Genomic DNA, 72,089 nt, shown 5'->3' with positions numbered 1-72,089 from the left:
GGACTCGCCGAGTCGATGAGCCGACTCGATGATTCGGTGAGAGTTTGTCCCAATAAGCTTGATCATGCGATAATTCGACGAGTTGGGGGTCAACTCAATGAGCTGAGTTAGACCTTCACGAGACTTCTGATGAAAACAAGTGGACTCAACGAGTCACATGGGTGCACTCGGCGAGTCGGGCCAAACATGGGTTGTTGACTCGAGTTTGACTTTTGTTGACTTTAAGGTTGGGTCAGACATGAGTAATGGAAATCATGGAGGGGTAAAATGGTATTTTATCCACTTCAAGAGTTAGAGAGGGAAAGAATAGCCTTCGGGTATTAGAGTTGTGAAAAGAGTATTAATTAGAGATATTCATCCTTTGTGTTAGGTGGAGGTTAGTTCTACATTCGAGTACGAGGTTATTTGCTTGCTTGCTTGCGAGCCGAGTCTTCTCACTATACTTACCATGAGTGGTATCTTTGTGTAACTGAGATGTATTATGTGTTTATATTGAGTATTGAGATACCCTGCATTATGTCTATGTGATTTATGCTATGTATTATTCTGTGCTTACTGAGTTAGGACCGGAGGGTCCACCCGAGTTATGGGACCGGAGGGTCCCACTGAGACACATTGACCAGAGGGTCTTACTATGTTATAGTCTCAAGTGGCTAATGAGCTGTGTGTGGTATTTTGGGGAACTCACTAAGCTTCGTTCTTATCATGTTATGTGTTATGTGTTTCAAGTTTTTCTTAGGATCGCGGGAAGGCACCGACTTGATTGTACACACCAGTAAAAGAGTTATGTTTTGAGAATCCTGTATTTTAATCAAACAATTATGGAGTTATGAGTTGTAAATTTAATAAATGAGATTTTTGGTGAAATGCGTTACGAGAATTATGTGATTTTAAATGAAAATTTTGTTTGAAAATTTTCGGTGTTACAAGTTGGTATCAAAGCCTTGGTTTGAGGGATTCGGGTACACCTTCAAGTATGTTTGGACTCAAAATGAGGATTTGAGAAAAAATTTCAAAAGAAATGATTTTTCTAAAACGAACAAGAGTTTCTAAGAGAAAACGAGAAGGAACAGTGTGTACAATCAGCCAGAGCCCGAACGGTGATTTCCCAAAATACCCTTACTTATTTGTGTTATGAGTTATTATTGAGACTTTTACTTTAGTTAAATTTAAACCATATTATTATGGATTTATTAGTTTTCTCTTTTAATTAAACGCTTAATTAATTTAATAAAATCTATAAGGGGTAAATTAAACTATTCAAAATAGCAAGGTTCTAAATTTAAGATTTCAAGATTAAAACTATTTAATCAAATTTTAAAGTATAAAACCACGAGGTGCACTATTGAAACTTTTCAAAATACTTGAGTTTAACTATTTAAATTTCCAAAACTAAAACTTTTAATTTCAAATTTAAACTATAAAACCAAAAGGGTGTAATTTAAAACTTTTTCAAAATTACTAGGTCAAATATTTGAATCAAAATAATCTTATATTATCCATATTTAACCAAAACTTCAAATTTTGATAAGGATATCTCATACCAATAAAAAAATTGAATTTAGGTATTAAAAACGAGTTATGGTAATCATCCAAATCAAAATCCGATCAAAAATCGAAAAATCTGGGATCTGACAGGCCTACTCGTCAAGTTTTTGGTACTGCACTCGTCGAGTAGGGCCAACTCGTTGATAGGGATGTAATCGGGGCAAACGGGACAGGGAGTGCATCCCCCACCCCGCTCCCAAAAATTCCATGTTCCCCCGTCCCCGCCCCCACCCCCGAAATGCTTAGCCTTCCAACCCCCGCCCCTGTCCCCGAATCCCCTTTATTACCCCCGCCCCCGATTGATTTTGGGCTGACTTTTTTTGGGCTAAAAGAAGATATTTTTTAGGTAACAAATAATTATTTATAGCAGAATTTTACATGTTAAAAATAAAAAAGTTATGAAATCTTAAAAACATTATACTAAAACTTAAAAACATCTTTTTTGATGAGTTTTGGAAGCTCAAAATAATGTTATTTTTTTATTATATTTATATAATTAATATATGTAAATATATGTTTAATTTATTAACGGGGTCCCCATGGGGGTTTCGGGATGAGATTGCCCACCCCTGCCCCTGCCCCCGAAATTAAAATGTGGGTTAACCTCGCCTCCGACCCCGATTTTTTAAAAAAAATTCCCCCAAACGCGGCGGGGGCCCCACGGGAACGGGGTCCCACGGGACTTTTTGACATCCCTACTCGTTGAGTTCTAGAACTGAACTCGTCGAGTCCGTAAGTCAGAAAGCAAAAAACATTTTTTTTCAGCTTTGAACAATTCACTCTTGCATCAATTCAATTGAAAAAACATCATAGGCTCTAATACCACTGATGAGTTTTGAGCACTACAACATTCCTATGGTGTACATGCAACCCTAATTGTTTTTTATCTAAGTTTTTCTCTATTGAACGTGCAAATTGAATACCAAAGCAATGAACCCTAAAACTAGCATACACAATTCGAAAATCATATGAACATTAGGGTTTGATGATTACCTCACTTGTTATGTAGCAATAACAAGCACACCTTGAAGATCCTTGACCTTTGAAAGCTTTAGTTCCCCAAGTGTTGCACCTCTAATGGAGTCACAAACACTCAATGCAAAGGATGAGAGGATAAATGCTAGAAATCGACCACCTTAGGGTTTCTTAAAGCTTAAGACTGATTTCATCATGTATGAGGGTCTTTATATAGCTGTGGCTGCTAAGGTTTTCAGGTGGAAACCCTAATACATTACTTAGGCACCAAGTAGCCCATGGACTCCCTCCTTAAAGCCCTTGGATGAAATCTATAGTGCTTCCCTCTTAGGATTTTGTCCACTCCACTCTATGGAGTCCATCAACCCAATTCTGCAACATTAATGATTTGCAGAACAGTCCCTCGATTATTAATTAGTTCCTTTAATCCCAAAATTAATACTAGATTAATTTCTGATTAATTACTAATTAACAATATGATTTCCAAATAATATATTAATAAAATCATTTTGAGTACTAATTTTTTATTCATATAATAAATCTTACTCTCTCTCCACTTGTCATCCTGTCAAGCTGCATGAGTGGCAACCCAAAAGGACTATGCTCATAATCAAATCAAGTACATACCAAATATAGTTATGGGCTTAGACACCTAATCCAACAAGGATGTGCGTAGAGATTCATGCCTATCATATGATGCTTTTGGTGATATGCTTATGGTGATATGTGTGATGCTTTTGGTGAGTACTAATTTTTTATTCATATAATAAATCTTACTCTCTCTCCACTTGTCATCCTGTCAAGCTGCATGAATGGCAACCCAAAAGGACTATGCTCATAATCAAATCAAGTACATACCAAATATAGTTATGGGCTTAGACACCTAATCCAACAAGGATGTGCGTAGAGATTCATGCCTATCATATGATGCTTTTGGTGATATTCTTTTGGTGATATGCTTTTGGTGATATGTGATGCTTTTGGTGATATATTTTGTTTTTGGTGATATGTTATGCTTTTGGTGGTACGTGATGAATTTGTTGTTATATGTATTGTATATGTGAGTAAGGAATATTTGTTGCTCAACGTTGCTATGTCATAAACTAAATTGTTGACCCGTCTAGGAATTGTACGTTTTCCATACGACTATATGCAACTTATATTAACTCACTCAGCAGGGGTTGACACTTGTTTCTTGTAGCTTGTGCCTTTGGCTCGGTACATGTAACTTAGGAGCATGGATTGAGTAGGTTGGGAGCGTTTATCTTTAGGGTAGTTTAATATTACTTAAACGATACCACTTGGACATGTTTTGGTTGTTACTTTTTGTTCAATAATGGTTTTCATAAACTTAAACGGTTTTAACTGGGTTGTTTCTGAAAGATGGTAACGCGTGGTTTATTTAAAGTGAATTTTATAAAAGATTTTCGTTGCATTTTCTGTTAAAAATGTTAAATAAAAAGAAAAATTTTGGAGTAAAAATCACGACGTTACACACCACAACCAAGGGTGTCCTAAAATTCGTCATCGACGCCAAACTCATACGGACCCTTGGTCAATCCATTCTGAAAAACGTCTAGCCTTTCTTCGCTCCATGTTGACGTCCCCATAACATACATATGGTATTATCAAGCCCAAGAGTTTGATTAAAAGAAAACAACTCCCTTATGGTGTTGATACACCGAGTTTCAAAGAATTGATATCAAATCGAATAAGTATCGAAGAGATTTGATAATTTATTGGGTCAGGTTATTTGACGTTTCTTGAAATTGATAGTTAAATTTATTGAAACCGATATCAAATTGAATTGGTGTTGGAAATTTATTAGGTCAGATGATTCTGATACACTGAGTTATGAGATTTTTGTTATGCTTGATTTTCGAAGGGATTGTGAGCTTGTGAGTGATTTGCACTACGATTAAGGGCGGGGCTTTGTTGAGGCGTCGGTCAAGAAGACAATGAGAAGGGGACCATTTGTAAAAATACCACTTTTTGATACCAAAACCATAACAACCATTTATGAAATTTTGTTTGATGGTAACTATTTAATTTAAAAGAAAAATGTAATATTTTGGATTGATCTAGAGAGAGCATCTCTCGATCTTTCAAAAGTAACCCTATTGTTATTGTGTAATTTTGCCTTAGAAAAGTAATCCACAAACACTCCTCTAGTTTCGCCCGCCACCAAGACTTGCGCCACAACCCATAACACTAACGCCTCCCCTACCTTTTGCTGTTTGGAACAACGGTGAACCAATGTCTCCTTAGGTTAAAATCAATCAACGCAATCGATTTCACCCCCTTTTCCTTCCGATACTGAAGACACCCAGATCCCTTTATCCCTTTCTCAATAATGACCCTCCCTCCCTCCCTCTGTCTATTTCAATGGCAACACAGTTTCGTCTTTGAGTTGAGATTGTCTTACTTCTTTTGCAGCGTAGGTAGATGAATTAAAGGTCTGTTTATTTTTCGTATCTGATAGACTTACTATTGATTCAAATATCATGTTTGCTCTTTCCCCCTTTTTCTTTTAGGATGTCATTGTCATATGTTAATTAAAGTTTACCTCCATTCCTAGAACGATAGAAATGTTTATAACTGACATGCATGTTTCGGTTTTCTAGCTTGAGAATGCACTGTTTATCCTTTAACGGAAATCCTATTTTATAATATGCAACAAAAACAAATCTATCGAAGATTTGAAGCTAACAAACGAGCCCATTGGACATTCATGGTCTTCTCTGAGGAGTTGGAGATTAACTAAAGACCCATAAGCATAAGATATGGTATCGGGTTGAATGTTAGGTTTATCCGTTTATGCATCTGTTAAACTCAGTGTCACATTTTCGTTTTGTTTAGATGTGCTTCAGTTACTATCCCAGTTGTAATGTGATTGTGAATTGAGTTATGGAAGGCTGTGGTTTTGGTATAAATATATGTGAATTTTGGAATACATATAGTTTTATATATGAACAGCTTGGTGTTCTAGACACTTATAATATGAAACTTTATGTGGTACTTTTGGAATTGATATCTTACTTCTGTTTTGTTTCTTTGGTGCCCCTTTTTTAGGAAGTGAGATCCGAGTTAATAAGAATATCGTGGAACCCATTGCCATTATTGTAATCTACACAAAACGTGAGAGGCTCTAATGAATTCAATACTAAAGTACAAGAATAAAAGATGGGACCTCATGGTTCAACCATACAAGTATTTGACAGGTTCAAATTATTGTGAGAAAACCTGTTATCGATCTTTAACCCGACAAACTCTTGTAACAAATCAGTTTTCTGGGAATAGTATTATCAGAAGATATCTTTCAAACCCTTCAAAGTTTTCCAGCTCTTCTTCTCCAAGATTACTTGCAGGCTCATACACAAATTCTAGTGGTTCTTTTCGATTTTATAGCTCAGAGGGTGATGGAAGAAACTCAAGTGAAGATAAACACGTGCCCTTGAAAGACACAGTGAAGTCTGATAAGGGTAGTATCGGAAAAGAAAATATCAAGGAGGATGTGAATCACCATGATGCACATGCTCGTTTAGGTGAACAAGATCAAAAGGAATGGCTTATTAACGAGAAATTGGCTATTGAAAGTAAAAGAAAAGAATCACCCTTTTTAACTAAAAGACAAAGATTCAAGAACGAGTTCTTACGAAGGATTATTCCATGGGAGAAACAAACTGTCTCATGGGATTCATTTCCTTACTATATACAGTAAGCTTCAAGATATTGTATTATTACATTGTTCTTTTACTTTCAAAGTTCTTACTTTTTTCATCTTATCACAGTGAACATTCCAAGAATCTTTTAGTTGAATGTGCTGCTTCTCATTTGAAAAACAAGAAATTTACCACAACATATGGTTCACGTCTAGATTCTTCAAGTGGGAGAATACTGCTCCAGAGTGTACCAGGTATGAATGAATTGAAAAAGGGCAAATTTGGGTTAAATTTAAAAAAAAACTTTAGTTACTGAGTGTAAGAATGATTAACGATTGTGATGATGCAATGCAGGCACTGAGCTTTATAGAGAAAGATTCATCAGAGCACTTGCACGCGACTTACAAGTTCCATTATTGATTCTTGACAGCAGTGTTTTAGCTCCTTATGTAAGTTTAGATGTGCAATTGTTTTCTACCTTTTGGATTCTTGAAATGATTGTGGTTGTGGTGGTTAAATGTTAATTGTTGCAGGATTTTGGTGAAGATAACTCTGAAAACGAGTCAGATGATGAACATGGTGAATCAGGTGAAGAGATGACATCAGAATCAGAAGTTGATGATGAAGCAAGCAATGAAGAAGAGTGGACTAGCAGTGGTGAGCCAGGGTCAGATGATGAAGATGTTGAAGCTCGTGCAGCTGAAGCCTTGAAGAAACTTGTTCCTGGGAACCTTGAAGATTTTACAAAAGTAAGACCTTACATAACAAGGGTACATTTGTAATTAGTTAATGACCTTTTTCAAAAACTTCATTTCACACTTCTATCTATATTCTATAACAGAACATTGCTGTTGTTGGGGAGATTCCTCCTGAATCATCAAAACAGGACACCGAGTGTTCTGAGGACACAAAGGAGCCATTAAAGAAAGGTAGATTTTCATTTTCCTTTTCATTTTCTATTAAGTAATTAATTATAAATTCATTTTTTGTTTGGTAACACCTAATTTATTTTTCATATGGTTCAACCAGGGGATCGTGTGAAGTATGTTGGGCCTTCTGTCCATGTGGAAGAAGATAACAGGTTATTGTCTTCTTCTTCTTCTTTTTCAGTTATCTCTCTCCCAATTAGTTGCTGCAAATGCAATTACTTTATTTGCTATTGCTTGCTGTGTTAAGTTTCTTGAATACATTAAAATCAACTCAAGTATTGAAATTTGAAACCCTAGTTGCTGTAATTACTTTATGTTCAATTAGTAGTTGAATGCATCACAGGATAAAATTGGGGTCGATAGCAACGTCTGATGGTCCCACAAATGCATATACCGTTATTTCACGCAGGTGGGTTGGTAAGTTGTATGAAATAATAATAAAAATTAAAAGAAAAACAACTATTGATAAATGTACGTATATCAATTTTCCAATAGTTTCATGTACTTAAATCTTTCGTTCTTTCTTGATTTGCTTTTGGTTTTGCTTGTTTATGATTGTGAACGTAGTTATAAAACTTAAATTTTTTACAAATAGAGTTATTGGTGTTAATTTTACATCTGGTGATTTTTATTTTCTTTTTCAGACCTTTAGGCACTGGTCAACGTGGGGAGATTTATGAGATTAGTGGGGAAAGAGTTGCAGTTATCCTTGATAGCACAGAAGACAATGATCAATCTGCAAAACCATCAATATATTGGCTTCTTGGTAATTTTCTTTTTGTATATCTAACAACATTATTGAATGCTGTAATGAAGATGAAGATGAAAATGAAAATGTAAATGTTGTTTATATGCAGTTAAGCATGTTGAGCGTGATTTTGATACTGAAGCTGAAGACTGTTATATTGCAATGCAGGCATTATCTGAGGTTGCATACATGCTTCTTTCTATAGTTCAGACTATGTTCATTATAACATAAAAAATGACAAGTAAAACAAGTATTTTGTTTGTTTGTTTGTTAATTATCTTATTATGATTGGCTGCAGGTGTTGAAGTCTGTGCAACCTCTTATTGTGTATTTCCCAGACTCATCTTTATGGTTGTCACGAGCTGTTTCTAAGTCAAACCGAAAAGAATTTGTGAATAGGCTTCAGGAAATGTTTGACCAGATATCGGGCCCCGTTGTTTTGATATGTGGGCAAAATAAAGTTGCTACTGGATCAAAAGAGAAAGAGAAATTTGTAAGTTTTGTTTTCTCTTGTCATGTTTCTTGCCTTTCTTATATCTTTCATACTAAAAAGATTTGGTAATGCTTTTGTTTTGTTAGCAGACTATGATCCTTCCAAATTTAGGTCGCCTTGCAAAACTGGTATATTTTCTCAGAATACTCTGTGTTATCACTTATTTTAGTCAAAACAGATTATATATTCTATGCAATGACATTTCATTTTTGGGACCAAAAGATGCAACATTTTATGAGTTGACATTCATTAACTGCAATTGGAACTTGTATTCTTATTCAGCCTCTCTCTTTAAAGCGACTTACTGAGGGACTAAAGCCAACGAGAAGGCCAGAGGACAATGATATATACAAGATATTCACTAATATCATGTCTTTGCATCCTCCAAAGGTAATTAACAAACTGGAAGCTTAGTACAATTCCATTTAACAGATTTACAGTTACAGACTCGTTTATTATTCTTGGTCTTTTTCATTCCAGGAGGAAGATCCACTTAGAGTGTTTAATAAACAAATTGATGAAGACAGACGGATTGTGATATCAAGGAGCAATATAAATGAATTGCATAAGGTATATACATCTTTTCTCTCTTTTTTAATGTGATAATTTCATGCATGCGTTACTTGTTTTTTTTTATTAGTGTTTTCTGTTTATGGGTATTTAAACTACAAATCTGTTTCAGGTTCTCGAGGAAAATGAACTCTCTTGTGTGGACCTCTTGCATGTAAATACTGATGGAGTGATACTGACAACAAAGAGTAAGACCTGTTTCTTTTTCTTTTCTTTTTTTCTTCCAGTAAGTGATGTAGGGAAAAAGTTGGGGCTAAATGGAGAAAGCCTCATTTCCTTGACTCTCTTTATTAAGTTGTTCTCTCTGCAATAAGTCAAAAAGAAACACTTATATTGAAATTCTGTTGTGTTTTTTTTTTTTGTAGAAGCTGAGAATGTTGTTGGTTGGGCTAAAAATCATTATCTGTCCACTTGTGATCTTCCGTCTGTCAAGTCTGATAGATTAAATTTGCCCCGTGAAAGGTATTGTAGGTGCTTTTGATTAGTTTCATTTCTGACTTACATTTTGTGGGCATTGACTAATGATGTGGGACTGGGGACCACAAAGTAAAGTTGAAAACTGAAACAGTATTTGGCTAAATTAATCAGCTCACTTTATTTAACTGACTTATCTTTTGAAACATGAAGCCTTGAAATTGCAATTATGAGACTAACGGAGCAGGAATTGATCTCCAAGAAGCCTGCACAAAACCTAAAGGTTTGTTCTTTGCTTTATTTCATCTTGATTAAATGTATAAATGCTTTTAGAAGGCCTTTTTATATGCTTTTCATGACAATAGAATAGTTATAAGCATGGTGTGTGTTTTTAAAGGATAAGATCATAACATAACAATGTACTTTTTATCTGTTGCTTGCTGTGTGATCTTATCCCATATTCAAGTATTATAAAATTATTTCAATAACCATCAGATAAATGGCATCATCATGTGGTCATTATTTCAATTAAGAATGCTGTTTGCCAGTTATAAATAAAGTAAGCAGCTTATATACAGATACAGATGAGATCTATCTGATTTTTGATCACTACACAAAATCTTTCTTGTATCATTCATACACAATATAAATATAATTTTGAACATATATGTTATATAAGAAACACGAATGAATGTATGAATGCCACAGAACCTTGCAAAGGATGAGTATGAGAGCAACTTCATTTCAGCAGTGGTGCCTCCGGGTGAAATCGGTATAAAGTTTGATGACATTGGTGCCCTTGAGGATGTGAAAACTGCATTGCATGAACTTGCCATTCTTCCAATGAAAAGACCCGAGCTTTTCTCTCGTGGAAATCTACTCAGGGTCTGTATTTTTTTATTTTATTTTATCTTTTGAATGGCTGTTGACTTTGTGTAGGCAGCTAACAAAAAAAGCATTCCTTTATTTTTTTATGATTTTTTGTTGTTGTCGTCAACCTTACCAGCCTTGCAAAGGAATATTGCTTTTCGGGCCTCCTGGAACTGGGAAAACACTTCTTGCAAAAGCACTTGCAACTGAAGCAGGAGCTAACTTTATCAGCATAACTGGTTCCACACTTACATCCAAGGTACTCTACTCTACTTGCATTTCCACCCAATCCATAAATAAATACCAAATTACCAAGTCATATTTTTCCTTCTCTGGTGGGAATGATTGATTGGCTCCTGTTTTTCTGATATTTATTGTTGTATGTATGTATGCGCAGTGGTTTGGTGATGCGGAAAAGCTTACAAAGGCCCTCTTCTCCTTTGCCAGCAAGTTGGCCCCTGTTATTGTTTTTGTTGATGAGGTCATGTTTATTTTTCAAATCAATAACATGATCCTTATGTTTCAGTTTAGTTTTTTTCTTTTTTAACATTATTTGGTGGGTGTGGATGTTGAACAACAAACAAACAGGTAGACAGTCTGCTTGGAGCGCGTGGAGGGGGGTTTGAGCATGAGGCAACTCGAAGAATGAGGAACGAGTTCATGGCAGCATGGGATGGACTGAGATCAAAAGACAGTCAGAGGATTCTCATTCTTGGGGCCACAAATCGACCCTTTGATCTTGATGATGCTGTCATCCGTAGATTACCAAGAAGGTAACATTTAACATACCATATTTTTACAATTTAATGTAATGTTTGCTTATATTGATTGGGTTTTGTTTTTAGGATATATGTGGACCTGCCAGATGCGGATAATAGACTGAAGATACTGAAAATATTTCTTGCCCAAGAGAATGTAGCACCTGGTTTTGATATCAGAGCTCTTGCAAATGCAACTGAAGGATACTCCGGGAGTGATTTGAAGGTAATCAATCATCTAAATCTCATCTGTATTATAATATGATATGATATGATGCTTAAAAAATACTTGAGAAAATAAACAATGGGAATGGGGGGCGCATCTGATAATTTGACTTTGTTATGCTTTTTTTTTTTTGTTTGATTATATTTTTTTGTTTTGTGCAGAATCTGTGTATTGCTGCGGCATATAGACCCGTTCAAGAACTTTTAGATGAAGAAAAGAAAGTAAGCTTTTTTCTTTCAGCTTTATAACTAACTCATTGTAGTCCTGTATATGTTTTTGTTTATTTTTTATTTATACATCAATCCCATTCCCATTTCACAGGGAAAGAAACACGACACAACTCCAGCAGCAGCATTAAGAGCGCTTAATTTGGATGATTTTATTCAATCCAAAGCCAAGGTACACTTTCCAACAACTCAAAAAACACTTCACTTCCATTGTCTTTTCGGTTGCTTACAAACTTAAAATTGTTGGATGATATATATATATATATATATATATATATATATATATATATATATATATATATATATATATATATATATATATATATATATATATATATATATATATTTATATTTATATTTATAGGTGGGCCCATCTGTTGCTTATGATGCAACAAGCATGAATGAACTCAGAAAATGGAACGAGCAATATGGAGAAGGCGGAAGCAGGAGGAAATCACCATTCGGGTTTTGATGGATGACATGACATGACAGATTTTCATTTTAGGGCATTGCCATTTGCCATTTGCCAAAGATGGAAGATGGAAGATAATGTAGGTAGGTCCCGCAGACACACACACACAATGTTTGTTTGTACTTGTGGTGAAGATAAGGAGAGCCTTGCTTGCATAAGGAAATATGATATGATTTTATGTATTCTATCTTGTCAATACTACACTCTCTGTTAAAGATGATAGATAGATAGATAGCACCCGATGAAGAGAAGACTAATAATTCCTTATAAATTTTTCCATTTATTTCATAAGTAGCCTAAATCTTCCCATTCAAAATCCCATGATAATGCGATTCTTTCTCAGAGTGAATGTGAATCTAGAGAATAATAAATACACAAACAAATAAATGCAAGTCTTATTTTATTTAAGAAGGAAGACAATTAAGACAAACCTCGGCCTTGACCATTCATTCATTGTTGGGCGATTCAGACTCTATCACATGAGTCCCAATTTGACAACAATACTTGGCAAGAAGTTTGGTTGTAGCAGGCCATTGGCTTTCATCCCCAATACTCGACCCAACCTTCTCATGTCATTGACATTCTCTTGAGTCTTATCCCATTGTAGAAGAAGCTTCAACACTTCTTCACTGTCTTTCTCCGAACTTCTCTCTCTCTTTTTTTTTTTTGTTCAAATAAATGGGAAAATGACATTGGAGAACATTAATTAATTAATTTCGTCTTGAGTAGGTCCTTAATGTATTTCGTTTTTGCACAATAGGTCATTTATGTATGAACTCACGTGTCAATTGAACCATTTTGAGAAATGTGAAGCAATCATCCAATTTTGTTGAGTTGATGATACTAAATATATATTTTTAATGACATGTAAGTAATTCGACATCGTTTAAATGAGGTATCGATATAAAGGTGGTATAGTTTCTTCCATCGGTTTGTTCCATAAACAAAAAAGTAGAACAAACAAAAAAAAACTAGGGGTTTTTTAAGTGTAAAAGCATCTAAGCAGTGAACGTGGCAAATCCACATCCTGATGGAGTTTATGCAAAGGTGGAGCTTAATTATGATGGGCTTTTGTTTGTGATCTCCTTTTATGCTAATGGTTTCACCTTTACCATTGACAATCATGATTTTGCTGGTATGACATACTTTGAGTGTGTGATCTGGCTTGAACGTTTCATGCAAGAATAGTGCAATAAACTTTACTATTGTGTGCCAGATGAAACATTGTTGGATGAGATTCTTCCTATTGCAAATGATATAGACTATGCATCTTTCAATTTTTATGCTTATGAAACAAATGGTAAAATTTCTCTCTATGTGGACCATATCGATGTTAGAATAGAGGAACTGTTTGCTAATGAAGTCAATGAATAAAATGAATGTGATCCATGAATCATGGGTGGGGAAATGAGGAAGAAGTAGCTAATATGGGTGAACTTTATGTTGATTATACTGAGGAAACATTACTTATGAACATAACATCAAATGGAGAATTTCTGAGTAAATTGCTCAAGAGGGAGAGGACTTCAACATTAACAATGATGAAGTTGATGAGGGTAAGTGAGACTAGGTATATGCCATTTTTAATGAATCTTTATATTGGAAAAAGAAAAAGCATGTACTTGGTATGGGGTTTAAGGACTCAAGGCAAGTGAAACCATGTTGTGAAATTATGTTTTGGCCATTGAGTACCAACTTCGTTTAAAAGAATGATAGGAAAAGACAATTAGTTTTATGTTATAAGGGTTCTTGCACATTCAGGTTATGTGCATCCTGAATGAGTGATGAAGAGACTTTACAGATAAAATCTTTGAAGAGTGAGCATAATTTTGCAAGAAACTTTAACTTATGGTCACTTGTTACATACACATGAATAGGGAGTCACTATAGTAACTAAATTTTACATATGTAGAAGATTAGTGTAAGGAAACTTAGATTGAAAGTAATAAAGAAGTTTGGTATTCAAGTCTTGGACAATGTAGAAGAGCTAAAAAGTATGCAGTGCAACTTATTGAAGAATATATTGTGGAACACTATGCAACATTATGGTCATACGATAAAGAAATAAGGAGATCAAATCCAGGGTCTTTTGTGAAGCTTGATGTCAATTGCATGCCGGGTAGGAAAAACTATTTTAGTAAATTATAAGTGTGCTTTTAGGGAGTAAACAAGGGATAGATAGAGAGTTGTACAAAAATAATAGGTCTTGATGGGTGTTTTTTAAAGGGAATTTACAGAGGAGAATTGATTAGTGTTATTGGCGGGGATGCAAAGAACCAAATTTACCATATGACATGAACAATTGTCTGTGTAGAGAACAAGGACAATTGGAAGTGGTTTTTGGATAATCTCGTTGACCTACAACTGAATTTAGGAAATGGCTATACTTTGATGTCGTATCCACACAAGGTAATTGTTAATTTTTACATTTTTATTTTTTATTTAAACATGAGTTGTCATAACTTATTTGTTTTCTTAATAGGGTCTGATAGAGGCAGCGAAAGAAATGTTACCCTCTGCAGAGTACAAACACTATGTAGACATATTTGTGAGAAATTGAAGAAAATATATAATGGTGCCCACTATAAACTTTATTTTAGAGAGCATCCAAAGCTTCAACCGAACCAACATTCAAAGCTACCATGAAGGAAATTAATGCATTGAATCTAAGGTAGTGTTTGTTTTTTGTCCGCAGATCTGCGTGACCTCTTCTGTCTGCACCGCGCAAACCACGTGCAGGCATTAGCCTTCGCAGACTGTTTGTTTTCTTGAAGACTGCAAACCTAAAAATGTCTGCGTGCCCTCTTCTTGGCGCAGACGTGGACCAGAGTCTTCTAACATCTTCAGACATCTTCTAGCCTAAAAAAACATATATATCTTTATCTTTTTCAAGTTTTTTTTTTGAATTTATATATTTTCCAACTTTATTATCGATGAACAATTTGAAAAAAAAAATTACAAAACTTAAAAAAACGTTCGACGATACAAACATTATATTTTTGACAAATTTACAAATAAAAATTTATTATAATAATAGTCGTTGAAGTTGTTTATATAAATATGACAAAAAAATCATAATATATTCTTATATTTTTTTGCCAAATTTTGTTAAACATTATTTAATACAATATCGTCAATTTCTCGAGAAAATATTTATGGTACTATTTTAATGGATTTAATTGAAAAAAATCAAAGTTTATTTGCATCCATTTATGTATCAAATTTTTTGATCACTAATTATAATGTTTACTTATAACTTTGCAACCAAAGTTGTTGGTTTTTATCAAATATATACATTAATTTATATCATTTTTATTTTTATTTTTTACACAATAATACATAAAAGTTGATCTAGATTCGTTGATTATTTATAACAAAGTCATAAAAATATTAAAAAATCACTTTGAAGTTTAAAAAAATCAGTTTATTTAGATTTCAGTTTATTTTAATAGCCCGCAGATGTTAAAAAAACAAACAATCTTCTTTTTTCAAACTGCAGACGTTTGGTCCACCTCTTCTACTGAAGAGGTCTACAGATGTGGTCCGCAGACTGCATACATTTTGCCTCAGAAAAACAAACATCACCTAAGTGTTCATAATTACTTGATGGATAAAGACCCAAAGACTCAGTCAAGAGCATTTTACCAAACTGGTATATGTTGTGATTATATGAAAAGTGGAATATCTGATAACTTTAATGCTCTAATAGTTGATGCTAGGAAAACGCCAATAATCACAATTTTTAAGGAATTAAGAGTGTATGTGATGGAGAGGTTGTACAATCTGAAGCTAAAGGGGCAGACATGGGAAAATCAGGTATGTCCAACCATTATGGAGATATTTAATGAACATAACATTCACCATGGGAATTTTTAGGTGCTACCTAGTGACTTAAATCAATTTGAAGTTAGGGGACATGTGATGCATTAAAGTTGATCTTGAAAGATGTAACATCCCAAAAATCCAACCTTAAATATTTTGAAAATCAGAGTATATCTTTTTACCAAAAGGTTTTATTGATAATCATTAGTAAAATAATAAGTTGTCATTTTACGTTATATTAATACAATCATAATAAAATTGCGTAAGCTATATTGTGTTTTGAAAACCATAATGTAATAAAAAACATGTAGCTAGATGCAATTCCCTTCCGAGAATATCCATATATCCCAATCATGTCAGCTCTCTGTCCTTTGAACATGAAGGACTTGCAACTAAAAATATAAAGTAGCAACTGTAAGTCTAAGGCTTAGTGAGTCATCACAACACGCACTCATTATATAGATCATATGCAATACACATAACACATATAAACATCAAGTAATAAATCACATAATACGTACATTCTATCATATAAATGCTAGCATACATACTCCAGATGGTACCACTAGATTCTCATCCTATCACATAAATGTTAACATGCATGCGCTAGATGGTACCACTAGATTCCAATCATGTCACATAAATGCTAGCATACATACTCCAGATAGTACCATTTGATTCCCATCTTGACCACCTACCCACACTGGGACCTTCAATGGTCGACCACCTACCCATACTGGGACCTTCCATGGTCTGAATATTACACCATCTACCCACATCGGGACCTTTAATGGTGTAACATACACATATAATATCGCATAGTCCATATAATAAATAAGTTCATGAGAACTCACCTGAAGCAGCAAAAACACAAGATAAAACAACTAAAGTGGGTAAAATGAATTGTCCAGCTCCTTGATCGTCTACATCCCAACAATAGTCTCTACTACGCTCAAAATTCAAGTATTATATTATAATATTTATTAAATACTTAATTTTGGTTATCTTTAAAATAACACATTAATTATAATGACCATTTTACCCCTCCTATTAATTATAAACATGTCTCCGAATATCTTCTAGAATTTATTTCCAACTATGTTACATTATCATTTCATAAATCCAATATATTATTCAAAACGTTATATATTTATTTATTTTAAAATATAAATTACCCTACTTTTGGTTTAAACCGATCCATATATCTATATAACATACTTAACCATTTAATTGATATAATCTCCAATTAGACATGATTATCTCTTATTTTTAAGAGAAAATGACAAAAATAGTCATTTACACTAATTGCATTACAAAAATAGCCAAAAAAATAGAAATTACAAAAATGGCCACCCATTTCGCAGATGAGAAGGTCCCATCTGCGAAATGGGCTTCTCATCTGCGAAAGTACAAGTACCTAAAGCCCAATTGTGCTTTAGGTACTTGTACTTTCGCAGATGAGAATTTTTTTTTTAATATTTTTTCTGTATAAATAGGGTTAATTTCGCAGATGGAATAGGTCCATTTGCGAAATCCTCTCAGTCTATCTACGAAATGGTGTATTTTTTTGTATTTTTTTTTTATTTTTTTATTTTAAGTTTGACTATGAAATGAATTGGTTTGACTACGAAATCACGTTGCTATATAAAAACTTTTGTATAAAAAATATCATTTTGGTTGTCAAACCAATTCATTTCATAGTCAAACTTAAAAAAAAAAAAATACAAAAAAATACACCATTTCGCAGATAGACTGAGAGGATTTCGCAGATGGACCTATTCCATCTGCGAAATTAACCCTATTTATACAGAAAAAATATTAAAAAAAAAAATTCTCATCTGCGAAAGTACAAGTACCTAAAGCACAACTGTGTTTTAGGTACTTGTACTTTCGCAGATGAGAAGCCCATTTCGCAGATGGGACCTTCTCATCTGCGAAATGGGTGGCCATTTTTGTAATTTCGATTTTTTTTTGCTATTTTTGTAATACAATTAGTGTAAATGACTATTTTTGTCATTTTCTCTATTTTTAACTCAATAATCAAATCCTTAAATATTGTTTTCCTAAATGGTTTTGAGTTTAATTGAAAGTTGAAAATAGTGTAGCCCATATGAATCAACCCAAAAATGTCTAAGTCCATAAAATTGATCCAAGATACAATCTAACCTAAAGTTGGTCCAAGATACTAACGCCTTCAACTTCAATTAATCCAAATGAAAGTCAAATATGGTCAAAGAGGCTATCTAGTTCGCTTCCGCGCACAAACCCTCACTTGTGGCCGGAAACTCGTTCTTCTCTGGCTAATCTCTCCTACGTCGATGATTCCGACCCCGGCGGCGAGGAGTCAACTCATGCATAGCCCGGTGTCATCCCAAGAGCATACCCCGAAGGCCACGAACACCACATACCATCGACCCAGCTTCATCGAAGAATCCCTCTTGCGTTCGGACTTTTAACCCGATCTTCTCCGCCGACTACTCTCGATCTGACCTTGCTTGGTGAAACTCATTGATATCAAACATGGGGAAACAAAGGCAGGTCGTAGCAGGTCGGACCAACGATGAAGAATTGAAACAGAACAAACAAACAATGGATGATTGATAAAGAAAACCGGAATTGATAGTGAAGATTGAATGAAACAAAATAGAGAATACAATCTCGTGATAGGATGATTACCCAGGGATGAATCCCTCTCTCAAAGCATAGCCAATGAGTCAATCTCCCTCTAGAGACTCTAGAGACTAATAAGAATCTAAGATATTTCTGCTTGAGTAACAATAGCAAACCTCTAACACACTCTATTTAGAAATTACCCATTTATTAGCAATCTCACCTCTACACCTAGGGGTGCAAACGAGACGAGCCGAGTCCGGTCAGGCTCGGCTCGGGCTCGTTTAAGTTATACGAGGCTCGAGCTCGGCTCGATTCAATTCGAGTCTTCTTTTACCGAGCTCGGCTTGAGCTCGTAAAGAATTATACAAGCTTGGCTCGGACTCGGGCTCGGGCTCGGGCTCGACTCGTTTTTCGTTTGATATGCCTCAATAAGCTTAAGCTCAACTCAAGTTCGTTAAGAAACTCGTTTACTAATACCCGAAATCTATAATTTCTCAAATATGTTTTTATTTTAATAAATGAAAATAATAATAAATTATATTATATAAAGGCTCGTTTAGGCCCGCGAGCCTAATCGAGCTTAGTGACATAGGCTCGAGCTTGAGCTCGTTTAATAAACGAGCTTAATATTAAGCTCGAGCTCGGCTCAGGCTTGTTAAAACCGGTTTCGAGTCGAGCTTTTAACGAGCCGATCCTAAGTAGCTTGGCTCGTTTGCACCCCTATCCACACCCATCGAACTTTTCCTCTCTCTATTTAGAGAAAACTGGCTGCTTTGAACCTCTAGTTTTGGTGTATTGACAGAAAGCACCCTACTCTTGATTCTCTTAACATATATAGTTTCAGAAACAGACCGGGGACTTATAATTCCTAATTTATTTAAGTAAATTGATTTATTATTATTATTATTATTATTATTATTATTATTATTATTATTATTATTAAACCTTATTTACTTATATAATTATTACAGAATGTAGCAAAATTCCTATAAATACATTTTCAAATTAATTAGAATGCTAATGAATCCTCGTTCTTTGCAATTAATTATTCTAAAATTTATATTCCTCTAAGAACATTTTAAACCAAAATAGAGTATTACAAAAGAAGAACATGCTCATGTAGATTGTGGCAACTTAATGGTTATGGTTGTGTCCATTCCATAGCATGTGTTTGCTACCTAAATAGGGATGTGGAATCCTATATGGATAATATGGTCACTACCATTACCTACAAGAAAGCATACAACTATATAGTTACAAGGCTGAATGGGAGTTCAATATGACCATAAACATCATACATACCACCTCTACATTGGCTAAAAGAATTCTTGGAAGACATACCACTAAAAGAAAAAAGGATTTTATTAAAAATGAAAGTAGACACAAAATTTCTAAAGCTGGAGAGATGTCATAATAAATCTAATTGTAGGGTTGAAAGGCCACCAAAAGTAAATGTGAGAAACAAAAAGAGACAAAGAGTTGTGCATGTTTGTATACCTTTATTTTGAAATTGGGTTGTGTGTATAAATAGTTAAATACTAAATTTTGATTTATTGCTCGTAGAGAACTACACTTGTTGATGAAGAGCATGGGTTGTTGGTCAAGAGCATAAGGTTGTTGGTTAACATCATGGGAGTGTAGGTCAAGAGCAGGTGGATCTAAAACCTTTTGAAGAGGTTCTTATTACAGTTGAAGAAGTACAACATGAGGATGTGAATGTACCAGTGAAAGAGGATGAGCAACTCACACTAATTCAAGAAATTAAAAAAAAACAAAAGGAAGAAGTTGGAAAGGATTCTAAAGTTGCAATTGGGAAAAAGAATGTGTGGGTCAGATGCACCTGGAAATTCCATGGAAAAGGCAGTTAATCTATATTAATGTTCCTAGTGTGGTCATATTGGGTTAACTAGAACAATGTTGCCATGTTCTGTTCTAGATGCTAGGAAATTTTGTTGTTATTTTAGGTTAAGCAAGACAATCGTGTAGACAGTTAATTTGTGATATCCCAAAAATACGCTTATAATTTTTTTTGAAAATCAGCTGTAACAACCCGAAGTTGTTCATCGCCGAAAACCCATTCTACCCGTATAACTTGCCGTATGTCGAAACGTTCCGATTTCATTTTTGGGTTTAGTTAATTAAATTTATAGGTTTATTTTAATCCAATGAGTGTCCAAACCATTTAGGAACTCATGAATCTAGCCCAAAAATATTTATTTCATAATTTTTAGAAATGTCCCCGCCGGGTGACGGAAGCTTAATCGGGTGCGACCTAAAGCCTCGTTTAAGGCTGGTATCGGGTAGAATTCCACCGTGTCCAAGTTTTGGGAACTATATAAACGTGTTTAAACATTCATTTGAAGCTTTTTCTTCCTCTCTCTACTCTCTCTCTAACCTCTCTCCTAAATCCAAAGTCTAAGGGTCCAAAACTCAATTTTAAGGCCTCAAATCCCTAAGGTACCTTCCTAACCTTAATCTATAGCATATTTGGCTTCCAAATTCGAGATTTAAACATGAAATTGGACACAATATATGAGTTTACGGCCCAGGAAGCTACCTAGGCTGTAAACACTAAGTTTGAAGGGTTTTGAGCCCTTAAACCCCTTCCTAGACAATTTTGGACTTTAGATATGGCTTAATGGCTTCATGAATTGAACTTATAACATTTAAAACATGGATTTTGATGGATTTGAAGGAGTTTACAGCCAAGGCACAAGCTTGGGCCGTAAACTCATATTTATGGGGTTTTCTTGACCTTAAACCCTTCCAAATCACTAATATGGCTTAGATATGAATTATAGAATATTGGTTTTAGCATTTTGACACTTGAAACATAATTTTTGAGGCATTATTGTGAGTTTACGGCCAAGGCAAGTGCTTGGGCCGTAAACTCCTTAAAACATGGTATAAATTCAATTTCAAGGTGTTAGAAAGCCATCTAACACCACCAAAAGCCTTGGAATAAATCATAGGACCAACCAAAAATAGTTTAAGGACCTTAAACACATTATTTGAGGGATTTATATGAGTTTACGGCCAAGGCTTGTGCTTGGGCCGTAAACTCCTTGATTCATGGTGTTAGAATGCCAACTAAACACCCCTAAAGCCTTTAGATGAATTTTAGAAGCCCTTACATGCAAGTTTTTAGCCTTAAAACATCTTGAATCATCCTATAGAAGAGTTTACGGCCATGAGGGGGGTCTCATAGGCCGTAAACTCCAAAAACCCCTCAAAAGTCCCATAAAAACTCATGTTAGGCCTTGGAATAATTTTAGCTATCACATGTGATTTGTTTGGAAACCAAAAACACAATTTTTCTTGGGTATTTAGGAGTTTACGGCCAGGAGCCTATGCTAGGCCGTAAACTCCCTTAAATGTGTCATTTTGGTGTTTAAAAATAATTCCAAGCTCTTAAAACAATGTCTAACATTTATCCCTAAGTGTTTCAAGCCAAATTGAGCCATAACTCACCCCACCATGAGTTTACGGCCGTAAACTCATGGGGAGAGGGTCATTGTGGCCGTAAACTCCCTAAGGAGTGTTCCTTTGAAGTCCCAATTCATTATCCTAACTATATGTGTCCCTAAATGTCACCCGGGTCCCTCCAAACACTTGTATCGGGGTGTTTTCGCGACTAGAAGCAATTGTCCCTATCAAATAATCAATCTAAATCCTAATTAGATACAAATGTGTATCTTTACATTATACTTAGGGACCTCGTGCATTTACAAGCCCCGAATCAACGCTTAGCATCTAAATCGTCACATTCCTCGTCCGGTGAGTTCATACCCCTACGCCTTTTCCGTGTTTTTCAATGTTTTCAGGGGAGGAATACAAGCAAAACTATAACTGTTTTTAAATTATAACATTGATGTGTTTCAAATAATATCTGGCAAACTTATAAACACCTTTACTCCTTATGTATTATGTTGAGCATAAGGAATGATTTATCAATTACAACTAAATGGATTTTAGTTAAGAAAACAACCAAACTAATCAAATTATTATGGGAATAATTTGGGATTCTTTAACGTTTGTTTTATATCTATATAAAGTTATTAGATAAAATATGTCTGATTCAGTTTATCTCTGTATTATTTGTATGTATTGCCAGATAATCTCATTGTATGTATCTATTTTCACTGTATCATGTTTCATAATCTTTGTATGTTTAGTATCGTATGAGAACCCTGTGAATAATTTAGTACTAGTTTGTGAGATAGTCACTACCCTTTATGGATGATCAGTAAATCCTCCCCGGAAGTGTAACCAGAGTCTCCTGGAGGGAGAACGAGGAGTTTGTGAATAGATCTATTCGGGACTGACAATCCCACACCTTAACTGCTAGCTACAGTTAGGCGGGCACGCCTGGGGTGACAAATTTTGTATATCGTCCGACGTCTGACTAACGTCAAGGAGGTCTTGTTGTCGTATCAGCATGGTTACCCGACTCACAATATGTATTAATATAAACTTATTCACAGCTGAGATTTTGTTTAGAATCTATATCTTGTTCGGGATGATAATCCCATGGTCTTGTATCTATATCTCGTTCGGGATGGTAATCTCATGGTTTTGTATCTATATCTTGTACGGGATGGTAATCCCATGACTTTATCCAACTAACGTATATCAAATTCGGGATAGTGATCCCATGGTTTTATCAAACAATCCTATATCAGATTCGGGATAGTAGTCCCATGGTTTTCAATCTATATTTCCTAGTATATCAAACTATCTTGTAACTAGTTTGGGATGTTAGTCCCAAGGTTTTCAAACGATTTTCTATCTACAGTTCGTGTATATTATGGTATTCTTAACTAATTCGGGATAGTAATCCTATGATTTTCAATATATAGTTTGTGTATTAAACTATACTCTGTGTTATTCAATCAATCTTGCATTTAGGAAAATATGGGATTTTCCTGGGGATAACTTATAACACGTAACTGAACTGTAATGAAAGATAACTAAACTGCTCAATATATAAGAAAATATGGGATTTTCTTGGATAACAAACTTTTTCGGAAAATTAAAGGAAACCGATACATTTTCATAAAACAAAACCGCTTATGAACTCACCAGCTTTATGCTGATTTTCAAACTGCTTGTATTCTCAGGTCCAAGTTAGACAGGTACCCGGCGATATCTTTTGGTGAAGACGGAGTGCTCAGAAGACTCGTCACGTTTTGTTCATATGATATATGTATAACTTTTGTACAATTTAGTTTTGAACCAAATGTAAACTTTCATATATATATGTAATGTAATGGTTGTTTACTGTGATTACTATGTACATTGGATTTGATACACAACTTGGAGTCAACCCCGAAAATGTTTCCGCCTTTGATTTTCGGGGTGTGATATCACCCATGTCATAACCAAAATAAGGGTTCAAACCATAACAATCATAAAACCAATGTATCACAAACATCATCAAAATGCGGAAGCTGGGTTTTAGTTTTGAAATTTATAACACAAAAGATACATAAATGAATGACATGCCCCTCAGAATGTCCAGAACTCCCTATCAAACTAGCTCCATGCCCTTCAAACCCGAAGGACCTACAACTAAAGACATAAAGTAGCAATTGTAATCCTAAGGCTTAGTGAGTAATAACAACACTCACCCATTATACAGATCATATGCAATACACATAATAACACATGAACTTCAAGTAATAAATCACATACCACTTACATTTTATCATATATATATATATATATATATATATATATATATATATATATATATATATATATATATATATATATAAACACATAATGTATGCTAGCATTATGTTCACTGGTCACAACTAGATTCCCTCACTTAATAGACTTTTCTCTAGCTGCATGCCCTACATAGACCATCTTCTCAAAGCGGTTTCGCGTGCTCGACCATCCATGTATGGCCATCCAGACTAAACAACTAGATTCCCTTTCTGCGAGGCTTTTCTCAAGTTGTCCAATCCATAACCACTTCCCTCAATTAAGATGTTTTTCATAGTTTCACAGAACATAATCACATAGTCCATATAATAAGTAAGTTCTTGAGAACTCAAGAAAGACATAATCTACACGCTCAAGCTGGATGTATCAAGTCTTCCCCAAAACTACACAATAAGTAACCTTATTTTAATAATTATGGTAAAAACATATATTTTATATTTCTTTATTGAGTCTAGGTCTATTTAAAGGCTATTCCAAGAGCAAAAGACCATTTTGCCCATCACTAAGACCCAAATCCAACCAACTAGTATACATGAAGAGTGGGTTATCTTTTTAACACTAAGAGTGTAATACTTAGCCAAAATCTGGTTTCATGGGACAAAACATTCCCAAAATGAAGTTCTTCAGTTTATGAGATCCGGGACAAAAAAAACTCAAGTAAGAAGGAGTCATTTCTTGGTTCAAGGCACTCATATGAAACCAAGTGAGCTATGGAAGTCAAGTACGAGTCCTAGTGACCTTGAGCAAGGTCTGAAACAAATCCAAGAACTCGAAAACTAACAAGATCCGATTTAGACCTAAAAACTCGATAAACATGCAAAATGTAACTCCAAGAGCATTACGAGATGACAAATCTTTTTTCCAGTAGTACGAACTTGTTGCTTAGTGTTAAAGGAACCCAAAAATGACATAAACTAGGGCTAGGACTTGATGAAATTGACAACAACATTTTTTGAACAAACTTTTGTTAGTTCTCCCGTTGCTGCATCGAATGCCATCGATGCAAGGGAGAAGAAGACACAAGTTGTGATTTGTGGCAACTATGGTCCTCGATCTATACCATAATTACGTATTACACCCTGAACTTGAATTCTTTTACAAACCAAGTTTCTAAAATTGACAAAAAGGACCCTACATCTAAATATTCTACATATTTTCATATACTTTAATTTACTTAATCAATTTGTTTACTTTTACTATTATTAATTTTATTTATTTATTTATTTATTTATGCATTTACTATTATCTTTATTTAGTTATTTATATACTTATTTATTTATTTAAATTAAAAAAATACCAGTTGACGAGAAACGGGTGTTACATACATCTCTTTTGTTTGGTTATGCATTCCATAGAATATGTAGCCAACATGCATCTTTTGCTACATGTTGCATAGAAATAATGACTCATAAGGTACCTTACTTATATTTGTTGATGAGTTTTATGGTCCACATAAAATACATTGAAGACAATGTGTATATGTATCTATACATTGTAAAGGACTACAGTAAACTACAAAATATTACAAATGTCTCACTTTTGTTATGAATATGACAAACAAAGAGGGACTAACTTATTTGTTTATTAAGATTTATTTTATGGTCCATAAAGTGATAGAGTGCATACTACCTTAAATAATTGTTTACTACAGTATCCTTGATATAAATTCCATTGTAAAGGTTGTCTTTACTTTACAAAAATCCCAATGAAAGCCAAGGGACTTGGTAGTACTAAATTGTATATACACACAAAAGGATGTTGGGAGACATCATCCAACCTTACAAACAACCTACACAACTGTTTATAACTACCTTACAACAAACTACGGCTTATCACCACCTACCAATTGTTAGGGTTTACAAGGGTTATGGTGGAGAACAATTCTAATAGATCGAGTATTTTCGCTTTCCGAAGAATTCGGATTTTACATTATGATACTAATTCAAATTTCCGAAGACCTTTTGAGGCCACCGCCAGCGTTCTGCTCCTTGTACCCCACTAGGGGTGCTATTTCTAGGACCCTGCAAGGGGGCACGACCCCTTTAACCCCCGTCATTTTATCATACCGACTTATCATTCGATCTTATATATGTGTGCACTTTACACTCACCAAACACATAATATATAGTACAAATAATAAGCCCTTAGCTCATATATAGTTTCAATTACACAAAATGTCTGGTGACTCTAAAATCACCAATACCAATGTTGCCAAAAAGTTGGTTAGATTTATAATTCATCAATCGATTACAAAAACCTATAAAAAAATCCTTAGTTTGTACTATCAAACCCATATCTTAATGTAACAACCCATCAAAGCGACAATCAAGCTTAGTCTGCCATTTCGTTTGAAATCAATACCTACATCTCCAACATTTTCTTTCTGCACATCACCACTTCCTTATTATAATCCTTCTTGATAAGTTGTTATTTCATGACATGGAGAAGTCGCTTGTAGTATCTTTCCCCTGGCTCATCATCTTTCCACTCAAAGTAATCACAACTCTTGTACAGTGGCGAAGCCAGGGTCAACGTATAGGGGTATCCCGAACCAATGGGTTCGGTTTCTCAGTTTTTCAGTTTTCGAAACTCCGTTTCGGGTTTAAACCCAAACCCATTCAAAGGTTTAACTTGTTGAGAATTGAGAATCTTGTGTTGCTTATATAGCAGATGTATAGGGGCTATGTTTCATTTTATAACCGATGTGGGACAAATTTAGAATTATAAGAAATAAGAAAGAAGTTGAAGGGATATAGGATAGAAACTGATAAAAAAAATTAACATATATCAAGCCCAAGATTCAAACTTCCAACCTCCGGAAAAACATCATGTCGTCATAACCAACTGAACCAACTAGAGCTTTTGTTATTTTTTTTGCAAAACACATTTATATTAAGGAACGCAAAATAAACAAATTTTTTCGGAAAAATTTATACTACTAAAATTTTTTTGAGGGGCATCCCGGGATACCCCGGGATCCAATGTAGATCCGCCTGTGCTCTTGTACCTTGTTTGACAACGAATGAGACATAGACGAATATTAGGGTTTACAAAAAATAAATAAGGGTTTGTCCAAATGAAAAATTAGGGTTTTTGCAAATAAATTTCACAATTTTTTGCATAAAATTTGCAAAAAAAAATAGAGAACCAAAATCGGAACCACCCCAGTGAGTTTCAACACTTCCATAAGTGACGTGCATGGTTATCCCAACTCCAACATTCCTTGGCAAGAAAATCACATAATTATTTCTTATTGTCTCTATTCCTTAATGTCTCTGGTAGTGGTTACAACTTATAGTCGTTGATGAGAGGAAGACAAAGACATTGAGCTAAGTATTTAGGGGTTTCAATTGCTCAAAAAGGGGGAATAATGAATGGGAAGGAGTACCGAATAAGTGTATAAGGTTGTATCGTGGAAACACGTCCATGAAGAGGTGGCAATGATGTGTCTAACACATGGTTTGTCCATTTCCATGTAAGCCATCCAACTAACCTTAGGTAACTTGTAAACCGATAAAATTAGGACTTAGTCCCCTATATATTTAATAGATAAAAAAAACAAGTTAAGTGAAAAAGTCCCAGCAACTTTCTCTGTTTGGTTCAAAGAAATAAAATAGTGACTCTGCATCAGATAAAACTTAATCTGAAACCAACGGTGAAAAAAAACCATTTTTAATATAAATTTTAACAAAACATAATATGTATCCAACATGATGTGTTTTATGGTTTTGAAATCTACGTTTATTTAGACAAGATTTTTCTCATGTGATTCATTAGGTTGTAGATGAGATTTTTCTCAATGGAAATTGGACTTCATCAAATATTGGTTTTTAGTCATTACATCTTCTCTTTGGCTATAGACGAAATTTTCTGCATGAGATCCGGGAAGTTATACCATGGTGAATGTTTTGTTATGGACAACATTGTTTTGGTTTTATAGACTAAGATTAAGCATAATGCAGGGTTGGATATCTAGAAGGTATCTTTGGAAGATAAGGGGCTACGGGTCATCATGGTTAAAATGGAATATGTATGTTGCAATTTCAGTGGAAAGCGGAATAGTGAAGGAGTAAAAGTATGTATTTGAGCAAGTTCTACAACCTATTGAGAGTTTCAAGTACATATGCTCTATAATTCATAAGAGGATGACATCACATGCCGTGGGATGATTAAAGTGGAGAGCAACAAGAGTTTTGTATGACAAGACGGTCGTGCTGAAACTAAAGGAAAAAGATGTAACACCATAAATTGAGGTTTTTATTATTATTATTATTAACTCATTAACATTTGTTAAGGGTGTGTTGTGTATCATTAAGGATGTTAGAAATGCAGATGTAGGATATGTACATAAGGTAATATGAAAACATTGAAAGTGTGTTGCTATTAACATATTGTCCTTAATTTTTGAAGAATTGTTGAAGTGGGTTGTGATTAGGCTATTGATTCAAGGCATGGAACCTAGTATAATTAGTTAGAAGTCAAATAAATCTTCCCTGATTTTGGAGTAAGAAATGAATAAATGAATGAAGATATAAAAAAATTTACAAACCACAGTTGGAAAAAGTTAGCCTATCTAGGGGTTCACGAATTGTATAACCTCTGTGGTTGACAGTTTTAAATATCAAAATTTTCATGGAATGAGCTTCTGGTTCATGGCGTCTTCAGTATTAAGTGTTGATGCTTCGGGAGGATTTGATTGTTCAGATTGAGAAAAAACAATGAGGATTTGCATGCAGATCATAACAAACAACAAGAGTATTGCACAAAATGTTATCGCTTCCCAAGAGAATGAACACCATTCGAAGAATTTAAATACTCCAAATAATAAAAGACATGACCAAATAATAACAACCTGTCGATATAAAAACAAAACCAAGAGGGTAAGGTAAGCAACAAAAAATAATAAATAAATAAATAATTAGTTATAAAGTCGTCTTACATATAATGATTTCTTTGGTCTACCAATGCCATGACATTCCATGTCACCAAATGTGTTTTCAGACTGATGTAGCTCCAATGAAGCATCCTGAAAATCCAAAACATTCACATGATTATTCATAATCATCATGGGATTAATCTTTGGTGAAATGTTGATAATACCTTTTCAAGAAATATGTCTCTACACCATTGTCTAATGTCGACATCAGTATGTGGCAACTCACGAATCAAGTGTCTTTTGACATGCACATGTACCTACAACAAATAATGACACTGGAATATGTGATAACAAGTGGGAAGACTCCCAAATGGTCTTCTAATAATCTCAACTAATTTTCAAAACTTGTGAAAATGATTTAACCTAAAAAAACTAATTTAACTATACAAGGGAAAGTAAAGATGTCAATGTGATCAAAAAAAAAAAAGACAAGTATATATGGGTTTACTGTGGAAGATCTTCCTCTGAACATTCTCAAGATTGTTGGCAATGGCTCATTTTTAGGAATTGCCACTGTACAATTGTAAATTGCTGGAACAAATGAGCGCAAGTGATTGACTGCAGCAACAAAACCCTGAAAGATACAAAAATACTTACATTTTTAGTTTAGATGATAGATACACCATAAGTATTAGTTTTTGAGAAGCAAACAACAGATATCATATATATATATTCAGAGTTTGGAGAGAAAAAGAAAATAGATTTTAATTAAACCTTTGTTCGAGGGATCAAAACATTCCTAGGAACAGGTGACTTTGTTGCAATAGCATATTCCTGAGCAGCAAGAAGCTTTGCATGTGTAAACCGTGTCCCTTCTACAAAAACAGCTAACCAGAAAGGCATTGGGAAATCTCTTAGGTTTTCAAAGCCTTCCTGCAGTTCATCCCTCCCCCCAAACAAAAACAAAAAAATAAATATCATCAACATTCGTTATTCATTCCCAATTTAAATTATGAAAGATTCTTGAAATGATGAAATCTCACCATCAGTATATTCTCATCTTTAGACCAGTTTCTTTCCAGAAAGATATATTCAGTAAACCACATTGACCACCCAATAACCTGCATTAAAAAAAAAAAAAAAAAAAAAAAAAAAAAAAAAAACACTCTTTTTCTTATTTTGATGATATATACGATGAGTTTCTGAGACCTAATTTAAAATGTATTTAAACATACCGGAAGAAATTTTAATGATTTTTTAACCAAAGCAAGAGTGCTACCAAGACAACCTGAACGCTGCCAATAACAAAAACAAAATTAATGAATAATATATTAATATCAAAGAGACAAAGTCAAAGTATTTTTTCAAACAATTACCTGAGCCAAGACCCATCCAATGAGCCAATCAATGTCACTTTTATGGTTGCAAATAAGGAGTACATGCTCCTTACCTGAAGATATATATAATCAAAATAAGCTGATGTGTAAAATCTGTTCAATGGCTGCATACAAATGTGATAAGGTAACTAACTATATGAACTATTGAAATAATACCACAAGCGGCTAAGGAGAGCTCTCACCCATTAATTCAAGTGTTTCAGAATCTATAAATAGATCAACCTGCAAAAGATGATCATAAAATTTTAGAAAATACTATATCCTATCTGGAAGTAGAGTTTGCACCATGAGAGTAAGAAACAATGAATGAATAATAAGCATCAAACTTCCAATACCTTAATGTGTGCCCACCAGTCGAAAAGCCATATGAGCTCCAACCACAGGAGTTGTGCAAGACAAGCATTGATCTTCCTGTACATATTTTTTGAACATGGACGAACAAGGACAAAGAAGAATGCCTGAAAAGTACAATCATAAACTAGTTAACCAAATTATTAGCATTAAACAAATAAACATGATCTGAATAAAGGTTCAAATCTTCAGACTTAGCTACTACTCCCTTCTTCCCAAGATAAATGCAATGTTTGTCTGAACACATAGTTTAGTGAGATTGTTTGACTACCAATGAGATATTTGAAATGCCCTCCATAGTTTAGTATTTTCTTTATAAGTATGATGTGGAATGAATTGAATTGGAATTGGATCTCAAGATTTTTACATAAACTCATCAATTTGGAAGTTGAAACCAGTTGGTTTGAGATTAAAGCTGAGTTGTTTCTGATTCAAGGCAACAATATTCTTAATTTTATCCTCAATATAAAGCATTAAATGGCTCCCATCCCTTTAGGGAGAAGGGCTATACATACTAACGTGTCCCTAGAGACACCATGTTATGTAGTAACCGTTAGACTTACATGTCACTGGAGAAAATAAATGAAGCATACCCTCCTAATTCCTACAAACTAAAGCAAATTAACACTAGAAGTGAGCATTGCCTTTATGATTTACAGAATTTGAAACGCAACACGAAAAAAAAAAGTATAGAAACATAATTTGAATTCCGAAAATTCGACGCTGGATAACAAATTTCCTCCGTTGCTACCAAATACCGATAATTCTTCGATCTCCACCCCAACAACAAATCTTTCTGATTGTGTATCTAATCATTTATAAGCAATAGGAAAAGAAAAACACAAGTAGAAGCGAAATTCGTATAGATTGGATGAATGAATTGAAATAATACCTGGAGAAAATTGATGATAAGTCCAGATAGAAGAAATAGTAAGCCGATAGGCAAAACCACCACCGCTGCGATGGCCATTGGTGTGGATTTGGACGGGAGAATGAGAGAAGACGTAAGGAGGACGAGAACGGAAAAAGGTTTGAATTGGAGAGAGATTGGGGAATGACGAATGGATGATCGCCCGACATTCTCGGCACCTGCTCGTTAACCGAGACTCGCATGCTAATTTAGCACATTTAATTTTGTTTTAAATTTTTTTTTTTTTTTTTTCATAACTACTAGATCTAAAACCGCAAATCAAATGCCAGGTTTTCTGTGAAACGCGCCAAATTTGAGATGTTTGATTTTGGAAGCTATTCAAAACTTGGTTGCCATCACTATGAGAGACTTCAAAGTGCATTGCTATTATTGCTATTATTGGTTTGGAGTGGGCTGAAGGCTCTTGGGCACTGGTGAGTGGTGCCTTCACCTTGTGTTATATTTTGGGGGAATTCATTTTCTTTGTTTAGTCTACGCTTCTCAAAATATAAAATGTATGATTTATAAAAGACGACTTTACTAAAAAGTCAAACAAACAATTTTTGTCCTAGTAGCAAACAGATGAAGAATCTACAAATGTATGTATATTGGCATTGAGCCACAAGACATCAACAGAGATTAAGAGCATCAACCTCAAGATGCTCAAAAACATTCTTTCACTCTATTATATTAACAAAAATATTCAAGTTTTTTACCAACTTAATGTTCCTGATAATAATAATAAGAAGAAGAAAGAAATACTAAATGGAAAAAGTGCAACCAAAACAAAATTATTATCAAAATATAATCCATAAAAGAAACAAATAAAATATCCAAATGATTCAAGTACAGACAACATCAAGGCAAATAGCCTTACCCTTAATCAGAAACATTTGTGGAGAAAATTTCAACCATAAAAAATAAATAAGAATGTATTAAAAATCTGTGGTGTGTTGAATAATTTAAAGATATAAATTAAACTCATAATCACTTATAGCCTTCCGTATCACATCACATATATTTGGTCAACCAAGGTAGTTCATTGCTGTCCTTGAGTGCAAAACTCACATCATCACTGCCATTCATTCCACCATAAAAAAAAATCAGAACGTTTATAAAAAGTTAATTGATATAAAATCTTTTTAATCCTAAAGGTAATTACAATAACCAACCTAGGAAAGTTAAGCTGCAACTTCTGCAACCTGTGACTCGCCCCTGATTCACAAAGAACAATTCTTGATTCACCAAGCTTACACCTGCCAATAAAAGAAACAATCTTGAAATTATGTAAAAACAAATTTTTATTTCAAATAAACATTTGAATATAAAAATCTGGCTTACCCAATTCTCAGTAGTGTGTCCCATCCAGGAAATGTGATTCCATTGCTTGTACACAGACATGAAACCGTTTGCGCCAGCTGTACCCACAAAACAAACATCAGAAAAATAAAAGAGAGAAAATAGAAAGAAAAATATGCAGACTATGATTTATGAATCATCAAAAGAAAAGAAAAAAAAAAAACTGACCTTTTCAAAGGTGGTTTCACTCATTCCTGTCTTATAAAGCTCATGCACCATTGCAGCTAAGAAAACCTTACTCAGTTTAGAACAATTTCTCATTACCTGAAAAAGGGCATAATTGGAATTTTAACTATATGACATGGTAGGATTCATAATGGTTTTATTGGAGAGACATAAGCTTACAAATTTGACCAAAAATTCATCATTACTGACCTGAATATGAGGTGCCTGGAACATCTCCTGTATGGCTGCTTCCACATCAGCCATACCTACAAGGGCTTTTCCTGCAAACATGCACCCACCATAGATTAATGAAAGAAATCATGCTTCATAAAGGTACATTACATGAAGAAATCACATTTTCACATATTTTGTTTTATATAGTGTTTGTGGTATATAATGATATAGGTTGATAGATAAGGGGCTGTTTATTTTTGACATAATGGACTTAATGTGTTAAGAACTTAGGCCTTGTTTCTTTTTTTGCATATTAAGTCTTGAATTGATGAATTAATAAAGCGTACCGAATGAATAATGATATATGTGTGGATAAAGTGTTTCTGTAAATATTGTTTCTTTTTTGAAATGAACGCAATGTCGGAATCTGAATAAATGACTATTTTACCCTTCTATTTAAAATTGTCAAATAACAAATGACCATTTATTTGATAACCATTGTAAATGATCTCATTAAAAAATTAAAAATCTAAATTGTTCGAATCACCATTTTATTGCATACCTGAAGTATAAACATATTGAGGATCAAACAGATAAAAAAAACAATCAAATGTGTATCATGTTAAATCAAACAAACATAAACCAATGTCTGTCGATTAGTAACATCTAATTTCAAAGACTTTTTATCAAGCTCACAAACGTACTCATTAATCAAACAATTTGTCGAACATCAAAATTATACCAACCTTAGCATAGTATAAACTCAAATTTAGAACTAAAATTCCCTTCATTTTTTTCAATGTTCCTTTATAGCATTTGGTAATCATTAATCTTTACTATATTGGATCATTATAATAATATGAAAAAAAAAATGAATCCTTCATAAGAAAAAAAACAATGTTGCTGGTGTATATAATCTGATAAAAGATAGCAGCAGATGAGGTAGAAGGTATGGAGAGAGAATAAAAAGGAGGGTATAAGTGGAAAATGTAACATCTGAAAATCTAAAGTGACCTTCCCACTTTACCCACTCAGACACATGTTACACTTCTAACTTCTAAGTAGGCCTGGGTTTAGTCTTGATAGTTTGTCTTCAGTTAGTTACTAAGGGCAATATGGTCATTAATCATTATCTCGTTAGATAGATTAGGTCAGTACGTAGTACAAATAGGTGGTTAGGGATATCTTGGATTTATTTCTGTTAGAGTGAAAGCTCAGGGAGAGAACTAGCCTCTTGAATTCTAATGAAATTGTTGTAATTCTTAACATTTACTAGTAAAGTAGTAATCATTCAGTTCTTATTTCAATCAGTCAGTTCTAAATACCTAGAGTTCATGAACGTGTTCAATATATTAAGTTAAAAAGAAACACTTATATATATGTCTGATTAGCTTAAGTTTTTTACAAATCAAGTCCATTAAGTCAAAAAGAAACACCACCCTAATCTGGATAACTATATATAGTTGTTTCTTTTTTACTTGATCTATAAATAACGACTTAATGGATTAAGTCAAAAGAAACCAGACATAATGTATTCAAACACTAACCATTTACCTATTTGCACTTCTTTTTCTCTCAGCTCCTCTCACAATTAAATTGATGAATATTGTGATAATTGCTAGTTTAGCATATAAGAAAAGAGACTTATGTATACAGCTCTGTATCCAGACAGACATCATTACCACATATAAGACTTGATAGGAAAAAGAATAACATCCCTATAGTTGTTTTTGTAAGATTATTAAGGATTTATCTTGGAGTATTATAATTGGGTGTGTTTGACATATTAGGCTTTTGGGTATTAAGCTTAAAATGGTAATTTAGGCTCGATTAGTAGCTTATTATGTATGTGACTATGTTTTAGTAGAATATAAGAAATTAAGAATACTCGTGATATGTCAACAATTCTTACCCGCTTTGGGAATCGAAATTGAATTCTTAACCCGATAGTCTGCAAGCTCTGCTGCACGTCGACATATCTCAAGGGCACGACGTGCATCTCCTGAAACTGCTGCAACCTACATAAGAACAATACACTGTATGTGTAAGTCGATTTTCTTTTTTAAGTCAATTGCTAAATCCATTTGATGGCAATTAGTGTAAATATGGACCTTTCTTGAAGCAAACTCAATAGCTTGTTTCTCAAATGCATCAATTCCTTTAAGACGACACCCAATGATTTCTTGAAGCTGCATGTAGTTGTATGGAGCAAAACAAAGCCTTTGTATACCCATTCGGCTTGAAATTCTTGGAAGCAGCTTTTCTGGAAGGTCCATGGTGTTCGCTATTCCAATTATAATAAGTTTGGAATTTGGCTTTGTAGGCCAATCAAGAATGTTGTACAACACCTATGAAAAACAAGTATCAGAATCAATCCAGGGAAGATTTTGGATCTATGGTTATGAGTCGTTGTTTATACCGATTGGTTTCTTGTTACTAGAAGATCAAGTTCATCAATGAGAAGAATACAAGGGCGATCATCATCTTTGCTGCTTTTGACCCCATTTGTAAACCTGTCATTCAGTAAGTTTAGAGCTTTTTTCCAGCTGACCCTATGTCCAGTCAAAGCTTCATAAATAACCTGAAAACAGCCATGAATTTGGTTTTAGCCTTTTAGGAAATGGATATATAATGTAGAACAGTTAAAATTCAAAAACATCTAAAGTTACTACAAGTCAGTACTCTGTATATATTCTCTGGTGTAGCCAATTTCAAGCCATTTATCTCCACAAAGGAGTAAGGTTTAGTAATTCCTGCATCAACTTCAGACCGAAGACCCCGCATCACAGAAAGCACACTCATTGTCTGTAAATAAGGGCATATTAGTATTTGGGATGCATTAAACTCAACAATGTAGTCAAACATCATACTTATGCAGCAAAGAAATTTTACCTTTCCAGTTCCAGGAACACCATGGATGTAAAGGCAACGACCTAGACATTGATCATCACATATAGCACCTTTGATAAATGTGGATATTTCTTCCATCTCTCTACAATATAAGAGAATGTAAGTCATTAAATTTAGGTGGTGATAATGAGACTAAATCAAATCAAATCAAATCAAATCACCTAAAATATCACTTACTTGTTCCTACAAGGCAAAGATTTAGGTAAAGTTGCTAGCAGAAGTGTTGCTTTTGCCTTTTCAAGTTCAGTCTGCTTGTGAGATCTCACATGCTCTGGGATTCTTTTTGTCCCAATTTTCTGAAGTCCAAAGGTGCAGCCCTTTCGTGAGTTCTGCATAATAGAAAGTAATTTATCTTAAAAATTTAATCAAGAACATGATTAAAAAGAGGGATGATAAAAGAAGTATCCTTACTGCAGCAGCCATTTTGTGAGTTGGTGTTGATTTATATGTATCTTCCTTTTCATATTCCATGTCATCATCAGTCTCAGAATCTGAATCTTCATCACAACTCCAATCTTCATCATGTTCAGCTTCTTCATCATCCTAAAAAATCAGAAGTGGTCAAGTCTTCTGATATCTTCAAATTTCTTAATTCTTTAAATTACTTACCTCTTCATTGTTTGCTATTTCAGCAATTCGCTTGAAGCTATGCCACTTCACATCGTATTCGTATTCACATAAGAACACATCATCACCTTCATTTCCAGCCTTGGCATATTCATTTGGAGACATGACATAACAATGGCGAAGGATAGTTTCCATCTAGACGACACTCAAAAGAACAATGTAAGCAATAATGAAGATACACAAAGTTATCAACCTACAACAGTACAACTGAGAAGACGCATTACCTCATTATCAGCAAAGTCATTGGTTCTATATAGCTCCCGTTTCAGATTATGTGGCTGTCTGCCTGCAGATGTTTCCTCGGGAATCATATACCATTGACCCCGAAACCAGTAGCTACCATCGACATCTTTCCATAAACTGATAAACTCCATGAATTAGAACACCAGATGTCTGGTTGAAAATGACAAAAGGGTAAAACGAGTTGTTCTAGTTCAGAAATGAGTAATTGTACCTTTCAATACGGACTGCCCACAAATCGCTTGAAAGAAGCTTTTCTTTTGCAGTTCTACGTCTTCTCTTCCCTTTCAGCGCCGCTGGTAATTCTACTTTCTTCCCCAATTTCTTCGCCTCACAATACGCACAAATCCAATCCCCTTCAGGAACTGTTTTCAATGGCGGTTTTAAGCATTTCAAATGAAAACCGCCCAAACAATCATCACACTCGATCATTAAAAGTCGGCCAGCCTTGAAACACACCCTGCACTCCTCAATTTCAGGGTCGTCATCGTCTGAGCTCGCATCCTCTCTCCTCTTCACATACACATCGTCTCCAACTGAAAACAATCCCCCGTCATAAGACACCTTCTTATAATATACTCTCCGTTTGGGTTTTGTGGAATCTTTCTTCTTCCCCTTCTGTTTATCATTTCTCGAAACCTTAGCTTTTATTTCGACAGCTACATTCTCAAATCTACTTTTCCTCTTCTTCGTCTCGGTCCTATCAGGAGACACAGGTGAAAACTCATCATCGTCCTTGATCGAATCGTCTGAGTCTAGCTTCTTCTTCAACACATTGGTTTTTCGATTAACTGAACTTTTGGGAGTGTTCGCAGGTGATGTGGTTTGACCTGGCTGAAGTGGTGAAGAAATGAAGCGGGAGCAGCGCCGAGGTGATGCTAGGGTTTGTGGTGTTTGAGGAATGGGAGTTTTTGGAGACGAGTTGAGTGCTCTTTGTGTGGTTTGCCTAAGCTTCTTCGGTGTTTCCGCCATGGAGATATTGCAGCGTTAGGTAACGACGTCAAGAGAGAGAGAGAGAGAGAGAGAGAGAGAGAGAGAGAAGTTGTAGAGAAAAAGAGAGAGCTTGTAGAGAGAAAAATGGCGGGAACTTGAGGCTCCAATTTCCGCCATTCTTTCAATTACAGGCAACACAAAGAAGATGCCAAGAGGGGGGAGATCCGCCGATACGCTGCCCCAAAGCCCAAACGGCTGTCAACTGGACTGTAAATTAATAGGCCCTCTACCTCTATAAACTTATATACTAGCCCATTTACAAAGCTACTTGAGCCTAGAGGCTTTATACTTTTTTTTTTTTGTTTCATACACGACTTCAAAAAATTATATAAGCATTATTATTTTGTCTTTACTGCATACTCCTAGCTTATTTGTGTTTTGTTTATAAAAAATAATCAAATATATCAAAAGGCAATTGGTTTGAAGCACATATGTAATTGTAAATTGTTACATAAAAAAGTTTGGAATATTAATTTTGTATTCTTAATAACAGATAAAAGGAATAGAAATGATAATCTAAGTTAGTTACATAATTTAATATTTTGATTTGTTGATGGAAATGAATTTTTTTCATTCCAATTCCTTTGATTCCTTTGGGAACCATGAATCAACCATAAGATTTTTGTTTGGTTTTTGATCATTGTAACGAAAAAGTTAATTGTTTTGTGGATTATTTCTTTAAATTAGAATTAAAACTAGATATTTTAGTCGGATTTAATTACGTTGACCATTGACTCAGGCCAACCATATATAACTATATAAATGCCCTCAATGAGCAAATTTTTTGGATCCGTTATATATATATATATATATATATATATATATATATATATATATATATATATATATATATATATATATATATATATATATATATATATATATATATATATATATATATATAGGGGAGAGTTCAATTGAGAAAAAAAAAAGTTGAGAATAGGGGAATCATTCTCAGCCACTCATTTATTTTTGCCGTAAAAGTCTCTGTCGTACCAGCGGAAATGGGAAAAGAATAGACATGTTTTTTCCAACAAAACATATTTCCTTAAACTATGCTAATAATTACCTTAATATATATACAAAAACATAGTCTTTTTCGTTTTTTTAATTTTTAAAAGCTATTTTTATCGAAAAATTATTTTAAATATACCAAAATTCATGATTTTTTATTCTCTACAAATAGATATCCATATTGATATAGTTTTAAAATAAAATAATTTATATATATATATATATATATATATATATATATATATTTTCAGCTATCGTTATTCATAAGTGAATAAAAATGAATCAAGTTTTTTCTACAGTACATTCGTTATTCATTTATGAATAAAAACTATGATTAATTTTTTTTTTACATTTTAAGTATCATTCATATATGAATATAACATATACTAAACATAGTATATTCATATTTAAATATTAGACGATTCATTCACTTGTGAATATTACATAGTATATTCACTTGTGAATATTAGATGATATATTCACTTATGAATATTAAATAATATTTTCATATCTGAATATTACATAATATTACATGGTATATCACATGTGAATAATACATAGTATATTCACTTGTGAATATTAGATGATATATTCACCTATGAATATTACACAGTATATTCACATATGAATATTACAATATGTTTTCACAAATATATATAATTTTTAAATGTTATTCACATATGAATAACATACATACTTGCATATTCGTTTTTTTATTTTAATAATCATATACTGATTCAAGTGAGAAAACATATTCATATATGAATATAACGTGGTAATTTAGTTTATGCATTTCATCAAACAGTTGGAGTGCATACAAGTTAACTATTTTAAAAATGTTAAAAACATCAAGTTATCAATTCCAAATCATCATATACTTCCGATTTCGACTTCAGATGCGACACCTATGTCTGGTCGATTTCTCATTTTGATTTTGATTTCCGAAAATCCGATTGGGAACATGTGAGTACCGATTCTGAGTCCTTCAATGTCGACCGTGACTGCGAGTTAAGAACTCCGATTCCAATTTCATGAACAACGAAGAAATTCTGATTCCAACTGATTTCGTTTGCGAATCTGGGAAATTCCAGTTCCAAATTTAACAAATCGATAAAATTGGTGAATTTGGGTTGCGAATTTGTCTTGAACGACGAACCTCCCATCTACGAATATTGATGATTGATTAACATTGGATGACATTGATGATGATTTAGTTGAAGAAATTTGGATGATTATTGAAGGTTGGAGGAGAAATTTTGAGGATTAACGAACTGTTATCGAATTCTCTATAGTTACGTATTTGACATTGAAGGTTATTAACATATTTACAAGTTTGCCACCGTGTCTTTTTATGCTTAGATAAATGAGTAGCTGAGAATGATTCCCCCATTCTCAACCTTTTTTATTTTCTCAATTGAACTCACCTCTCTCTCTCTCTCTCTCTCTATATATATATATATATATATATATATATATATATATATATATATATATATATATAGGGCAAGGTTATTTTGTTTTTCACATTTATTGTGTGCTACAATACACCAATAGAAATTTAGTAAATTAAATAATTATTTAATTAAATAATTATAGATATTAAATTATTTCCATTATTATATGTATATTAAATGATATCCATAATTATAATTCTCTTTTTATGGAAACTAATTAAATTCGTCGTTAATGTCAGCAATAACATTCTTTCGGAATGAATTTGCATTGAGGTTTTTATATATATGAGTTCGTACTTTGTTTCAATACTCAATCACTTAAAATACAATAAAGTTGTATGAAATATGAAGAACGAGAGTGTATTCTACTAGAATACGCTCTCATTCTGCTGCAATACACTCTCATTCTTCTAGATATGAATTTATTCTGAAAGAATGTTATTGTTAACATTAATGACGAATTTAATTAGTTTCCATAAAAATGAGTTATAAGTATGGATAGCATTTAATATATATATAACTAATACTAAATTCCTATTGGTGCATTCTAGCACACAATAGATGTGAAAAATATTTGAACCTCTCTCTCTCTCTCTCTCTCTCTCTCTCTCTCTCTCTATATATATATATATATATATATATATATATATATATATATATATATATATATATTCTTCAAGCATGATGACAGATTTTTCAATAATATAATATAACAAGTTTTGTATACTATTCAGATTATTGTATATTTTTTATTTTATGTTATAAAAATGGTTGTTGTATGTTATAAAAATGTTATATATATATATATATATATATATATATATATATATATATATATATATATATATATGTATATGGGCTAGGTTAATGTGTTTCTTGTATTTATTGTGTGTTACAATGCACTAATAGAAATTCAGTAAAATTAAATAATTATTTAATTAAATAAAGATATAAATTAAATGATTTCTATAATTGTATGTATAGTAAATGATATCCATAATTATAATTATCTTTCTATGAAAACTAATTAAATCCGTTATTGATATCAACAATAACATTCTTTCAGAATGAATTCGCATTTAGGTTTTTATGTATGGGTTCGTTTTTTGTTCTAGGACTCACTCGGTTAAAATACAATAAAGTTGCATTGAATATGAACAACGAAAGTGAATTCTGCTATAATACACTCCCATTCTGCTAGAATGCACTCTCATTCTTGTAGATACAAATTAATTCTGAAAGAATATTATTGTTCATTAATGAAAAGTTTAATTAGTTTCCATAAAAAGAATTATAAGTATGAATATTATTTAATATACATATAATTTTTATTAAATTCTTATGGGAAATCTTCAGAAAAGTCCCAATATTTACAGAAAAGTTACACTTTAGTCCCAATATTTTTTTTTTGAACGAAAAAGTCCTGAAAACCGGCAAAAATTTGCAGTTTGACCCTTTTTGATCGGTTGAAACCGGTACCAAATTAATTTGGGACTATTTCATAAACTAATCCAAAATATTGGGATTTTTCTGTAAACGAAAAATATTAGGACTTTTCTGTAAACAAAAATATTAGGACTTTTCTACAAATAGAACCTTTATTATTATTATTATTATTATTATTATTATTATATAAATAAGAATACTATTTTTTGAACTTGTTATTATTAATATTGTTACTAATACATATAAATGCATTAAATGAAAAACTAATATTAATGACATTGTTTAAGGGTTGAGGTGAAGGAGATGGTGATGCTTTTAGCATTGAAATCGTGAATGTCTGCTTGTATATTTTTACTTTGTATATGGTCATTTCATATTTGTTATTATTGTTTTCAATTTAGAATATTAATACTTAACAATTTGAAAGAAGTTGCATATTAATAGTTTAATCTCACTTTGTATATAAAATTGTTTAAGGTAGAAGAATTACTTTCCAAATCCAACAAATCCACTACAAACATCTGCATAGGTTACCCATATCAAAATTCAAAAGTATTAATTACAATATTTTGTTTAATAAAAAGTAATAGGAATAATTCAAAAGTGTTAATCAAAATTTAAAAGTATTAATCCAAAAAACATGTCCTATTACTTTTTATTAAACAAGATATTGTAATTAATATTTTTGAATTTTGATATGGGCTACCTATGTAGATGTTTGTAGTGGATCTGTTGAATTTGAAAAATAATCCTTCCACCTTAAACATTTTTATATACAAAGTGAGAAATCCTTCTAGCTTAAATTATTTATAAATAATTTTACAAATATGTAACTTCTTTTAAATTGTTACGTATTATTATTCTGAATTGAAAACAATAACAACAAATGTGAAATGACCATAACAAAGTAAAAATATACAAGCAAACATTTATGATTTCAATGCTAAAAGCATCAACATCTCCTCCACATTCACCCTTAAACAATGTCATTAATATTATTTTTTTTTCACTTAAATTCATTTATATGTATTAGTAATAATATTAATACTAACAAGTTCAAAAAATAGTATTCTTATTTATATTTCTTTAATAATAATAATAATAATAATAATAATAATAATAATAATAATGGTTCTGTTTGTAGAAAAGTCCTAATATTTTTGTTTACAGAAAAGTCCTAATATTTTTTGTTTACAGAAAAGTCCCAATATTTTGGATTAGTTTACGAAATAGTCCCAAATTAATTTGGTACCGGTTTCAACCGGTCAAAAAGGGTCAAACTGTAAATTTTTGCCGGTTTTCGGGACTTTTTCGTTCAAAAAAAAAATCTTAGGACTAAAGTGTAACTTTTCCGTAAATATTGGGACTTTTATGAAGATTTCCCAATTCTTATTGGTGCATTTTAGCACACAATAGATCTGAGAAAATTTCAACCTATATATATATATATATATATATATATATATATATATATATATATATATATATATATATATATATATATATATATATATATATATATATATATATATATATATTGGAGTAGGATCAAATCAGAACGCCTAAAAGGTTGAGAACGCAATAACACTTATCAGGCAATCATTTTATTAGGGTATTTAAGTAAATTTGTATTTAATCTATTTTTTAATTAATATAATACAATTAATAATCAATATATTATCCATTAATATTTTCCTATAATTAAGGGATATTCCATAGTTATCGTTCAAGGAGATATTGAATTGAAGATACGATTTCCAGGGACGATTTCGAGTATAGCAATCGGGATTTCAGTCGAATTTTGTATATTGTTAATCATTTACGTTTGAAGATAACAACACAGTATACCATTCGTGATTCAAATCAATATCGATGTCGGACTGTTTTGATTACAGTAGCGATGATACATAAGATGATGATCAATATGGCGAAGAAGAAATCAACTGTAATGAATATGATGACGACGATTTCTATAATTCTGATGATCAATAAAACGGAAGAAATCAATTATCTGATTATGCGAGTGAAGGTAAATAATGAAAACAATGTCAATATTTTGTAAATACAGATCGTGTTTTTCAATAGTTATTGAATTTTTGTATATGTTGAATAAGACCGGAGTACATATTTGTATATGATTAGTCATATACGTTGCATGTATTAATTACGTAATGCTGGTTTATATCACATATCGTTGTACAGGAGTCCCTCGTTGGTGATTTTTTCTTAAGTTTAATACAATGTTGATTAAGTTTGATAATCATTGGTGATTATGCGTTAATACGACTCAAATAAGTAAACAATTCAACTCTGGTTATTGTTTCACAGACGTTTATTATGATTATAAAGTTCTGTAGTTTATGTATACGTAATTCATAGAAATTTATATCATGTCTTGCATGTCGCATTATTGTTTTTTGTTGTCTTAAAAACAGGTACAAATCGAACTGATTCTGAAGAGGAATCATTCAATAGTAATGTTGTTGACTCGCCTGGTGGGAAAACCAAGTTGTGGAAACCTATTGTTCCTAAAGATTTTATGCCAGATGTAGATGCTATATATCAATCATTAGAGGAGGCGGTTGAAATGTATAAATTATATGCAGATAAAGCAGGTTTTGGTGTCAGGTTAAATACAGTAACGAGGTTTGGTTACAAAACCATTAAAAAAAGGTATGTAGTGTGCAACAAAATGGGTAAAATACCTAACAGATCAACTGACACTTTGGATCCTGAGGGGAGTGGAAGGAATAAATGAAACTCAAACTTCAAAATTACGGACTGCAAGGCATTGATAAAGTTTGAAAGGTTACATATGCAAACTAATGCTTGTAAAATATATGAGTTTGAAGAGAATCACAACCACCCCCTAGAGACTAAAGAAGAAAGACGGTATTCCAAACGTGCATGACGACTTAGTTATAAAGACAAGGAGTTTATAGTGCGTTCTTCAACATCTAACATTGGTGCAACAAAGGCACACAAGTTACAAGCTAGTTTGCAAGGAGGTTATGAAAACATTGGCCCTGAAGCAATTGATTATATAAATTTCAGAAGGAAGGTGGGAAACATTATAGGTGACAAGGATGCACAGCTGGTTGTTGACAAAATGAACATGAGGAAAGATTAGTTACATAATTACACATTTGAGTATAAATGTGTTGATAGTGTGTTAAACACAATGTTTTGGGTGGATGAAACCGATAAGTTATATTACAAGGAGTTTGGAGATGTGATATCATTTGATGCTACATTCCAAACAAATAAGTATGCTCTTATACTCATTACACATTTTTTTTTATTTAAGTATGAATATTGATGTTTTTTTGACTTTGTAATCAATATTGAATCTGTTTTTAATTACCTTTTTGATACAAGTATGGAATGATTTTTGTGCCGTTTACAGCCATTGATAACCACAAACGTTCAATAAACATTGGGGTAGGTTTGTTAAGCAACGAGTCAATAGAATCTTATCGTTGGTTGCTCGAAGCTTTTTTGAAAGCACATGTAAAACACCCTCAATTAGTGTTAACAGACCAAGATCCAGCAATTCTACAGGCCGTTGAAGCAATATTTCCTACTTCTAATCATCGTTTATGTATGTGGCACATTATGAAAAAACTACAAGCCAAGGTGTGTATATTTTGGTCTAAGTTAACACGCAACATGTTTTATTCATCAATGATTTACACAGTTTTACATATTTTTAATAACGATTAGCATACATATTGTTTATTCATAGTTAATCTAATAAATTTCTATTTTTTTTTAGGTTTCAGCCGATTTTTTGAAAAACACTAATTTTCGTAAGCATTTTACAAAGCTTGTTTGGAATGTCTATATCGAGCCTGAAGTGTTTGAATCAAGGTGGAAACTGCTTATGAGAAAATTCAAACTATAGGACAAAAGATGGTTCAAAGACATGTAGAGGAATCGAAAACTTTGGATTCCAGCCTATTTTAAAGACATGCCACTACACGGTCTGATGAAAACTACTTCAAGGTCTGAAAGCGTGAACTCATTTTTTAATAAATACTCTAACTCTGGTAATTTGATTATCTATTTCATGACGAACTACGACACCGCAATTGGAAAGCAACGAAATGCTCAACAGAAACTAGAACATGATACAAAAAATGCAAAGCATGAAATGACGCTTCCAAGCGGCTTACTAGAACATGCAGCTGCGGTTTACACTAAAAAAAATTTCTATGAGGTCAAAAAGGAAATATTTAAAGCATCCTGGTACTGTTCTATCGACAGTGTTGAAAAGATTAATGGGTCGCAAGTTGTTATGATTACACAAACGGATAAGAGCAAACAGTTGAAGATAAAATGCAAGGTTATATTCATCGTTTAAACGCTTTTCATTAGTCATCATACACGTATATTATATCATTATTTTTAAATTACATATATTTTTTTCAATATTATGCAATAACCACCAACTAATATGTTACTTCAATCAGTTACTAACATACATTATTTTTATTATACAATGTAGGTTGAACTAAAGTTGCTTGAAAAAAAAGTTAAATGTTCATGCAATCACTTCATACGTACTGGCATTTTGTGTCGTCATATTTTTGCTGTATTGAAAAACAACCATATTGAAGAGATTCCAGAGCAGTATATTCTAAGAAGATGGAGAAGGGATGCAATTTCCAGCTATTTGCTTGCCATGAAACATGTTGCCATGGAAATAGAAGATGACACCTTTAAAATTCTAACAAAGGTATACAACAATATTGAATACTGCTTGGATCATTTCAAAAGAAGCAAAGAGAAATTGTTGGAATTTGTTGAAAAAACACGTACGTTGAAGCAGGCAGCAATGGAGTTTGGCAGTTCCAACCAAACATCATCTGATAACGATGAAGAAGAAATTATTCGGATGCTTGGAATACGCAACATTCCTGATGAAATAAATATCCATCCACCTGCATCTATACATACCAAAGGTAGTGGAACTAAGAAAAGAATGGTTAGTGCTATTGAGAAAGCCGTTGCAGCTGCAAAGAAAAAAACCAGAATGTGCACAAGTTGCAATCAATATGTTAACCATAATTGGAGGACTTGCAAAGTAAGACTTGCACGAGAGTCAAAAGCAGCTTAAAATTGCCCAGTCGTTTTCCCAATAGATTTTACTTTTCTATTACATTTATGAATAAGAATATGTTTCTATGATTTATTAGGTTATGTTATCTTAAACCACTTTCATTATTTTTAACGTTTTTGTTTTATTCATAGATGAATAATAGCAATGCCAAATTTGGTAATGTTAACAGATTAATGATATTATCTGGCATTTAAACCTCTTTTATTAGATTAAAACAGTTCGCACTTACAATAGATATACTTTTCCTTTCTTGAAATTATAAAACCATCAATCATTATATACTATAGTCATATACAATCCAAGCAATATTCATAGTTTATTGTATGCTGTTAGTAGTATATCTTAATAACAAATGTTTGTACGATTAACTTTTAAAACAGCTATACATCATATATTGATTTACGTTTGCGTTTGGGTAAATTTTAGTCATAAGTTTAACCATGGTCGACTTTAAACCCTTAAGTATAGTCAATAATGAATAACATCATAAATACATTAATTATTTTCAACATATTGATGATATGAAAATTGTTAAATACTCTTCTGTTTAAGATAAAACAATTTGCATTTAAAGTATAATATGTTAGGAATAATTCAAGTGAGTGTTTATGCTATTATTCAATATTTAAATAACAACATACTTTAAGATATAAACCCACCAACAATCATTATATAATATAGATATGTTCACTTTAATTATTAAAAATTCTGATTGTATGTTGATAGTAAAATAGCATATTAACAGATGTTTGTTAGTTAGAACCATTACTAAATATACACTAAAACTATACCATCAATGTTAATCATCATTTTTTAACATAACTTAATTTTTCAAATGTTAATGTAAAATTATAACTACTAAAATATCACTAGTCCATTACTAAAATTAGCAAACCAAAAGTAAGTATTGTACGTTCAGCAACCCAAGTTAACATCCTTAGCATACAAAAGCATTGTTTTTAAACTATCCAAAAGAAACCATTGAAGTCATAACTAAAATAACTTTTTTAACATAATTAACTTAAATCATCCAATCTCCTGTGAATTTCTTCCTTTGCAATGGCCAACATTTGAGAACGTTGTTTTGAAGGAATCTTGTGGAATTCATCAACCTTTTGCAGCACATAATCCTTTTGCACGTTATATTCATGAGTGAGGATTTTGTATAAATACTTTGTCCTCAGTTTAACAAGTTGATCATCTTGTGCAGAAGACTCGTTCTTGAACCTAGCTTTAAACTCATTCATACTTCCACCCATATATGTTTCCATGTGACGCATCGTAAACACACCACAATCAATGCTGTTGTTTATTGTTCTCCAAGGCATTTCCAGTCTATGTGGCATCACATGTGAAAACATCTCAGCTTTTGGACGATTCTGAGATTTTAAGTAATCAACTATGTACTCTTTCTGAAAATGTAAAAAAAACATTGTCAACACATATGAAATTTTATTAAGTATGTAAAGTAATTTTTATTAATCACTTACAATGATTTGGGGCAACTGACCATATCTCTCACCATCAGGATCATCAACTTTGCTGTTGTCAACGATTACAAACTCTGGTTGTTGTAGATTGATCACAAAAAGGAAAATGTGGAAGGAACGGATGATTGGTAGGAAAAGCTGCAACGTTTATTAATTACAATTGTATTCACTTTATTTAATATTCATATTTGATCAATGATAAATACACACGTAAGTAAACTGTGGAGATATATCTCTTACCAATCCAACAAAACGTAGGCTTGCGTCCATATCTTCAATAGAAAGCACCAAATTCTCAATGAATTTATCTTTACGTTGACTTTCTGTTAAATCACTTTCGAGATACGAATTTTGTGATCGATTTTTAAAAACTCATTAACTTTTTTATATGTTGTATTTAAAAAATAGTATAATCAACATTGAACAATATTAAATTATACCGTCACATCTGTCTTGCAATAAACTCTCAGAGGCGATTCAGGTGCACACTTACTTTCATCAAGATTCAACACTTGACTCCAACAATCAATGACATGGCCAAATAGTTCACATGTTGGAAAAAAAACTTTCCATGTGAAACCTCTGAGCAGAAAAACCATCCAAAGTGTGGAAAACTATATCACTGCAAAAGACGTGAACAATTAATACTATTTTTAATAAGCAAACAATAAAATTAAGTATTTTTAAAAATATTTTAAATGCAACTTACTTTGGCTCTCCCTGGAGAGAGAATATCCATTCTGCTACACGTTTTTTCTGCTGTGGAACTCCTTTCATGATATCAACAGCCCGTATAACGTAAGGAGATTTTAGATATTCGAATTTCATGCGAGGCCTGTACCCTCTTCTACTAACCCAATGTTCATCATTGTTGAATGGTACTACAGACAAAGGAATTGGCATTTCCATTTTAGATGGTGGTGTATTCTTAAAAGATTTTGTTCCAGATCTATTCGCAAAGTCTGCATATTCCTGTGACATTTGAATACTACATTTTGCTATCGGGGAGTTGTCAAATTGTTTGTTAGTTGTAGCTAGAATCAACGTACGTTCAATTTCAACCTCGTTATCATACCACCATTGAGATTGTTCTGGTTCCTCTGATGCAGAAACTTCAGTAAACAAATCATTTACTTTGTTTTTCCATTCTTTGACCAACTGATTATCAGGATATTTCTTGACAGCATCATTTATTTTGTCTTCCAACACTTTCTTTTGCTGCAATATCATGTCGTACATCTCCTTTATTGTTGAAATAGTTGTCTAATTAGGTCACCACAATAGAATTATGTTACAAACCAAATAAAAACATTAATATGTTAGTTAGTATTAATTAATACTTTAGAAACTCATTATTCAAATGTGAATAGGTAATTAACTACCTCAACACTTTCCCCACTTCCACTAAAAATATCATCTCCTTGATTTCCCTACGAAAAGCAACACAATATTAGTTGTTGTACTAATAACTTATTATTTAGTAATGATTATATTATATTACTACCTTACACCTTACATCTCCTGCATCATTTCCCTGTCAATAATGTATGAATGTAATTAATTTATACTATACCAAATAAACAAATAATAAATTTCATATGCATTGTTCAATACAATAAAATATTACCTGAACTTTTTCTTGCCCTACATTACCAGTTCCCGATGCTTCATTGATGACTTGAAATGGATCTTGCAATTCACCCATACCCAGACCAATTGTCCTACACTCTACTCTTTCTCGCTCACGTAGTTTATCAACATTCCAACAACATATTGCTGGTCTGCATCGTACAATCTTCACTGAATCGCATCGAACACTTTCTACATATAGCAACTACAACAAAGACAAATAAAAAATGTATTACTTAAATACACTTTAATGAATCTGCACACATAAGGCTACAAATATTGAATGACAGTTTAATTTAAAACAAATCTTACCAGCAGTAATATAATTGGCCCAACATAGAATCCTTTTTTGCTGTTTGGATTCCATGCACTTTTTGTCTCCTTAAGGCAATCAAAAACATATCCACACCAATCAATGTCACTTAGATCCAGGTCTTTCGTCACTTTTGATAACATCGACAGGTTACATGTGCCCATGCTCATCGACTGACCTAGTGTATTACACAACAGGACAAAGATGTTTACTTTAAACATTAAATTTGCACGTGTTGATTGCATAATAACTTGTTGAACTGCCATTGGTCTAATATTATCTTCATCTTCGAATTGTTTTCTCCAAACAGTTATCGTGTCATCTGTGACTTCTCTATAAGACATGGACTTTATTGTAACATGTCCCAGAGGCAGACCCAACATTTCGTGAATAACTTGCCGATTGATTGGTATCTCTCCATGATGAAGTTTGAGTACCATCCTATCTGCGTTAAAATTCCTGACAATATAATGCCCCATAATTGATGCACACCCATCCACTTTCATATTCAACAAATGCCCCAGACCAATAGAAGAAATATAAGCTTCCTGTTCCTTGCTAAGGTTATGCATACAACTGTACAAAACATTTGGAGATGTCCGTACTTGTATTCACCTAGCTTCTTCTGCACCACTTGCTACAACTTTAGGCAGTTTTCTTGGCTTCAATACATTTCCTTCTTTATTCCTTCGTCTTTTAAATTTCTTCACATTTTCTTTGTCATCATCTTTGAATGAAGTATGATGCCTTCTCTTTTTCCTTGTTACCACAGTTTTGTCAGCTTCAAAATCAGAGTCTTCATCTTCGTCAAGGTTCTTGACAGTAACATTATCTTTTCCTGTTAAGACATATTTAACACAATAAATGATTATAAATAAGTTACCAAACCAATGCTATACTAAATTTATTAAAAAAAATAACACTACCTGAAAATGAGTTTATAACAACTTCATCACCTTTTATTTTACATCTATCAAAACTTCTTTTTGTTCTCAAATCATTTTCCCTATTTAGTCCACTGTCTTCTGTCAAGTCATAACATTCAATCAAACCTGCCAATAATTAGACAACATAATCATCACTGAAGATACTTTAATATACAAGTTACATTACATGAAATCATCATTCATACCTTTTTTTCTGTATATTTTTTTTAGCTTTTGAAAACGTTGAATTTCCTCCATCAAACTTTTTCACATTGACTTTGGGTTTCCTGTTCTTTTCTATTAATAAATACAAAACAAACAAGTTATTAAAACTAACTACAACATCAAACTCTAAATAAATTTATTTCTAAACAAGTACATTACTTGAATCTGAGCTCAAAACTACAACTTTAAGATCCCTTCGCATTGAATGAGCTGGTGTGCGATTAACACGTTCCCCCATACCTGTCCAAAAAATAAGACACATAATCACTATAGATTCAAATTGATATTTAACATTTTAAATTTCATATAATCACCATCACCACCAATTTGTTTTTTAGTTTTCTTCTTAGGTGTTGAACACTTCTTCTGTCCTTCTCTTCTAATCTGAGGTTGTACTAGTTCGTTTCCTTCATTGTCTTCATCTTCAATATCAATAAGCAATAGATTGGATTCTTCATTAGTGAATTTGTTGAATGCCGTCTTTAGTAATATCCTCTCGCTTTTCTTTCTACCTAATAATAGAATTAAAATACCTTAATCATTTATAACTCATAATTGAATCATTAACAACTCAAATAATCATCCATTATACATACTAAACACAAACACAATTAAACACATACCCAAAAAACAGAGGAATGTTTACAATAATCATCAGTAAACAAACAGTGTACTTAACTTACTCACATAAAACAGTTGGGACTCCTACACCATTATTATTTACATACAAAACATACTCAATAAAGTACCTATTCACAAATGAATATGTCTTTAACAATATACAAAACATACAACCAACAACAAGGAATAATACTAGAAAAAGTACTTATGTCTAAAAAACAATCGGATTTTACAAGTAATCATTAGTAATAAATGACATTTATACCCTTCGTTATTATTTTTCTACTAAACACCATTCACAATCGAATACTAACATCAATTACTCCTCTTGTCCCCAAAATCAGAGGAATGTTTACAATAATCATCAACAAACAAACAGTGCAATTAACTTACTCACATAAAACAGTTGGCACTCCTACATCATTATTCTTTACATACAAAATCATGTACAAGATCAAAACCACATACATACTCAATAAAGTACCCATTCACAACTGAATATCACTTTAACAATATACAAAACATACAACCAACAACAAGGATTAATACTAGAAAAGTACTTCTTGTTGGATCAGTGTCTAAGTCCATAACTATTTTGGTATGTACTTGACCCGATGGTGCATGGTCCTTTTGGATTGCCTTCACCAAAGCAACTTGATTGGAGAAATAAATAAAGAGAGAGGTTATTATAATTTATTAATATGTTATAAGAATAATATATTAAAGGAGAAATCATATTTGTTTAATTAATATTGGTCAATAATTAATTAAGAATTAATTTTGTGATCAAATGTAATTAATTAAACTAGAGGGGCTGAATTGTAATTATGTGATAGTTACAAAATAAGGTAAGGATTATCTTATTAATAGGTTGGACGAATTTAAGGTGATAAGGCCTTAGAATTCGACTAGGATAAGGGTTTTCAAGGCTTATCTTATGGTTACTTGGTAGGCAAGCAACTAGATAAGGATAAGGACTAAAACCCTAATCTCTACACCTATATAAAGACCCCTAAGGCTTATGAATTCGTCCATGCCTTCCCAAGAGGTCCTAGAGATGAATTCTAATACCTCTCGTCTCTCCTTATACCTTCTCCATTTGCTCTTGGTGTTTGTAAGCCATTAGAGGAGTGACACTTGTGACTCTAAGCCTTCCAAAGTCAATTCATGTAGGAATTGGGATTGTTATTGCTACATAACAATCAAGGTAATATCATAAACCTAATTATATGTTAATATCGATTTCCATATGCTAGAATTAGGGTTTATAGTCTTGGATTCAAAGCATGTACAATAGAGAAACCTAGATCCAAGCATTAGGGTTTGTATGAGCACATAGGATGTCTTATGACCAAAACCCATCACTTCTGTTGCACAAACAATCGGATTTTACAAGTAATCATTAGTAATGAATGACATTTATACCCTTCGTTATTATTTTTCAACTAAAAAACATTCACAATCGAATACTAACATCAATTACTCTTCTTGTGCTACTTATAATGTAAAAAAAAATCCCTAATTTTTGGGTTTACGTAACCTTATTTCAGTTCAAAGTAGTCGACTACGATTACACATGTATATGCATCTTAGAACTATCAAACACAATCATAAACTATTGATTTTTAAGCACATTCAATATCACAATACCGTAAATTCGGAACTCATCTATAATTACCATTTTCATTTAAACAATCAAATACACCAACGTGTTATTTGTAAAACACAACATTTAAATCAACATTCATCAAAGATGAAGAATCACTACAGTTCATAATCGACGATATAAAGAAAAAACAAAAGACCCAACTTCTAGGGTTTTAAGAATCGTTAAATGTACACATTAACAAAAACTAAACACACTAATACACCCGTTTTCCAGTCAATCGACATTCAATAAAGATTAGAAACCTTACTTCTTCCACTTCGATTGATCAACGACGACATTCCTCCACCTTCGACGCTTCACAAAGTTCTGAATGCAAAATACCTCTTCACGGATGAACAGTATTAATCGCATGTGGTATAATCGTTTATCTGTGACGCTATTTTTCATTCAAGATATGATCGAATCATCCAAAAGATTAGAAGTTAACTGCGATTACTAAAACATAGGAACGGTTTCTTTTAATTTTCAAACTTACCCGATATATTCAAATTGGATGACATCATAAAATTACTTGAATACCCTTTTATATTTTTTTAATTAAAAAAACAATTAAATTCATTTATTATTTTCTTTAAATTAATGATCAATGAGATCCTTAGATTATAAATATTTAATGTACCCGATTTGTTCTCGCGTTCTCAACCTTTAAGGCGTTCTCATTTGATCCTTTCCCTATATATATATATATATATATATATATATATATGTGTGTGTGTGTGTGTATATAAACACACACTAGATGTGTGCCCGCGCAAAGCAGCATCGATAAATAGTCTTTTGGACGAATAGTTTTCTTACGGGAAAATAATTTTTAGATTTTGTTATTAGTTATTATGTAATAAGAAAAATTACAACTTTTAATTAAAATGTTTATGTTTAGAACATATATTTTTATTGCATGTTATTTTGCAATTATTTTTTTTAATAAATTAACTTATATTGATGAATTAAATATTTTAAAATTGTTATTTTGCTCCAAATTAATTTTTTAATAACATTCCTTAATTGTAGTCTTCAAAATTTTTGCATGTATTAATGGTTTTGTTATGCATAATTGATTTGTATAAAATGTTTTGTATCTTGTACCTCTTAAAATTCAAGATATGACTAATATGTTATATATATATATATATATATATATATATATATATATATATATATATATATATATATATATATATACACACACACACACACCATTTTTAAAGAATCAATTGTATGCTTGTCACATGACTCTATTTTTACTTCTTTACGTTTTAACCTAAACACACAATAGATAATACCACCAATAAACGGTCATGGATGACAAAGACATAACCATCTGATGTCTAGTTTAGCAACTCGCTTCTAGATGGATGAGAAAACCAACATCTTTACCCATTTGAATCTTACAACCAAAAACTCATTACTAAGACCAAACTAAAACATTTAACATAGTTGCTTTTTTGTTTTAACCCAAATCAAAGAAAACAAACAACAAAAAACTTGAAACTCAAACCATTCCAAGTTCTGCTATGATACTAATAAAAGTACTAAGTGAAACTAATTTAATTTAACTGCATGAAGTTAATTATAGAGTTCAAAGAAAAATAACTAGCATAATGATACCATAAAAATGACAAAAACATATGTTAATGCATCTTACAAGAACACATACATAGCGTTTTCACAAACAGTTGAGGGGCGAGAGTTTTTATACCATAAACCTACAAAAATAAACAAAAGGTGTTTATAGGATTTGAAAAAAGGAAAAAACGAGGATCACCAACAATCAACTAAGTCTGAATAATCTTGAAATGTGCTTCAGAAGTTCATAATTTATGCACAAAAACTCAAGATCTAACACCACGAACCAAATTACAATTCTCTATATCAGTTAAAAAAAGCAGGGAGGAGCGAGTGATAACTAAGGTGTTGTTTCAATGAACTACAACATCAAGAGGAGAAGGGATGATTGTCGATAAGATGGAAAGGGTGACAGAGGGTGGTGGGGACATCGTTCCAACACAAGGCTTAGTGATACAAATAGGTACCAAAGAAAGTCAAACAATTGAATATGAAATTAAGAAATTGAGAAGTTAAACCTCGATGGAAGCTTGAGCTAGGTGATGTGTCGAGAAATTGTTGATGCTGCGATCTAGGGTTCACATACTCTATAGAAATTAGCAACTTAATAGTCGATTAGATTACATCACTGCTACCGAGAATTCCAATGAAACTGGGCATAACTATTTAGATAAAAAGTTCATATAAGTGGGATATGTTGATCATCTTTGGTTGTTATATTCATTTGTTAAGTCGCAATTAGCATTTGGAGTTTTGGCAATTCATTTGGATGTGGAACTGAACGTAGCAGTTGTTCAGCATCTGATGAACCAAAATTATGATGCATAAACTTGATTTTGCATAGCTAAAACAGTTATTTGTGGTAGAGTGTCCTAAAATCCAATGGAATGAACCAAATTCAGAATTTTCAAGGGTGAAATCATAGATTAAAGGTCGAACCATCTTTAGTTTAGAGTGCCCTAAATTGCAGAAAGAAAGAAAGAAAACCATAGATAGAGAGACGTTGTACCTATCTTCGTTGGTTGTATGCATCAACAATGAAAGAGGTGATTGATGGTTGAAAGGGCGACATGTGGTGGTTGCATTTGTTGGTCGAAAGACAATCTTATGTCCTTTTTGGTGCTTGATTTTCCGAACGGAGACTTGCTTAGAGACTTGGAGTTTGATGTCGATAGGGGTGGGATAAAGACGATGAATGAAACTGATATCCTATTTTAATGGTATTGATATATCTAATTTTATATGGTTATTAATTGCAAGTGTTTACCATAATTATTTAAAATTAAAATTACTATTATACCTTTATTAGATAGTTGGTCTGTATTTAGTTATACATTCACACAATATTTGATGGTTATATATGATCCCTTCTCTCTCTCTCTCTCTCTCTCTCTATATATATATATATATATATATATATATATATATATATATATATATATATATCACCTGGTTCCTGGTACGTACTCCTTGTGATTAATATTTTAATTTAGTGCATTTTTGCCTTGGACTCGGCGAGTTGAAGGACCAACTCGCAGAGTAGGAGCGGGATAAGGCGCGGGGTTTGAACTTTGGACTCGGCGAGTAGACCCTGTTTGGAAAAAAAACCCTAAAAACGCTCTAACTTGGCCTCCCTTGTCCCTAACACTTCCAGAGAGCTGTAGAAAGAAACCCTAGCCCCCATATTGTTCTTGAAAGTGATTTTGGCTTTGTGGAGAAGGTTTGGAGCTTAGAGGAAGGAAGAGGAGGTTGAAGTGTGCAAGGAGGGGAGGTAGATCCGGAATCTACACTGTGAGAAGCTTCCATTCAGGTAGAAAAGTTCTTACCTTGATCATTAGTTTATTAGATCCCTTTTTTGTCCCAAATTAGTGGTTTTCAAGCCCTAAAACCTCAAACTCCATGTATTTATGCTCTAAGTTCTGAAAGGACTTCAGATTGGGATCTTATGGACATCTTAGAAGTATAAAGTCTCTGTGGTTAGGGTTATTGAGGTCCCTATTGAGTGTATGACCTCTTAAAGAGCTTGGATTTTCCTTCTTGAGCTTATAGGGTCATGCATGCATGTAAAGTTTGCAACTTTACGTGATAAGCATGCCCTAGGAGCATAGATCTATGGTTTAGAAGCGTTGCATGTCTCAAATTTGGTCTGTATGGGAAGTGGGTCGAAGGGACTCGGCGAGTCCCAAAGTGTAACTCGGCGAGTTCTATGAAGATGGTCTTAGACTCGGCGAGTTGGATGAACAACTCGGCGAGTCCTATGAAGATTGCCTGGAACTCGACGAGTTGTTCTTCAAACTTGGCGAGTCATATGAACTTTCACTGAGTAAGAGGGGTTTAAGTGTTGAAGGTCCAACCCTTCTTATCTGCATGCAGAATTAGCAATTTAACGTGTAGCAATAGTCCCAGAACCCCAAATCCTCTTAAGGGATGCTCTGTATTCCGTTTTGGTTTCAGGTACCTCTTCTTCGAAGGCCCGTATCTCATAGCTGTTGATTGTATGTTTGTATGGTATGAGGTATTATGGGGGAACTCACTAAGCTTCATGCTTACAGTTTTCAGTTTTGGTTTCAGGTACCTCTTCTTCGAAGGGGAAAAAGCGGGCGCGGTAGCGGCACATCACATACATGCTTTGTATTCCGCACTATGAGATTTTCCTGGGGATTTTTACTCTGACTTTATTATGTTTTATAAATTGGTTTTCAGACATGCAACATCTTTTCTGAAATGATATGATCGGTGAATGTTTTATTTCTAATGTTTTGCTAAGTATATGTTTTGAAAATGAAATTTTTGGCTCGTATTTTTGGGATGTTAATATATATATATATATATATATATATATATATATATATATATATATATATACACACACACACACACACCAATCATCGTTATCAAGTTAATATGATTTTTATTTTTATGTATTTATAATTTTATAGAATTTCAAATTAATGTTATTTATTTTCATCATTAATTAATTTAAAATATAAGTCTTTTAATATTTTTCAATTACATACACAATATTTTTTTTTTAACTTTTTAAATAACAAATAACATATTTTATTATTAGTATACAGTGTGAACAATTCATATGATACAACCTTATTGCATCGATAGTACAAAAGTACTTGGGATAACAACGATAGTACAAAAGTACTTGGGATAGACACGACTTATTATTTCACACGACTTTCACTAACTTATCACAATCACTAGTTCACAAAGTCCTATTACAGCCTCTCATATATTATTTCACACTGCCATTTACTACCCAATCGTATTTTAAGTATAATAATTTATATATGGTTTAATCGAGTAATAAGTATATCATGTTGCATAGATATATTAAACACATCTAAAGAGTACACATAAAAATTAATCATTTAGAATACATGTATTTATGTGAGCAGAAATGAACTATGCATTCACTTTGACTTAAGTTGGTAACTGGTGATCTGGTCAGAGTTTCGTCTATTACCTTAGATATTCCCTTGACGTGAGCTAAGTATGATTAACACATAGTTTTAGTCTAATGATTTTGGTGACTAATAATAGTCTAGATCCTCACTAATCTCAATGTTTACATTAAGATCTATCAAGTAAAGATAAGCCAAGCAGGATAGTTAGGAGGCATGATCATTTCGGCATATGGCTTTTCTGAAATCCAACAACCAAGCCAACATGACCATTCTAAATACCTTTCATGTAAGTAGATAAATTAGTATTATGACTTGAAATCACCGATAAATCTTATTTATAGGTTCATAAAAATGTTTATGGCTATAAATATACATTACACTAGAATAAGGATAAGTGTAATTTAACTTACAGAGATTCCCTAGACAAAAAAGTCCGGAAATTGCACTGGTGGAACGTCGGGCTGATAACTACTAGATGTCAGGCTCCAATGGACTTCAGAAGTTGCCAAAATACCCTAAACTCTAAGAAAAACCGGACTAAATTGAGAGAAATTGAAAGAGAGAGAGAGGGGGGGGGGTTGTAGATCAATGTGGGGAAGAACGAACACAAATTAGCTATTTATAGGCGATTTTTGGAGTGCACGATGTACAAATGGCGTGCACGTAGTGCATTTTAAGGCGGAATCTCCCCAACCATTTGTGTCACATGTCAGCCTCTTTGTGGTCCACGTTTCCACTTTTCTAGAAGTCCATTTCACGTACCCAACATGCACCTGGCACGCACCGTGCGCCACGTAAAATGTAGATTTTGTAAATTTTGTAACTTATTCATAGAAACACTGTTTTTGACATTATTTATATCCTCATAAAGCTCTCGACGAAATCTATAACTTTCCCTTAGATTGTATTTGCTAATTTTTATTTTTAGCACTTCCTTTTTAATGATTTTGCAAGAATCATGACTCTTTTGCAAACTCCAATTTTGACGTTCCTTTTACCAAAATTATTACCTTCAAGAGTATTATAATTTTCCTTTTTGCAACTTTAGTTAAAAGTCAACCATTCTCTTTGTAGTTTTTGACATTAATAATTTTTAATTACGCGGTTGATTTTTATATCTTATAAAATTCATCTCTTTCATATGAACTCGGATTTCTATGAAATTTATATTTTCAAGGTTGGGATGACACTCTTACTTTCTAAATATTATATATATATATATATATATATATATATATATATATATATATATATATATATATGTGTGTGTGTGTGTGTGTTTTGGCGTACTAATTTTACGACTTACAGACGATTCAATTGATTTTTTTCCCTATTTTTCTTAATACGAAACTTATATTATATAGTCTGTAATGCGCATGACTATAAATTATTCTATTTAAGGATTTTGATCTTAATAATTTTTACTTATTATATGTACCTTGGATTTATGGGTGTTACACAAGAGTCACAAAGAAACCAAGCATACAACGACACCCCATGTCATAACATAATATAGTGTGAAAATTACCTCGCAGTCAAGTAGACAAACACCACAACTCACAAGAACATATAAGCTAGTACTAAGAACCACCTAAACATCAAATAAAAGATTAACTCTGAACTTATGACCTAAAACCCTAAAGTTTGACCAAATTCAAACTGGTCAAAAGTTAATGGTCAACGGTTAATCCATGTAACACCCGCAGATCCGGGCTAGTTAATTTAGAGGCAATAGGGGTCGGAAACGACTTTTCGACAAAAGATTATTTAGAATAAATAATCTTAACCAAGTTTTAGAATATGTCACAAGGTTTCCGTACATATAAAGAACGCCAAAATCTGAGTTATAACGGAGAAGTTACGACCCGTCGAAGTTTCGCGACAGAACCGACACGACACCGGGAAGCGTAAATAGTGAATTTACGATAGAGCAAGATTTAGCCTTAGCAATCTAAATGAAAGTCATAGAACATGTTAAACTAAGAGCGTCTATAAAAAGAACGCCCAAATCTGACTTCGTATGAGGAAGTTATGATTTTTCGAAGTTTCGGATTAGTAGTGTACAGCCCGAAATTCGAATGTTAGATCGAGCAGTTTTTAGCCAACATGACCTAAACAAGAATCGAAGATCTCGTTAAGATTAGCATAACGAGAAAAATATGGGCGAAAACGGACGTCGGATGAAGAAGTTATGAGGATTTAACGGACCAATCCTGTCCCGGCCTGTTAATAATATAAATTTTAAAATAAAGTCAAAATTAGCTGACGGAGTCTAAGCGAAAGTTGTAAAGTACGTTCCCACCTTCGCGTGTATATAAAGAACGTCAAAAACGGAGCTCGTACGCGAAAGTTACGAATTTTTAAAGTTGAAGCATGAACTTGTGAAGCTGATACATGAAATGATGACATGGCCGAACTCCCAACCGTCGGATGAACTCGCTTCGGATGGTGACACCTAGTGCGAGGGTTACGCCCAGCGTAGCGAAGAGACGCCTAGCGTCCGAAGTACGCCCCGCATCGGAAAGAATTGCGCGCTGCATACAGTAGTATTCCCTCGGTCCAGAAGAAGCCACGTCGCCCCACTAAAGCCGCAACACATGTTGTACGATGGGAGAGTACGCCCAGCGTACCTCAAAATTACGCCTAGCGTAACCGAGGCCTCGCAGGCTATAAAAAGGCAACGAGGGCAGCCGGTTTTCTTGCACCAAATCCCATTCTCTCTCTAAGAACTTTCTCCCTCTAGCCCCTTTTGAGTTCCCTAAAGTCTAGGTGAAGCCCTAGCACCCGAAGGAAGCCCCGAGGCTCCCGGAGTCCCGAGAAAAAGTGTCTTTCGGTTTCGAAATGCTGCTCCGAGCAAAGCCCAGTTTTCTTTAAAATCCACTGTAATTGAGCTACGCTTACACAATTTTTAATATAGCTTCCAAATAATTATAGTAATGTTATTAGGTCCTTAAAATAATTATTTGGGTTATTATTATGAGTTACATTGAGTGTTATTTAACGCTTATATAATAGTACTAATAGCCAGGCTATTAATTTGTCGCAGTTATCGTTAGACTAAACCCTAGTGGTATTGGTACTAGATTTTAACGAAGGAAAATTGTTTTGAGAGTATCAAAGCGCTGTCCGAGTGCTGAGTCACCACCTTTCAAGTGAGTGCATAGTTACTTTCAGCTTACACATAGATATGAAGTATTTTATATAAATCACGTGCTATGTGTGCATATTATCTGAATACTTGCTATCTTTGTTGGGTGAACGATTTTATACACGTTTTAAATGATTTAAACTGTATATGTATTTTATATCTACGGAAATGTTGGGGTAAGACATGGGTAGATTTAATAGATGAAATATGAGTTGGATGATGAGTTCAGAGGTGAAATAGACCGTGAGGTAAGGGTGAGAGGTGGACGATGTGAGAAGCCTTTTTCCCAAATGATGGCCCCGTCATTCAGCAGAGTATGGATGACAACCATGGACTATTCTAGACAGTCCAGTGTGAATGATGTGTTCACCGGTGTACTCTAAAAACCCATTGATATGTATTGAGAGCGGACTCTCGAAAACGATACTGTCAATAAAACCCTGGCATATGCGCCTAAAGGACTCTACCGGCAGAAGCGTCTGATAGAGAACCACATAACCCCGACAGATGCGCCTAAAGGACTATTCCGACAGATGCGCCCCATAGAGAATGTCACAATTTTGGCAGTCGCGCCTAAGTGACAAAACTAGTAGTTGTGCTTAACAGATGTGTCATTTGCAACGATGAAATTCGTACCTATTCCTAAGGATACTCCTTAGGAATGAACGAACAAGAAATAGCTGATTCTTAGGGTAAATCCTTAAGAATAAAGAAGATAATGAGGATGGGTAATTGGGTTAACTGTTTGATGATTAAACATAATAATTATATTATTGTGGGTTGAAAACCCTATGTACTCACCAGGTTTCCCAACCTGACCCACTCAGTTTATTTATATCACAGGTGTCGATATGAAGTGACATTACACTGAGAGATTAAATAGATGTAGATCACCAGTGTAAATAAATGTATGTTTCGTTTATGCTTATGTTCCTGTATTGACAATGACATCCCAAACGTTTTAAAATGAATAAAATACGTTTTTCGAAAATGTTTTGATAACGTATTTATCGTATTTTTCTGGGAACAAATTCCGCAACATTTTTATGAAAAGAAGTACTCTGATTTTTATAAAGCATAAACAAAATCGGTCTTTTTTGGCCGTGAAAATGGGGATATCACAATCCACCGCGATGTGGCCAACCCCATAGTGGGGACATGGTAACTAGATGATAAAACAGACACGACCAAACCCCATCGTTGCTCCACGAGCTCCCACTCACCAGGTTGTTGTAAGCGTCCAAAACATCTTAATATATTAAACACTTAACCCTTAATCTCTAGAGCTCAAAAGCTCATATCTCCTAGCTCCAAAGGTCTTAATGGACAAAGTTTCTAACTTTATCTATTGTCTTGTCTCAAACATACCCAAACTTTAATCCTAACTTTAAAATGGACCAATACACATGTTTGCCTTCAAGAGGAAACATGCAAACACACATTTCTTTCAACACTCCACTCCAGAAACCATTTGGGTCACTTAAAAGGTCCTAGAGCTGCTTAACTCCAAGGATATCTAGAAAAGGGACTCAAAACCACCAAGAATATGCATAGACCTAAATCTAGAAAAGCAAAGATCAATGTTAGAACTTTATACCTCCAAAGGACCCAAAATCTGAAGTAGAAGCAAGATCAAGCCTAGAACAACACTTCCTTGCACCAAAATAGAGTTCCTTATTCTTCAATATTCACCAAAACAAGAACAAAAGCACAAGAATCATGTATGGGGGCTAGGGTTTGGAAGGGTGATGATCTCAGAGTATGGGGTTGCCAAATGAGGCAACCCTAGAAGTTAGATCCCTTAAATAGGGCTCAAGATCCGATGTTTAGGATTATAAACCCCAGTCGCCACCGTGTTGTGGTAAGGACCCTACCACGACACCATTTATTAATGTCTCCCGCTTTGTGGTGCAAAATATTCCTAAAACCTCTCCTTGGAAAGATAAAAGACTTTTAACAAAATACGAATATTACAATTCCCCCCCCCCCCCACCCACTTGAATCAGATTTCATCCTTGAAATCCACATCTACAGACAACTCTAGATAACGCTTTTGTATCTCCTCCTCTGGATCTCACGTCTATTTTGAACCCTAATGGTGCTGCCATTGCACCTTCACTAGCCTGCTCACCTTGTTGTGCAAGTTTTTTGTCTTCCTTTCCAAAATATCCACTGACTTATCTACATAGTTCAAGCACTTTTCGACCTACATATGATCTAAAGGAACAGTAGAAGTCTCGTCTGCTATGCATTCCTTCGATCAAGATACATGAAAACTATTGTTAAAACTATGTTTGATAAAGAATAAATCATAAGTAAATCCATACTTGAAATGTTTGACCAGGAGATAAATCATGAGTAATTCCAATACTTAAAATGTTAGATAAGGGGATAAATCATAAGTAAATCCATACTTAAAATGTTTGATAAAAAGATATATCATACGTAAATTCATACCTAAAATGACTGATAAAGAGAGAAACTGAATCCATGGTTTCTAGATAAATGATCCAATTAATGCTTGATAAAAAGAGAAACCGAGTTTGTGGTTTCTATATAAAGAGTCCAGTTAATGTCTATAGTGAGTTTTATAACCGAGCTATGTGACTAGATGTAATCCCATACGACGCTTCATTGGATGTCGTTGATAAACTAAACATAACTATCACTCGCTTCAATTGATCTGTCGAGGTTGTAGCTAGCAACCACGGGTAGGGGTGTCAACCCGTATAGATCTATACATATGTATCTCGCTCTGAGGATTAACAGTTATAGTCGAATGGGTATACTAAGTAGTTAAACTTAGGTAATGAATAGTGTCTCAATATAAAGGCCATTAACTATGATATACGGTAAAGTTCCTTATAAAAGTTGAGTAAGTTCGATATATCCGTAAAATTATATTTTACTCGCTTAAATAGGTGGTATGTTTCTCAAGTGAATGTATAAATTCCAATACATGAGTGTTATCATTGATACATACATTTTCAACATATGTATAAAAACATGCAGGATATAGGTATAATGATACAAAATTGATAGACATTTGTTGTACACGTTTTATGACATGCATTTATTTTGTAAAGTCATAACATCGTTTAGAAAAATGATAGGTTATATTTTCTAATTTGTAGCATGTTTAAACAACAATGTCATAGGTATATCAAAATAAATTAGTTACATTATAAAACTTTGATCAGATATCGATTATAACTAGATATAAGTTTTTGCATGCATATTTCATAATCAATAAATGTTTTTCATATGTATTCTCCCCCCAAATAATAAAACGTTAAAAAAGGGCCGTAAGCACTCACATTTGTACCGTGAATTTGATTTGTGATGTGAAACTTGTCGTGAGAAGCCACTACATGACGTTCATTGCGTTAAAAGGAACCACCGAGTCTAGTTTTGTTACAGTTGCAATACAATGGTGATGGTCAGACTTTTAATAGCAGCGACGACAATGAGGTGGGTTATCAATGGTAAGAGGGTGGCGGTGCCGCGGTGGTGGAAACGACGGCTCTGACTGCCTCGTCTCTCTTATGTTTGGCAGCACGTGGTAGGAGAAAATGAAAAGGAAAACAACAACGATGTTGGGATGTTTGGTGGTGGCGGGTTACGACAGGAGGAGGTAGAGAGGCTACCACAACCATATGTGGTAGCTCTCTTTGCCTGTGGAGTGAGGAATGAGAGAGAGTGCGAGTTTGGAGATGAAAAGGAGGTCGAGGAAAAAGATTCTGACGGCAATAATTGTGGTGGTGGTTGGGCTATCGCAAAACGAGAGGGGCATTCACCCTTTTCCGGCGGCTCTTTATGGGTCTTGTTCTAGTTGTTTGCAATGACAAAACAAAGGGAAGAAGAGCAATAATGAATTGCAAAAGAGAATAAGGTTTGGGCTGTTGGTCGTTGGAGGTATAAGGTGGGAAGATGGGTGGTGGTTTCATGGTGGGTTTAAGGTGGCATCCAACTCACAGGTTGTGGGTTTTGTACTGAGAATGAGATAGATTAAGGGAGTGATGGAAAGAGATCGAGTGTGGGATAGTAAGATTGTTAAAGAGAGAGCGAGTGAGCGAGCGAGCGAGCGAGCGAGAGAAAGAGAGAGAGAGAGAGAGAGAGAGAGAGAGAGAGAGAGAGAGAGAGTAAGAGATAGAAAAAGGAACGTGAGAGAAAGGTTGGATGTTGACCTCACATGAGTCAAAGTCCAGGAGCTGACTTTTTCCCATGCAACCCTTTTTTGTTTTGTTTTCCCTTTGATTTAACCCACACACAAGTAGTCTCGGTTTGCATGCCAGTCGATCCGGACCTCATAAAAATATATAAAAAATGTATGCTAAATGGCTTGGTTATGATGGTTCCAAAAACACAAATGGATTTCAAATCCGATGTACGGATCTCCGTGAAACGACGTTCGAAGTTTCGTGTTAATCGCGTTCAGATTCGTCACTTTTCCTAAATCTGATTTCGGTTCGGGATAAAAATACTGGAATAGTAAAATCAAATACTAGACCGAAACCTGAGTTCAGGAACGTGCTCAAAATTAATTTACAAGGTGTGTAGATACCTTAAAATGAGTTGTGTAGTGTCCAATAACGGGTAAAATAAGGTATATACATGTTTAAAAGCTTAAAATGTGCATAACTTTCTTATACGATCTCTGTTTTGGACATTCTTTATATCCATGGAATCCTGAGAACATGTTCTATCCAATATTATCATTCATGGCCCCATGTAGGTCAAATGCGAAAATTTGATTTTTAGGGCATCAGATCTTATTGCTTTTTGAACTGCTTCTTGTTTGATGACGATGGTAAACTTTTCGAGCGTTTTGTGGTATCCCAAAGGCACTTATGAGTAATATGATCTCATTTGTACTTGAAATTGTAACACCGTGATTTTCAAAGCAAATTTTTTCTTTTAAGTAATCAATTTAATATTAAAATACTTGTTTATAATCTTATTCATAATCGAATTACAAAACATAATTCCATTTTCATTTGAATAGACAACCAGGATCCTCCAAAATACAACTCTTTCCTCGGTGTGTACAATCGAGCCGATGCCATTCCGCGTTACTGAAAGAACCTGAAACCACATAACATAAATACTGTAAGCACGAAGCTTAGTGAGTTCCCCAATATACAACTTACGCACATACGCCTTTCCAGGCCCGACCTTCCGGTCCATGTGTCTCAGGGGACTTCCGTCCCTGCTGGGTAAACCTTCCGGCCTTACCCACGCCGACCTTCCGGTCCATCACACATCATATCGCCTTCCGGCCCATAACATAATGCCTTCCGGCCCATAATATAATCGCCTTCCGGCCCATAACATACATAGCACATATAACAAATAACTTACCACATATAGCATACATATCACATATCATATCCGACCTGCCGGTCACACAATCAACCCTTCCGGGTACAGTATAGTGAGAAGACTCACCTCGCGGACACTGGAAGATAGCAACTCCTGAAATCTCTTGCACTTGATCCTCCGAGCTACAAGCTCCCTGTCTCATCATATATCTCTTTTTAATACTTCTATCCTCCACGTTAACTGATCCTAAAACGTTACACACAGGTCAACTCGGGTCAATGGCCATCTCGACTGGACTCGGCGAGTACCCTGGCGACTCGGCGACTCTAGTCGTCCTCACCAATTCCTGCATGATCCCTTTCTACTCGTCGAGTATCCCTCTTGACTCGACGAGGTCCTCGTGGAAGAATCGCGGGGCCACCCCGACTCTACTCGCCGAGCCTGAAGAACAAACTCGGCGAGTCCCAGTAAATCTTCAAGCTACTCACCGAGTCTGATCATCCGACTCGGCGAGTCTACGCCATGCAGTCGATCGAACTGCTTCCTGAGATACATATATTCTCGAATATACAAACATGGGACCTTCTGGACCTCTAAGGGTCCTAATACAAGGTTATAAACGTTGAATAACAACACAACAATCCATCTAGACTCCAAATGGGTTCCATAAACCCTAAATCTATATACACATCAATCACAGGAGAATGTAATCCGAATTATTACCTGAATGATGTACCTTCCATGTCCCCAAACTTCAGAACTCGAACTCCATGCAGTTCCTTTAGCTAAAACCCTTCTCCTCCTTGCACAACAATTCCTTCAAGGTCACCAATGGCCTTCAAGCTTGCTCTAGCCGCCCCAGTCGCCTAGGGTTCTTCCCAATCGATCAAAAGTCGTGAAATGACGGCATAATAACCCCTATATACGACCCAATACTGAACGGCTAGGGTTTCCGCTGAACAGCGTCGACTCGCCGAGTCCATATCTGGACTCGTCGAGTCCAGTCGTGAACCCGCGACCAAACCTGCGACCCTACTCGGCGAGTCTGGTTCCAACTCGTCGAGTCTCCCCTTTAAAACACCCTCAAAATGCAACTTAACAATACTTGAGATTTTGGGTTGTTACAGAAATCATCGAGGCACTACGTCGTAGGTCCTACCACATTGTGGTTCGTGGTAAATTGATTGTTTACAGATTAATACCTATATTATGGGATGTTACAACAATACAAAGTTACTTATACGAGTACTCCATACCGGGAAACTACATGTCTAACATAAATTCCTGCAAGCTTCTCCACAGAGGAACTCTCCTGAATAGACACAAATGGGGGCTCTTGGTTAACATGTTAGCTATCACCAGACAATGTCGATGTCACGAGGAGTCTTCGGAATATTGGTGATAAAATCCATCGATATGTGTTCCCACTTACATGTTAATGCTTGGCTAATAGATTAGACAACGTAAACTCTTATGATTAGTGAAAACAGTACATATAACTCATACAAGTAATGTCACCGAATATTCAGGGCGAAAACCACGACCCCCAGCTCCAAGTCTGAGTATGATAATTTGCCTCATGAGGCTTTAGATACCTCGAAGCATATGCAATCACATGGCCCTTCTACATAATCACAATACCCAAACCCCAAATCGATGCATAACAGTAAACCACAAAATCCTCAACACCCTTTGGAGGGGTCGAAACCAGCGCCTTGCATAACTTTTGTATAAAAACCTCAAATGTTGCATGCTACTTAAGTTGCCACTGAAAAGAAACATTATTCTTCATCAACCGAGTCAAGAGAACTGTAATCTTGAAGAAATCCTGAATGAATCTCTTGTAGTAGCCTGCTAACCCAAAGAAACTCTGAATTCTCAGATGGAGACCTTGGAACTCCCATCACATCACCACCTCAATCTTGTCTAGATCAACCAATATACCATTATGATTGACGAGGTAACCTAAGAACTGCACCTCACACAACCATAACTCATATTTGGAGAATTTGGAATACAACCTCTTTATCCTCAAGATTTCGAGGACCTCTCGCAAGTGCTCCTCATGCTTTTCATTGGTCTCTTAATACAGAGCAAGATATCATCAATAAACACGATCATAGAATGATCCAACATCGGTCTACATACCTGGTTCACGAGGTCCATGAACGTTGTCGATGCATGCGTACTGAAAGCCAAGAATCTGCGAAGGAAGCAAGTTCGAAGGCGTGACTTGCATAGGATGATGTTGATGCAGATAAGAGCTGAACAACAGTATGTTCGACAGAGGTTGTTGGAGCGAGGTTGCAGAGCCAACAAGTCCAAATGTAGAAGCTTGTTACGGGGCAGGAAAATGACCAAGTACACTTGCAAAATTGGGATGATCACTAGATTTCCTGGAAGAGCTTTGTTTTGAGTTGCTTTTTACATTGTTGTGGTTCTTTGTCCATATATTTTTAGATTTTTTCGAGTTGTTGGAGGATGCATAAAGAGCCGAACTTTGAGACACTGATGGATCAAGAAGGTGATTGGATGCCGCATTACAAGGTTCATACAATATGAGCATGTTTTTAGCTTCAAGAAACGAGGGAAATGGTTTCACGTTTGTAATGACATCAACAAAATATGATATGAGGGCGGTAATTGCCTCAAAATTTGGATATCAAGTTCAACGTTGGTTATTGTAGAATCAACATCCTTGAGAACATCGGCTAGATTCTTGAGCATGTGACAGAACTCAGTATTGGAACTTGAACCCTTCTTAGTATTGTGGAATTGGTCCTATAATTGCAACATACGAGAGATCTTATTGTTCCTAAAAAACTCATCTAACTAATCCTAAAGATCTTTAACGATACAATTATCACTAGAGAAAATTTGCAACAAACTGGGATGACAAGTACTATAGAACCATGATTTGATAGGAGTATCAACATAATACCACTATTCACCGTCTTCACTTGTGGGAACTGATTATGTGACCATAACACAACGTACCACAACACATATTGGAAAATGTTTTATGCCAAAGTTTGTATCTAGACCCATCAACATTAAGTTTGAATCTAAATTGATTGTAAATATTTGTTAGAGTGCACACAAAACTAAATTTGGAAGGAGATGGGGTCGAAGATGAGCCTGAAGTAGTCATTGAAATAATACCTCAGGCAACAAGAAAGAAACATGGTGGGCTGTTGCGATGAGGGTAGGGACTGCTAGACACACCAATTAGTATCGACAATATGCTGGAAAAAAGGAACCACAATGATATAGGAACCACGATGACGTTGTGACCGCAAAGAAGGACAACAACGACATGGATGAGACTTCAGCTGGAAGCAGTGGAGAGCACTAGTGGAGTTCGAATGTGAAGAAGAAATGCATCGGAGGAGAGCGTGATTTCCCCCAAAAAAAAACGGTGGCTAGAGGTTCACGTAGCATGTGGGGAATAAAACCTTAGCTTGATACCATGTTATTTGGGTAAAAGTCTCCTTAACTGTCTATATAGGGTTAGGTTATTGTGTTCTAACTATCTATTGTGTGCATGTAGGATTGATTGTGTACCAATCATTTTAGTTATTTTAAGAAAGTAATTAATGCATACTACATGTTGAAGATATAATGACTATTAATTAAATCTTCTAACATTTAATATGCATTACTTACTTTTTTAAAATAACTAAAATGATTGGTATAGAACCAATCATACATGCACATAATAGATAGTAGAAACATTTGAACCTATCTCTCTCTCTCTCTCTCTCTCTCTCTATATATATATATATATATATATATATATATATATATATATATATATATATATATATTACAATGTTACAGAAAGGCCCCTAAAGTATACATAGAGTACAAAACAACTATAAGTAACACCGATGAAGAATAAATGAAAGTCATTTCAATCAGATGATGATGATGATGAATGAACGAAAGTTATTATCTTGTTGGTTGACCGACTTAATTACACCTGGTTTCGAGGATTTAAAGATTTTTTGGAAGAGGATAGAGAAGAATTAGAGCACGGTGTTCCAAACAAATAATCCAAGCACAATTTTGTTGCGGATCATGATATGGATAGATAAAATGAAGAAGATAAAGGTTAGTGTTGATATTTGACACTTATTAGTTTTCTAACTAATTAAACAACAAATACAATTTTGTTGTATATCATGATACATAGAGATAAAACGAAGAGGAGAGAGAAATTGAAGATTGCAAATCCTTTGCTCATATGTTTGAATTTTGATCATTCACATTTAATGTTCCCTAATAATAAAGAAATTAGGAGATTGAAAATTAAGAGAGAGAAAAGTTATTATGTTTCTAAAAAACAAAACTACAAATTGGTCAATGCTTGAGAAAAATTACAAAATGATTATTGTGTAACAAAATTACAACAACCATCATCGTCTAAGATAAAGTCTCTCTATAGAAAGGCAAAATTGTAGAAATGGTTATTGTATAAGAGAGTTACAGAAATAATCCATGTGTAACAAAACTATGAAAATGTTTCATGTATAAAACAAAATTGCATAAATGTTCCCTGTATCAAAATAAAAAAAAACGATAAATGTGTAACAAAATTATATAAATTGTCCATCTTATCGTAGCACGGACTTAAATTCCTCGTTATGTAAGATTAACCTTTTAT

The 72,089-nt window shown here is 33.8% G+C and overlaps 4 protein-coding genes and 1 non-coding gene across 8 annotated transcripts; 2 read left to right on the top strand and 3 right to left on the bottom strand.

Moving 5' to 3' along the window:
• Nucleotides 1–4,665: 4,665 nt before the first annotated feature.
• Nucleotides 4,666–12,183, top strand: LOC111899850 (uncharacterized). 4 transcript variants are annotated; one of them, XM_023895722.3, is made up of 25 exons: nt 4,666–4,979; nt 5,596–6,240; nt 6,315–6,439; nt 6,540–6,634; nt 6,719–6,934; nt 7,027–7,114; nt 7,215–7,266; nt 7,458–7,523; nt 7,759–7,880; nt 7,972–8,042; nt 8,161–8,355; nt 8,445–8,483; nt 8,638–8,745; nt 8,836–8,925; nt 9,038–9,113; nt 9,291–9,387; nt 9,553–9,622; nt 10,048–10,224; nt 10,346–10,468; nt 10,607–10,690; nt 10,798–10,982; nt 11,055–11,193; nt 11,355–11,414; nt 11,515–11,592; nt 11,785–12,183. In XM_023895722.3, the coding sequence occupies exons 2-25, from the start codon at nt 5,675–5,677 to the stop codon at nt 11,890–11,892; spliced, it is 3,030 nt and encodes a 1,009-aa protein (XP_023751490.1). In that variant the 5' UTR covers nt 4,666–4,979; nt 5,596–5,674; the 3' UTR covers nt 11,893–12,183. The 4 variants fall into 4 exon arrangements, with proteins under 4 accessions (XP_023751490.1, XP_023751489.1, XP_023751491.1 ...); XM_023895721.3 differs by having other exon boundaries at nt 8,442–8,483; XM_023895723.3 differs by lacking the exon at nt 7,458–7,523 and having other exon boundaries at nt 8,442–8,483.
• A 16,504-nt stretch (nt 12,184–28,687) lies between these two features.
• Nucleotides 28,688–32,250, bottom strand: LOC111899924 (1-acyl-sn-glycerol-3-phosphate acyltransferase 2). The gene is made up of 11 exons (XM_052769025.1): nt 31,574–32,250; nt 30,666–30,788; nt 30,513–30,552; nt 30,310–30,383; nt 30,169–30,228; nt 29,977–30,054; nt 29,708–29,866; nt 29,442–29,567; nt 29,158–29,250; nt 28,997–29,083; nt 28,688–28,909 (listed from the first exon to the last, which is right to left on the bottom strand). The coding sequence occupies exons 1-11, from the start codon at nt 31,649–31,651 to the stop codon at nt 28,688–28,690; spliced, it is 1,140 nt and encodes a 379-aa protein (XP_052624985.1). The 5' UTR covers nt 31,652–32,250.
• Nucleotides 32,251–32,382: 132 nt separating this feature from the next.
• On the bottom strand, nt 32,383–38,191 carry LOC111899851 (origin of replication complex subunit 1A). The gene is made up of 15 exons (XM_023895725.3): nt 37,281–38,191; nt 37,051–37,186; nt 36,809–36,961; nt 36,611–36,742; nt 36,377–36,528; nt 36,182–36,281; nt 35,972–36,094; nt 35,709–35,870; nt 35,401–35,637; nt 35,202–35,307; nt 33,326–33,396; nt 33,119–33,214; nt 32,933–33,009; nt 32,764–32,847; nt 32,383–32,666 (listed from the first exon to the last, which is right to left on the bottom strand). The coding sequence occupies exons 1-15, from the start codon at nt 38,036–38,038 to the stop codon at nt 32,603–32,605; spliced, it is 2,451 nt and encodes an 816-aa protein (XP_023751493.1). The 5' UTR covers nt 38,039–38,191; the 3' UTR covers nt 32,383–32,602.
• On the bottom strand, nt 36,824–36,901 carry LOC111899934 (small nucleolar RNA snoR28). Its single transcript, XR_002853082.1, has one exon. It is a non-coding gene; the product is annotated as a small nucleolar RNA snoR28 (small nucleolar RNA).
• A 7,851-nt stretch (nt 38,192–46,042) lies between the features above and the next one.
• On the top strand, nt 46,043–47,092 carry LOC128132447 (protein FAR1-RELATED SEQUENCE 5-like). The gene is made up of 2 exons (XM_052769024.1): nt 46,043–46,318; nt 46,481–47,092. Exons 1-2 carry the CDS (start codon nt 46,043–46,045, stop codon nt 47,090–47,092), a joined length of 888 nt encoding a protein of 295 aa, XP_052624984.1.
• Nucleotides 47,093–72,089: the final 24,997 nt, after the last annotated feature.

Source organism: Lactuca sativa, chromosome 2 (assembly GCF_002870075.4).
Source record: "Lactuca sativa cultivar Salinas chromosome 2, Lsat_Salinas_v11, whole genome shotgun sequence".
In the NCBI taxonomy this organism is placed as follows: Eukaryota; Viridiplantae; Streptophyta; class Magnoliopsida; order Asterales; family Asteraceae; genus Lactuca; species Lactuca sativa.
Note: the sequence above shows the minus strand (reverse complement) of the source record. Positions and strands in the feature narration are given on the sequence as shown.

Excerpts from the sequence above, each read along its gene's own strand:
- LOC128132447 (XM_052769024.1), top strand. The coding sequence starts at position 46,043 with ATGACGAACTACGACACCGCAATTGGAAAGCAACGAAATGCTCAACAG. Across the intron at positions 46,319-46,480 it reads AGTTGAAGATAAAATGCAAG|GTTGAACTAAAGTTGCTTGA; the intron begins GTTATATTCATC and ends TATACAATGTAG.
- LOC111899851 (XM_023895725.3), bottom strand. The coding sequence starts at position 38,038 with ATGGCGGAAACACCGAAGAAGCTTAGGCAAACCACACAAAGAGCACTC. Across the intron at positions 36,095-36,181 it reads GTGTTCCTGGAACTGGAAAG|ACAATGAGTGTGCTTTCTGT; the intron begins GTAAAATTTCTT and ends CCTTATTTACAG. Across the intron at positions 35,871-35,971 it reads CACCAGAGAATATATACAGA|GTTATTTATGAAGCTTTGAC; the intron begins GTACTGACTTGT and ends GGCTGTTTTCAG.
- LOC111899850 (XM_023895721.3), top strand. The coding sequence starts at position 5,675 with ATGAATTCAATACTAAAGTACAAGAATAAAAGATGGGACCTCATGGTT. Across the intron at positions 7,267-7,457 it reads CATGTGGAAGAAGATAACAG|GATAAAATTGGGGTCGATAG; the intron begins GTTATTGTCTTC and ends AATGCATCACAG. Across the intron at positions 7,524-7,758 it reads TATACCGTTATTTCACGCAG|ACCTTTAGGCACTGGTCAAC; the intron begins GTGGGTTGGTAA and ends TTTCTTTTTCAG.
- LOC111899924 (XM_052769025.1), bottom strand. The coding sequence starts at position 31,651 with ATGGCCATCGCAGCGGTGGTGGTTTTGCCTATCGGCTTACTATTTCTT. Across the intron at positions 30,384-30,512 it reads TGAAACACTTGAATTAATGG|GTAAGGAGCATGTACTCCTT; the intron begins GTGAGAGCTCTC and ends ATATATCTTCAG. Across the intron at positions 29,568-29,707 it reads TTTTGATCCCTCGAACAAAG|GGTTTTGTTGCTGCAGTCAA; the intron begins GTTTAATTAAAA and ends TGTATCTTTCAG.